This window comes from Rosa rugosa, chromosome 3 (assembly GCF_958449725.1).
Source record: "Rosa rugosa chromosome 3, drRosRugo1.1, whole genome shotgun sequence".
Taxonomy (NCBI): Eukaryota; Viridiplantae; Streptophyta; class Magnoliopsida; order Rosales; family Rosaceae; genus Rosa; species Rosa rugosa.
The window spans coordinates 187311-259399 of NC_084822.1; the positions used below are offsets into that span (position 1 = coordinate 187311).

The window sequence follows — 72089 nt, forward strand, 5'->3', positions numbered from 1 at the left end:
CCACACCATTAGCCTGTCTTCCAACCTCGAGTACACGAGCTTCCAAGGCTTCAGGCAACAAAGCTCGCAAGTCATCTAGCAAAAAACCGAGGTCCGAACAATCCAGTGCAGCAGAAGATAAAGCTAACACCAAATCCAAGCAGTCCGTCTCCACAATCAATGGAGTAAGATGATTCTCAATAGCCAGCTGCACCCCTAGAACCAGTGCTAGCAGCTCCGCATGGCGAGCTGATTGAACCATAGTGATGGAGTGCCGAAACCCATGAAGAAAAGCCCCGTCATGGTCCTTAAACACCCCCACCTAACCCCGAGCGACCCGAAGCTTGATCAAAGGCAGCATCAACATTTAGTTTTACGAAGCCCAATGGAGGTTTCGTCCACCTGGGAACCGGCCTAGCAACCGGACCCGACTGGGTAGAAGAATGAGCAGCTTTATATTCTTCCAGCCAACCCAAAGTCATTGGGACAATCTGTGAAGCTTGCTTAAATTTACCCTCCCAAACCTTATCATTTCTATTTCTCCAAGTAGCCCACAAAATCATCAAGAAAGAGGCAAAGGTCTGAGGACTTGACGAAGAGGCCAAAATAAGCCAATCTGCAACACTCATAGGGGCTGAGAATAATGGGAGATTGGCACCCTGAATCAAATTAGTAGCATGGGGACAATCTCGAACCGCATGAAGAGGAGTCTCTATTTCTTCGTCACAGAGTGGGCATTGGGTATCTAAATCAATACCACGTTCACTAAGCCTACTCCGAGTAGGAAGAACATTGGAAGCTGCTTTCCATGCACAAATCTTTACACTACTTGGGACTGACGCTTTCCACAACTGGCGCCAAAGTGCCGCACTTGGGTTAGGTGTGGAAGAATCCTCAAGAATCCGATCTCGAGCAATATGATAGGCCGATTTAACAGTGAACCGACCTCATTTATCACCACCCCAAATCCACCTATCCTCATGATTCTGAGGGCTAAGGGGAATAGAGAGGATCTTCTGAACAATATGAGCGGGAAACAACTCCGACAACAATGTAGAATTCCACACACCTGAAGAACTAAGAAGATCAGCTACAAGAGTCACTTTGTCCAAGAAGAAAGCACTCAAATCCTCATCCATCAGCCACGGGTCCAGCCATATATTGGTAGTCAAACCATTCCCAATAAGTCGTTTAATACCAGCTTTAAGAATGTCACGACCCTGCAAAATACTCCGCCAAGCGTATGATGGCTGTGTGCCTAGAGTAGCCTCCCAAAAATTACTATGGGGAAAATATAGAGCTTTGAAGAGTTGGCCAATCAAAGAATCAGGGCTTTGAAGTAGCCTCCACCCTTGCTTAGCTAACATTGCCAAATTGAAAGCAAAAAGATGTCGAAAACCCATACCTCCCATACTCTTGGGTTTACAAAGCTCATCCCAAGCCCTCCAATGCATAGCCTTCTTCTCCTCCGTACTCCCCCACCAGAATTGGGCACATAACTGATGAAGTTCCTGAATGAGATTCTGAGGAAGCAAATAGAAATTCATTGTGTACAACGGTACAACCTGAGCCACCACTTTGATTAGAATTTCTCTTCCCGCAGCATTAAGTAATTTAGATCTCCAGCCTGTCAATTTTTTGGACAGGTTATCTTTAATATAGGCAAAGGTATCAGCTCTAGACCTGCCAACAAGGGTCGGAATCCCTAAATACTTTTCATGCTTATCCACCACTTGGACTCCTAGAACCTGGGCCATACTGACCCTCATATGTGGCAAAACGCTCCCACTGAAGACAACATTACTATTCTGTAAATTCATTTGTTGCCCAAAAGCTCTTTCATAAATATTAAGCAAATTTCGGATCAAAAGACAATCTTGAGGTGTAGCATTGGAATAAAGCATACTATCGTCAGCAAACAAGAGATGACTAATGGTAGGAGCTCCATCACAAATACGCAACCCTAGCCATTGATCATTAGAGACCGCATGTGATATAAGAGCAGAAAGTCCTTCTGCACATAATAAGAATAAGTAGGGAGATAAGGGATCTCCTTGCCTCAACCCCCGCTGCAGTGTAACAAAACCTCTGGGTGTGCCATTAACGAGAAAAGAATAGCGTACCGTAGAGAGGCAGGACATAATAAGATCCACCCATTGATCAGCAAACCCTATTTTAAGCATGATACGCTGCAGAAATCCCCACTCCAATCTGTCGTAAGCTTTACTGATATCCAGTTTAAGGGCCAAAAAGCCTTCTTGGCCACGTCTCAACTTGTGCATGTAATGAGCTAGTTCTGACGCTACCAGAATATTATTAGAAATTAGGCGATTAGGAACAAAAACACTTTGATGAGGAGAGATAATATCTGGCAAAAGGCTCTTGACTCTATTAGCAATAACCTTTGATGCTATTTTATAAATGACATTGCATAAAGCAATTGGTCAAAGATGAGACATATTTGCAACTTCCTTGATGTTTCTGTGTGAGAATACGGGACCTAAGTATGAAGCATGACCAAGAGAGAGAGTGACACAAGCATATATAGTGGTTCACCTTGCCCTTGAGGCAATGCTACGTCCACTTAGAGATTCCACTAGTAGTGAGGCCAAGTAGCCTTTGTAGTGATACAAGTATGGGGATCATGGATCCATCCTCATCTAAGAAGGGGAGGACTTCCCTTTATAGCTAAAGGAAGTCTCCTTCTAGTTTACATTTCCGATATGGGACATAATACACATATTTACTTCTCTTGAAGCCTCTTGGAGATCATGGGAGGGTGGCCTCCCTACGAGGTACCGGCCGATCTCCACCATGGCAACGTAGCTCGGGTGTCGGTCTACCGGATGCATGCCATAGACTTGGCTAGTCATGTCGTGGGGCCCACCTACGAGGTTGTTGCTTATGCTTGGCAGTATGTACACTTGATCTTTGGAATAGTTGTCTATTTCTTTCGGGGTTAAATGGCAGCCAAATTCTTATGTAGATATTTGTCCATATTTTATTTTATCTTGATTTTGTTATGAGCAGAATGCCTCAGATTTTAATTCATATAAGGCAAAGTTAAAGATCATGACCCACTTTTTTCCTGTTTTTTATTTTTTTTTATATAGTACTATTATTATTATTTTTAGAAAATTACACATAAGTTTTTTTTTTTTTTAATTAACACCCTTAGCCCACCACACCCCCAGTGAGAATTGAAATCATGATCTTTACAATGTTGGAACTATAATTTACCAACAAGTCACGACAGTGATTGTTGTACTCATATATTTTTTATCTATTTATTTATTTATTTTTAAGTTATGTGGTTTTTGGTGAGTGGCCAAGTCTACACACTTATTGTAGATTTTCCCACATTCGATCATGTACTACTATATTAATCTTTTTCGCCCCATGAGATCAATAATGCATTCCTATTGTTTTTTGAGAAAAATTCAACAACCATCCCCAAACTGTTCTGCCAAGGTCAATATAATACCGAACTCTCAAACGTACCAATGTGATACCCAAAGACTTATATTGACATCGACGTGATACCTTCGTCGAAAATCTGTGACGGCTCTGTCTATTTGCTGACGTGGCAAGCACGTGTCAGACATGTGATAATTTTGTCAAATGCAGAATAGTCTTACACTACTAACTAATTTAAAAAAAAAAAACACAAATGAAGCTCTCTCTCCCAACTCCCATTCTTCTTCTTCTTCTTCCAACACTGCCTCCCACTCCCAGATGCATCATTTTGCTGGGTTTCGCCAGATGATCTCGACCGCCATCATTTTGTTAGGGTTTCGTTGCGCCAAGCAACCGAGATTCTTGGGGTTGAAGCTCCCAACCAGACTCGATACCGGTCGAAGAACTTGCTGGTGCCGAAGATGATTAATAACTCGTCGTCGAAAATTGGGGCCGCCGAGTTGTTGAGCGAGATGAGGTTGTCAGCTTGAAGAGTGGTGATCGTGAGAGAGTGGCCGTCGAGCAAGATAGCGATCTTGGTGCAGAACGGGAGGGACTTGAGTGATCGGAGAGGGAAAGCGATGGGATGAGGTGGTAGCAGATGAGGTTGAGAGTGGGCTGGCCGGAGTTGGTGAAGGTGGCATTGGCCGAAGCGAAAACGGTGAGCGACGGCGATTGGGAGGTGACGGAGTGAGAGGCGAGGTCGAGTGCGAGGGACATGGATTTGTAGCAGGAATTGGAGAGGATCTTGGCGGAGTTGGTGATGGTTTAGGTAGAGGAGAAGGAGAGGAGAGAAGAGAGAGGAGGAGAGAGAGAGAGAGAAGAAGAAGAAGAGTGAGGTTGAAGAAGAAGAAGAAGCTATTTTTCTTTGGTTTCTTGGGAAAGAGTCACCAGCTGCAGGGGGGATCAGAGGAGGCGGCGGGGACAAGAGCGGAGAGAAGGACGTTGTGACACTTGGTCTTCAGCAGACGTTGTGAATGAGGGAGGAGAATTTGGTGCAGGCACAGGTAGTTGGTGGCTGATGACGTTGTCAGGTAAGTAAGGAAATGAGGTGGCGGAAGTTGCGGCGGTTTGGCTAGAACAAAATCCCAGAAGAAGAAGAGGAAAAAAAAAGAAGAAAAAGAAATGAAAAGAAAAAAAAATGAATTAACAAAAAAAAGGGTAAATTGGACATCGATGTCAATATAAGTCTTTGGGTATCACATTAGTACGTTTGAGAGTTTAGGTATCAAATTGGCCTTAGCAGAATAATTTAGGGATGATTGCTGAATTGTTCTCTTCTTCTTCTTCTTGGTGAATTGCTTGATCTAAGATAGATTGATTGCTATTGGTGAATTGCTGAATAATTTTGAGATGATGTTGATATTGGACCAAAAACCTGAGAAACCGAGTTGAAAAATTTCGATTTGGGTTCATTCCGATCCTAACAAGCTAATAATCTTTATTTTCACCCAAATTCAAATATTCAGGCTCGGTCTTATTCCATCAAAATGATTATAAAAAATTACACATAAGTGTCTTCTTCTTCTTCTTCTTCTTCTTCTTCTTGGTGAATTGCTTGATCTAAGATAGATTGATTGCTATTGGTTAGATTTGTGACAGATCATGGTCTATAGGTCTGATTGGTGTAGATCGGGGCGACAATTTTGAGATGATGTTGATATTGGACCAAAAACCTGAGAAACCGAGTTGAAAAATTTCGATTTGGGTTCATTCCGATCCTAACAAGCTAATAATCTTTATTTTCACCCAAATTCAAATATTCAGGCTCGGTCTTATTCCATCAAAATGATTATAAAAAATTACACAAAAGTGTCATTTTGAGACTATAATTATCAATAGAGCCACTAATTTTTTTTTGTCTAGATAAGGCCACTTTAAGGCTAAAAATGTGATGACTTTTTTTGTGCTATGACTATTATGCCCCTCCAGAATTATATCGAAGAAAATTCTAATCCGGTTAAATTTTGAAACCAGATCTCGTTGCTCTCTCTCTCTCTCTCGCCGGCGAAATCAACACGAACAATCTTTTCATATACCGATTTTCAGACATCAGGATCTGAAAGACTGATTCGAATATCATCAGAAAGGTCAATTTCTCAGCCGAAACTCTTCCTTTGGTGAATCGTTTTCTTCAGCCGCCGAATATGCCGCCGGCGGGAGTCGAGATTAAGGTAGATTCGACGGCGAGTCTTTGACGAAGATTCCGATTGCTGGTGAGTGTTCATTTTGAGCTGAAATTCTTTGATTCTTTTAGGGTTGTGATATCAATTGAGTGTTATTTTCAGGTAAGCTAGAGTACAGAAGAACAAATCGCTAAAGGCCAAGAAATTTAAGAGCTATTTGGAGCGGTTGTTGGATCACAAGGGGATGGAGGAGTACGAAGGGATGGCGGTGAGGGATTTTTTCTATTTTGATTGATTTCTTTGAGGGTTGGTGTTTGTTTAGAGCAGCACAGCTGCGATTGTGTGCGGACGGCGGTGTGAATCGGGTTTATGATGACATACCTCAGCTATTGTCTCATCAAGACGCATCAGATGTTCACAAAAGATTCTCTATTTTCTGTTTGATTGGTTTTGAATCTATTCATGTTTGTTTACTCAGTTTTTGGTAGTTTAGAATTGAGCTATTGAAATCTTTCTTGGAATTGCTTATTGATCATTGTGCACCGGAAATTACACTGAATTCGGTGGTACAAGTTAGGTTGATATAGTGCTCGTGGTAATTTGTGGCATTTTATTGATATTAGCTGTCATACTAGTGCTGAAGCCTCTAATTCAAATAAGCGTTTTATGCTAGTATGGTTAACAGCCTCCATGATTGTTATAGTGGCTCTCCATGATTGTTAAGCGTTTTATGCTAATATGGTAATCAGCCTCCATAATTAGCAATCATACCCTTTTCTGTTTTCATTTTGATTGATTTCAAGTCAGTAGCTATCCATGATTGGTATAGTGACTTTTCAACACAGAAATAGTAGTTTTCTATGGCTTCGGTAGTATATTTTAAAGTTGATGCCAGTAGCTTTTCTGTTTTCTTTTTTATTGATTTCAAGTCAGTAGCTCTCTATAAATGTTATAGTAGTTTTTCAATACAGTGATAGTACTTTTTTTTATCTCTATGTTAGTATCTTTTCAATCTGATGTCAGTAGCCTTTTGTTTTCATTTTAATTGATTTCAAGTGGGCTTTTGTCAATAGCTTATCAAATTGGAAAAGCATGATCCTGAATGAAAATTTCTTCTTGTTGTGATTTCATATTTCAAGAATTTCTTGTTTGGCATTTGTGTTACAGTATCAACACTTATAATCAGCTGGTTTGTGTAATCAATATTTATGTCAATAGCTTTTTGTTATTGGTCCAGTAGCATTGTACATATGTTATAGTAGTTTTCTGTACCTATGTCAGTAGTTTTTTATTACTGGTCCAGTAGTTTTGTACGTGTTATAGTAGCTTTATATTCCTATGTTAGTAGCTTTTTATTAATGATCTAGTAGCTTTGTACATGTTTTATTGTAGCTTTCTGTACCTGTGTCAGTAGCTTTTTATTACTGATTCAGTAGCTTTGTATGTGTGTTATAGTAACATTCTGTATTTATGACAGTAGCTTTTTAGATTGCTTATTATTATTTTTTATCTAGTTGATAAAGAGTGCCATGTTTGCGGCGCAGCGGTACATTGTTGTTTTTAGTTTTTATTCCAAATACTAATATTTTTTTGTATCTTTGTTCTTGCAGAGTTCTTCCCCTTTGCATTTGTAGTAGTAGATTTCGAAAATCATGTGAATTTGGATATTGAAGCCTCCATTAATTGACCAAGAGATCATTCGGCCAACCAAGAAATGTTGAAATGAAGGCTCGTGCTGAAGGTGGCAAATGATTCATATGGCCATATGGGTTTAGAGCGTCACCATTGAAAAATGACAGTAGCATTATAACATTGACAATACTTTTATACAACTATTGTAATAGATTTTCATAACTATGGTAGTGACTTTGTATAACTATGGAAGTAGCTTTTTATATAGTTATATTATTGTTGAACCCTGCATACGTTTTGTAACATTGAATATGTTTTCTTTTCTTGATTCCAGTAGCATTTTTTTTGTATCCTTTTATATTTCCATAGTTTTCTTGCTCTATGAGAATAGCTTTCTTAGTCTCTGAAAGTAGCTTTTGTTCTACTTGATTATTGCTTTTGGCGTTGATGAGAGTAAGTTTTGGTGATGTGAGAGTAGATTTTGTTGCTGGTGAGAGTAGATTTTGGTATTGGTGACAGTAGCTTTTGTTGGTGGGGATAATAACTTTTGGTTTTGGGGAGCGTAGCTTTTGTTGGTGACAGTAGATTGTTGGTGATAGTAGCTTTTGTGACCTCGCCGGAAATCTCACCAGTGTAGCTTTTGTTGCTAGTGACAGTAGCTTTTGTGACCTCTCCAAAGGTTGCCGGAAATCTCATCAGAGTAGCTTTTGGTGTTAGTGACAGTAGCTTTTGTGGTCGCCGGAGTTCACTGGAGACCTGCCGAAAGTCGGCCGGAGAGGAGAGAGAGAATGATTGTTGACTTTTCACTCTAGTGGCATTTATGTAAATATGTTGGTTTTTATATTCAAAATATAACACCCTTTTTAATCTAGTGGCCTTATGAGGGAAAAAATTAGTTGGTGGCCTTATGGCTAAAAAAACATTCAAAGATGCACTTATATGTAATTAACCCAAATGATTATTGGTCTTGACCCGCGCCCACCTCTAATTATAATAAGTCCACAAGTGGGGCAATAGCAAAAAAGAAGAAGGTAAACTACAAGAATATACCCAAACTTTAGGAGGCTGTTTCAATTAATATCCGAACTTCAAATTGTTTCAAGGAATTACCCAGAGTTTACAATATCATAAAATTTGTATATAAATTGGTTATATGTGCCTACGTTGCACTTATGGCCGCACTTTCTATGCTTATGTGGACTCCTTATGTAGATTAATTAATTCAAACAAGCAAAGAGAAAATAACCACTTTTCTCTCGTAGAGAGAGAAACTCTGCCTTCTCTCTAAAAAAACCCAGCCGACACAGCTTTCCCCCTCCTCCCCCCTTTCTTGCCAGATCTAGATCTCTTTGATCTGGATCTTTGGCTTGAAAGTCGGGGGAGATACCCTCCCTCTTCGTGAGGCTTTTTCCCTACCCTTCTCGTGGTAGCTCTCTGCCACGGCGGTGGCCGGTATGATTTCCCTTCTGCTTTTGTTTTCCTTTCATCCCCAAATCCCTTCTCCCAACCGTTCCTAATTTATCAATTCCAGTTTACCCATCCCTATCAACCCTCTGTTCTTCTTTTTTCTTCATCCTCCCCATCCCTACCATCCCTCTTCCTTCTCAACTCCTTTCCCTCAGTCCTCTCTTCTCTTTTTCCTTCCTTTTCCTCAATATCTAAAATCTCTGATTCTTCATGGTCAAGGTGCACATCTTCCTCACCTTTCAGACTCCACTTCACTGATAGCTCGTTGGTCCTCTGGAGCTCCGACGTCGGCGTCGTTTGGATCGTCTCTTTCAACGGGGTTGTCCCCTTATCGCGTGTACATCCGATGAATTCGGTAGTGCAACAAGGGTCTGCATGGTCTTTGGCCGTCTGTCCCTTTGATCCCTCTGCGGATCGTTTATTTTTTTCTTCTTTGTTGGTTCCTATGTTTGTTTCGGAAGTTGCTTTGTATGGTTTAGAGATTTGGGTTATGAGATATTTCGATGGGTTCTGTGCTGCTATTCTTGTATGGGATTGTTGGTTGGACTCCAAGTTTTCGCCCGCCGATCTGGTGACGTTTCTGTGTCACCCTTGGGTTTGGCTGGTGGCGGCGACGTCACTGCCTCATCTCTCTCCTGGCGATCTGCACTGTGTTTGAAGCTTGCTGGGCTGTTTGTTTTCATTTGTTTGTTCTTTTTCTTTGGGCGTTTGGGTCTTTCGCTTGTAATGTTGCTTCTTGTTGAATAAAAATCCTGCCATCGCCAAAAAAAAAAAAAAAAAAAAAAACAAGCAAAGAGAACCACTAAACAATCACAAGATTTTAAATATATTAAAAATTGAAAATCAACACAAACATTTTTGTATTAAATTGTGCTTTTGGTTGTCAATTTCAATATTGAATCCTAATGACTTTTTTTAACAGAAGATGGTGGAGGAGAAAATACATTTTCCTTTACCTCCATTTTGCTTGTTTTAATTTTTTTATTATCAAATACTGTTTTATTTTTTATTATTATTGAAATATAATTTTGTTTATGTTCAAGTAAATCCAGAATATGTGTCTGGCCCAAACTCTAGGTTACTTGACCTAGTGGTAATAGAGTTACATTAGAAGGATCTAGATTCTTATTCAATGTATGATTACTTTCCTTGTATGATTTGGATTCTATGCATTGTAATCCTCTATATAAAGAGGCCCCTATTATCAATGAGAATACACAGCAAATTCCTCTCAAATATCGATTCCCTAAAACACGTTATCAGCACGAAGCCCTAACTCTGAAACCCTAAATTTGTAGCCTTCAAACCCTAGCCACCACCGCCCCATATATCGAAGCCATCAATCCCAGGATTCCAGAACCGGCGGCTGAACCACCGGAACCGGCCGGAAAACTAACGAACCGGCCACCGGAAGTATTGAACCAGCCCTCCAAGAAGAAAGAGAAAAGATTCCTGCACGGTTCACCAGCTTCCGGCCAACCTTTCACCGTCAAACTTGGCAAACGTCACTGACCTAACCCCAGCTTCTTGGAATCGGAACCAGATCCTCCGGAACCGGCCAAAAAGTGACCGGACCGGCCAGCCCAGTGGAAGAATTCCCGGCAAGCGAAAAAAAAAAAACAGAGAGATGCAGCTCACGTGCAGCCCAGAGAAGAAAGAAGGCTCGGCCCAGAGAACAAAGCTGACGCGGCCCAAGTCGAAGAAAAAAAAAGGGGCAGCAGGCCTGGGCCTGGGCCTGGGCTGAAGAACTGGCTTTGGATATCACAGGTGGGTTCGTGATGTCCGCCACCATCTCAAGGCCGATGGAATCCTGGATATGATTCTCGAGCCTAGCTAGGACGTGCTAACTGTTGAGCAAGCTCAAGCTTTGGAAGCAAATAGAGCAGCTTTAGAGGCAAATAAGGCGAAAACCATCATCATAATGACTCGTCATATGGATGATTTGCTCCAGTACGAGTGTATGAATGAAGAAGACCCCAGAAGGCTGTGGGTCTCACTCGAAGAAAGATTTGGCAACGTCCGTGACTCCCTGCTTCCTGACCTAGAAGTGAGATGGCATAGCCTACGCTTCTATGATTTCAAGTCAGTTCTTGATTACAACTCGGAAGCACTTCGCACTAAATCCTTAATGGAATTCTGTGGTAAAAAGATCACAGATGCGATGTTGATTGAGAAGACTCTCTCTACCTTCCCCGTCTCTGCATTGATGGTTGCTAAGAACTATCGAATCGATGTTACTGCAGGACGGATCACAAGGTTTCATGAGCTCATTGGAGCTATGAATGTCGCTGAAAAGCATGACAACATCCTTGTGAAGAACTATAATTCGAGATCCGTGGAAACAGAGCATATTTCGGAATCCAATTATAGTCGCGCCCCTAAGAGAGGGCGCCAAGAGCGAAACCCTAATCCTAGGGATACTTTTGGACCTTCTGGTCCATATAATCGCTCTACTTGGGACGGTAACCGCAAAAAGAGGCGAACACGGAACCAAAGAGGTCAACGTGAAAAGAGAGAGGGAGGCAACGCCTCTGGCCATGTTGGTGGCACCACTAACACTAAAAGCCATCTAAATGAAGCTTTCAAAGCGCCTAAATCAATGGAGTCTGAGCAAAGAGATGTATGTTCTCGATGTGGAGTATCCAGTAATTGGGCACACATTTGTAGAGCTTGTGAAGAAATTGTCACCGCCTACAAAGCATATTGTGAAGCAAGAGAAGCTCACTATGTGGAACAAGAAGATCAGGAAGATGATCTAGAGTGAAGGGTTGAAGACTACAAATTTGGCTGGGATCAATAGATCGCCAATTCTGTTAAGTCTTTATTTTTCCAAGAGATGTAATAGGCAATTGCCATATACTTTGTAGTAAATGCCATTGGTTTAGTTTTTCTTCACATAGGCTCATTCAAAATGAGTATGATGTCTAGGAAGATTTTGAGATAAGTGGTACTTAAGCGAGCTTTGCTCCACCGACATCTCTCTACTCACCTGGTCATATTTATTTTGGAGTTACCAAAAGAAGTCAAACGAATACCTTTGTTTTGCATCCGCTAGCATTTGGATTAGATTCTCCTAATGGTTAAGAGACAATGATGTACTCCGTTTGCTTATGAATAAAATTTCGAGTTCTTTTCATTATAACTCCATTTTGATTCTGAGCATATTACTTTGTGACTACGATGGCTGGGCCATCAGTATTAATTCAAGGACATGGAATAGCCCAAGTTCTCCTTGCCAAATGGCACCTTGATTACTGTCACAGAAACTCTCTACGCTCCTAGGGCAAATTGCACCTATGAATAGCCAACGGATTCCATGCGAAAACGCATGTAGAGAACAGAAATGAGTTCCTTTGCAATACCTCTAATGATTGCTGTACTTACATAGGCATTTGCAAGCATAATTAGCTATAATGAGCCACGCTCATGCTACCGCCAACAGTACCAACTCCAGCCAAAGGAGTGACCCATGGAAGCACAGCCAAGCAGGCTACCGCCTGAGCCCTGGCTTTCCCCCAGAGCACCGCTGACGCGGCGCGCTAAGACAGCATCAGAAGCTCCTAAAGCTGGGAACTGAAACATATCAGTCCCACATCGAAAACATGGAGAAGATCAACTCCCTCCTCACCTATAAAAGGTTCTCTCCTCTCTCCTCATTAATTACGCATTTACTACTTACCTCCTGTTACTTTGTCAACATAAATACATTGACTAACTTAGGCATCGGAGAAGAGAAGACCGCCCAACGCGGTCTCCTTCTGACGCCCTGTGTATTTTACTTGACAGGTAGCGGAAGCCCTGAGAATATCACAAGTAGCTATCCGCCCATCGGATCAGCGTTAACCAAGATTTAGCTACCGCTAAATCTTATACATTAACAATTGCGAACAAAGGCGCATCTTAGAGAAGTTTATATGTCTCTCTAGTGGACTCTATGTCACTATTCGAGCTATTAAATTCAATAAAGTTATGAGAGAAGATCTCTTGGATTTAGACACATAATGGCTTTGTCACGACATGATAGGTCATCCTAGTCATGATGATCCATCTACTAAAGACTTCACACGGACATCAATTATCTCGAGCGAAACGAAGCATAAATCAAAAGTTGATTCCTGGACTAAGTGTGACCGCCGCTGCTGCCACTGGCGCCGCAGCCGTCCACCACCAGCCTAGGGCTGGCATAGTCCTTATCCATGACGCCATGGATAGCGTACATCATGGTGATGACGCCCTAGGTGATATTGCAATCACCAACTTTGCTTCAAATAGCGTTTCAGACGCTCAGGCCCAACCAAAGTCCTCATTGGTTGCTTCTATAGCCTCTCGCTCGTTTTACAAAGCCTATTCCTTAGAGAAATTAGGACTGAGACCGTCCTATGCAAAGGATATAAAAATACTCATTTTATTCCTACATAGAATCCATGGGGATTATGTGGACTGATTCAACCAACCTGCGGACGTTTAAATATCTCATGATGTTGGTTGACACGCAAACACGCTGGTCACATGTTGTGCCATTGTCCACTTGTAATGTTGCTTATGCTACACTCCTAGCACATATCATACAACAACGGGCTCACTCCTCGAATCATCCTATTCAGTCAATTGGATTTGACTATGCTAGAGAGTTTACATCGAAGACTTTCGATGGTTATTGCATTAGGGAATGATGTTGGACATTATATCCTCATGTACACGCCCAAATGGTCTCGCGGAAACGACTACGATGGTAGTCCGGACATTGGTAATGTGCACCAATCTCCTTATATTCGCTTGGGGTGATGCAATATCGCATGCAGCATTTATGTGCCAATTGCGCCGCCACAGCGCTCTATGATGGGTCCTTACAGACGAGTGGGCAACTCAGTTGGATTTGAGACTCCAACATTCGTCCGCCACTTAATGCCATTGCAATGCGATCTCGTTACCGCTAGATTTGTGGATGTCATTTTGATGAGACAGTCTTCCCGTCATTAGGGGGAGATAAGAACACAGATGTTCAGCAGGAATGACATGAATTGTCGTGGTCTGTTCCCACTATGTCTCATCTCGATCCCTACTAAAGTGACGAGATCACACATATGCTGCAAATATGCCTGCAAGGAAGTACGTCCCTACGAGAGGACGTAGCGCCACCCTACATGGAGGTAGGCATGGCGCCAACGCCAAAGAGAGTGGCACTCTGGCGTTACAGGCCATGGCCCCAGCTAGGATGTGTGGGAGGCCCGTGGGTTCAAAGGATGCTTTGGCACAACCTAATCCTTGGATCATCGACGCTCAAATCCATCTCATGAGAATCTTCCGGGTTATGGTTATAGTTGGGGGACACCTCAACGTCAGAACCTATTCCTGAGAATATAGAGCTCTTTGAAAATTACACTACTGTACATGAGACGTGGGATAGAAACTCTATCATAATTGATGATGTAGTTGCGCATGAGTTTGTTGAGTCCGATGATATCGAACCACGCTCCGTTGATGAATGAATGCCAATGTAGAGGAATTTGGCCTACATGGAAAGATGCGATCCAGGTTAAGTTGGATTCTCTAACGAAGAGGAAGGTTTTTGAGCCAGTGATGCCAACACCTCCTAACATAAAACCTATTGACTAATGGGTATTCGTTAGAAAGCGTAGTGAGAAAAAGAGATGGTAATCTCGCATTATGGCGCAAGACTTCTCATAAAACGCCCTGGAATCGACTACGATGAGACATATTCTCTCGTAATGGATGTCATTGCACTCCACTACCCTGTCAGTTTGGTAGTTTCCAAATAACTGATCATGCAGTTTACAAATGTGGTCACTACGTATCTCTATGGGGATCTAGATACGGAATGTACATGAAGGTTCATGGTGAACTTCATTTACCCAAGTCAAGTGGCTCTAGACCACGGAGTGCGTTTACAATAAGGTTGAAACGCTCACTAAGATGACTACTTGATTGGGAAGGGATATGCCTACGCATTTCCATAACAAGTTTTGGATTCTATCGCGGTTCATGTTGGACATGATCTTCATTAGAAGCCCTTAAAGAGTTAAGGGAAACCGCTGAACGCTTGAAATTCGATTTTGAGATGAAGGATTATGGGAGAACACGATTATGTCTCGGTTTGGAACTTGAGCATCGTGTTGATAGATGCTTAGGCATTTTTGACAAAGTCAAGCTTTCAAGCACCCCCATGATCGTCCGTAGTCTTGATCCTGGAAATGATCCTCTTCGTTCGAAGGATGATGACGAAGATGCGCTAGGGGCAGAAATGCCCTAGTTAAGTATAGTAGGCGCTTTATTCTACTTAGCTAAATGCACAAGACCGGACATCTCATTTGCAATGAACTTGTTAGCTAGATATAGCTTTGCGTCAACGCGACGCCATTGGATTGGTGTAAAAGATATCTTTCAGTACTTGAGACGTACGATTGATATGGGCTTGTTCTATCCCTACAGAGAGATGATGGATTCGGACCCATTACACACCAGGAACGCTGCCAACTCTGGCCTGCGTCCACTATCCCCATCCCAAAACAACATGTGTTTTGGAAGGTTTTGCTGATGTTGCGTATCTCTCTGACCCACACAAAAGTCTTCCCAAATTGGTTATGTGTTCACCATGGGTAAAGACCATGATATCTTGGAGGTCTACAGAACAGATCCTAGTCGCTATATCTTCGAACAATGCAGAGATCATTACTCTTCACGAAGTGGTTCGTGAATGTATATGGATTGGATCCATAATTACGCATGTTCGAAAAGTTGTGGTTTGAAGTCTACCACAGATGAGTCTACACAAATGAAGCAAGGCTACATCAAAAGCGACAACACCAAGGATAATCAGCAACAACAGACTCTCCTTAAGATCAAAGTGAACTAGGTTCAATCTGAGGACAGTATGGCAGACTTGCTCACTAAGTCATTGCCTAAATTCCATTTTCGAGAAACATGTTGGTAGCATCGTTTGCGGAAGTTATCCGAACTCCAATGACCGTAGTCGTCAGGGGGAGATGCAGACATCAGGGGGAGGTATCTACATGTATGGTCTCGAAACGTGAAGGGTGTGTTGTGCTCTTTTTCCCCTTAGACTGAGGTTATTTTTGTCCCATTGAGTTTTTGTTACTCGGCAAGGTTTTTAATGAGGCAATGAGAGGAGCACCATGTTTGGGCGACACAAGGGGGAGTGTTCAAGTAAATCCAGAATATGTGTCTGGCCCAAACTCTAGGTTACTTGACCTAGTGGTAATAGGGTTACATTAGAAGGATCTAGATTCTTATTCAATGTATGCTTACTTTCCTTGTATGATTTGGATTCTATGCATTGTAATCCTCTATATAAAGAGGCCCCTATTATCAATGAGAATACACAGCAAATTCCTCTCAAATATCGATTCCCTAAAATAGTGTAGAATATTTTTGAGAAAATTATTGCTATTATTTCTAATTTTAATCTATGTAGCAATAATTAATCCACATAATGGATATTTGGAGTCCAAGTAATCATAAAAGGGTAAGATCACAATTGTCTTGTAGATCTATGAGTAAACTGTATGATATTGTATGAACTATGCCCACATAATTAATCTAATATTAGGTTTTGGAGTTTGCCCCATGCAGATATAAATATATGCTTTCTGTCACCAATTAAGGTGAGAGAGAAAAGAAAGAGCCGCAGTTTAGGGTTTTTGAGAAGTAACTGTAGTTTCAGGTTCTATAGAAAAATTATCTTTCCATTTGTTGATTTTGTTCTTGTGAGCGACAAATATAGATTCGAGATAGTTGTTCTTCTATTTGGTTTTTCTCTTTCCATGAAGTGTATTTGGTTGTAATTGGGATTTGAGTTTTTTTTTTTTTTTTGAGAAAGAAAAACAATCTTTATTCATGCTAAAACGTTTACAATAGAAAAGGAGTGACTAGCTATAGCACCCTCCCTACCCACAACCCGGGTAACAGGGTCACCACGCACATCCATTAAATTAGAACTAGGAACAGGTAGGTCATCAAGGACAACCCGCATGAGCCAATCAGGCCCAGACCCGTACCACTGTACTGGCCCCTCATTTCGGGCTACAGAATGAGCACTGAAAATAACCATGTCACCCTCTTCGACACCGTGTCTTTAAACCACCAGACTACGTGCAAGGGTAAATCTCCGGAAAATTGACAAGAAGAAACCACCGATAATACAACAAGTAGTCCTCGGGAATAATGCCAAAACAATGGCCCATCAATCAATATAATCCAAGAGTCACCATACCTCTTCACTGTAATATCCTTGTAATATCCTTTTGATCTTTTCACTGTTTCCACCCGTGGATGTAACCCTTTGATTTTTAAGACAAACCACGTAAATCCTTTGTCTTCTGGATTTTTCTATTAATTTATTTTTTTCATATTTCAATACTTCATACGTGTTTGATGCTTCCACACAACAATCTGATAGCGTAAACCTAGATGAACGAACCATCTTGGAAAAAAGAGAATAAGCAAAGAAAGAAAACTGTGAAAAGGGAGAGATGGTTATAGAAGAGATAATTCACGGAATTTTGTGAGAAAGATTTGAAATATAGGCTAGAGAGGGCAAGCAGAGTGGGGATTATATCAATGAGGCCAAAGGCCTTTTCGGGAGAGCCATCACAAACCCTCAAATTTGGATATGAAACACGGAGTTTAGAAAGAGGCAGGACACTGTCTCTAAAACTCTCTGAAAAACTTTGATAATGTACATACATGTACATTTACAAGCATAATTAGCTATATTGGGCTACGCTCATGGTACCGCCAGAGGTACTGATTCCCGCCAAAGGAGTAGCCTACGGATACACAGCCAGGCGAGCTACCGCCTGAGCCTCGGATCACCCCCAGATCACCGCCGACGCGCCGCCACGCGCCGTGCCAAGATAGCATCAGAAGCTCCTGACGCTGGGAACTGAAGCACATCAGTCCCACATCGAAAACAAGGAGAAGATCAGCATTCTCCTCACCTATAAAAGGTTCTCTCCTCTCTCCTCATTAATTACGCATTTTACTACTCATTTATTGTTATGCTGTCTATATGCATCGACTGACTTAGGCATCGGAGAAGTGAAGACCGCCCAACGCGATCTCCCTCTGACGCCCTGTCTTTCATTTGACAGCTAGCGAAGATCACCGAGTCTACAGAGTAGCGGTCCGCCCACCGAACCCGCGTTAAACGAAGGTTCGGCTACCGCCAGACTTTGAGCATTAACAGATAATGACCCACTCCACACGGTGAAGATAGAAAGAGTCACTCTATAAGCAATTTCACCTCATCTAATGGTTATAGCATACTAGGAAAGTTCAAATTTTGGAAATTATTCAAATGAAAAGAAAACCGAGGAGCTAATGCTTTCTGCTTCTGCAATTGTTCTACTTAAGGTTTCAAGAAATGATTGATGAAGATCCACATCTTGTGACGAACACTTTTTCACCAGTTTAGGAAGAACCTTCAAATAAAATAAAAAAAATTAAAAAAAGGAAGGAACTTCAAATGCACCACAATGCCAGGTTCTATGCAAAAAAGCCTGAACTCATCCAAAGGACACGACCTTGTAAGCAATCTGCAAAGATCACAACAGGGCCTAGCTACATGCATCGCGACTCAACCCGGCCCATATTATGCGATCTTTTACGAGAAATAATAGTTCCATAAAAGAGCCTAAAAATAATTTTACAAATGAAGAACTTGACATCACATTCCACATCAGATCCAGTCACCAAATTCTTTGCTCTTACCTTCCTTGTTCTGTGCATGAATTTCACTACCTCTTTACACTAAGTGTAAATCTCTTTTTAACCCAATGGAAGGCATATAAATTTCATGTAGTTTGTCTCTTTCCGTCATTAAAAAGAAAAAAGTTTATTTATTAAAAAAGACCCAATCAAATTGACAAATTTAGATGAAACTTTGTGTTACATGTTTTATGTATATACGTAAACATGCTCCATCATTAAAAGAAGAGCTTTTAATAAAAAAATTAAAAAAAAACTATCCAAAAGAGATCAAAATAAAAAAATTTAGAATAATTTCTTTTATTATCCAAAAACCGAACACCAACTAGATGGCCAAAGGGATAAGAAAGAAAAAAAGAAAAAACGCAACAAGATACATAGTCTCACGCTTATAAACCCAAAAGAGAAAAATAAAATCTATTTGGCTTTTGACTTAATGAGTTCGAGAGCATCGGATACGGCTGGAAGGGCAGGAATTGCACCCTTCTGAGTAGTACAGATAGCTCCACAAGCATTTGCAAAAGACAGAGCCTCCTTCAATTTTGCTTCATCCTATATGGTAAAAAATAATTGATAGTTATTAAGATTACTAATTATCCAAAATCAGAAAATGAAAGTTTAACTGAAATCTTACCTCAAAGATGGACATATCTTTAGCCATGGAAAGAAGAAATGAACCAACAAAAGCATCACCCGCACCAGTTGTGTCAACAGTTTTAACCGAGAAACCAGTCACATTTCCTTTGAATTTCTGTATATGTTATATTAATTTGAGATCATTAGATTAGTACGTGTACATAGAAGTAGGTAGAAAGTTCCAAAGTTTTAGGTAAGTAAAAGTACGTCTATATACCTTAGTAAAATATCTGCAACCCTTCTCACCATCAGTGACAACAAGCAGTTTGAGATTATCGTGCCAGAGGGAGAGAACCACTTCTTCTTTGTCAGGATCTCCTTGAGTTAGGAATTGCACCTCATCATCGCTCACCTATAAATTAGTACTAGATTGCTTACAAATCACTCACTCGATCACGATATGATATGCTACAATAACAAACTATTAAGCACGTAGTTTATGATTAATTTGTTCGGTAGAAATATTTTAAAAATAAAAATAAAAATCTAATTTGCAATATCAATAATAATCTTGTATACAATTATATATCCAGGGAATTAAGTCGTAAAATTGAGTATATTTTGATGACAATATATATGGTCCATATAGATTGATTGATCTACAAATGCACACATGTACATATCTAGGGAATTAAGTCACAATATTGAGAATATTTTGATAATAATATATATCTGATCCATTACGAATGCACACATGTAGGTAATTTATGCAAAGGTAGGTACCTTAATGAAATCAGCCTGATTCCAGATGCTCTTGATGCCATCTCTAGCAGCATCAGCAGAAGGCCAGAGGGGCAACCTGACGTTGGGATCATAAGAAAGCAGTATACCGGCATCCTTGGCGGCTTTCATGGCTGCCATATGAGCCGATTTGCATGGCTCAGATATTAGGCTTATGGATCCATAATGGAATATCTTGGCCTGCTTAATCAGACCCATGTTCAGCTCTGAATCCTTGAGCAACATGTCAGCACTAGGGTTCCTGTAGAACATGAACTCCCTCTCACCGTCCTTTCTCAAGGTCACAAACGCCAGTGCGGTTCGAGCATGCGCATCCACGCACACTCCCTCAGTGTTCACTCCATTCTTCTTCAGTATGTTGATAAGCATGTGTCCAAACTCGTCATCTCCCACCTATACATTCATGTCAAATATCATATCATATCAATGAATTAGTTACATATATATAATCATGTAGAACAAAGACAGAGAGATCCATCATATCATATAAGGGATCCGAAAGGAACCTTTCCGACGAATGCCGCTTTTCCACCAAGCTTACTGATAGCACAAGCCACATTGGCAGGTGCACCACCGGGGGCTTTGAGAAAGCCGGTGGACTCTGCCAACGACACACCGGCGGTGTCGGGGACAAAGTCGATCAACATCTCCCCGAAAGCAACAATCAGTGAATCCGCCATCTTCGATTCTTTTTCTTCTGATCTGCTCGAGATCTAAAACCTTCTTCTTCTGATCGAGATCTAAAATGTAGGCTGGCTGGTAAACAAGTTTAATCAACAACAAGGGCCTTTATATAGAGCTGTTTCATACTTTGGCAGCAAGATAACTAACTGGTATACATCACGTAAAATTAGGATAAGATGGCTACTTACTATCTATATTTCGATATGATTGATTTCACCTCAAATTGGTTGTACCGTATACCTATCCCAACTGAAACAGATCGGGGATCTCGAGTATTTTGTACCGCAAGAATACCCTAGCTTTTGTGTCCTACTACCGCTAAAACTATATCTAACGGCTCATCTCTTATAATCAAAGATAATTAAGATGGTTGATTACCATTTATAGTCATTATTGACCTTCGGATCTTTTTACTATATTTTAACCTATCTTAAATATATTAATTGGTGGATCATTAGTTGTCTTTTGTGAGTTTCAACTTCTCTTTCAGTCATTATTCCTATACTCAAGGATATAGCTTCTCAATGAGATTATTACTCTTAGGTTTCATAATTTCATTATAAGATAATTAAAGACGTATCTTACATGGATTATTATCCTTTTTCTTGCGTCTTGAAATACAAGTTTGTTCATATTCTTTTGAAAAAAAAAAAGTTAAATAGGGAACACTAAGACAATCTGCACCTTCAGGGTACGGGATTGCATCATCTGTACCTCTCAATTGGGTTGTTGCCCGTTCAAATTTCAACGTCAGATTTTCAGGTCTCTTTGCAATTTATGAGGGATTGTCGGATTCAATTCTCCGTGCAATTTATTAGGGATTTTCCGAAACAAACTATTCAAAGTGGGAGCATAATTTACTGTCCGATTATGGTAAGAAACTCATTGGAGATTGATCCATATTTGCTTATATATTGTATAGACATAGATGTACGGAACTACATTCTAGTCGGAGTGTCCAATATTTCACACACATATTCTAATTCTTTTGGGATTGTATCCTAACAGTAATCCAGTTTGGATTAGATTAAGAGGGAGGATTAGATTAATAATTTCCATACTACCATACCATATCTGTTTAGGACCTACAAAAGATTAAGGGGCCGGAAAATGTCCATTTATCCAAATTTTAACTACTTTAATTCCATTTACCCCAACATCCTATAAAATTGCCCACTTATCCAACAAATTACATATTTTTTGTCCTAATACTCAATTAAGTTTTTTTTTAATTATTTTTTGGGACTATTTTGCCCTCTCTCCCTTTATTACATATAGAGAGAGAGAGAGAGAGAGATCGAGAGAGAGTTGAAGAGAAAAAAGTCAGACTTTGCCGGTCGCAGACATTTGGTCATCAGAATCCGGTATCGGTCGCCGGACTTTGCCAGAATCTCGCCAGACTTTGCCGAAATCCTGATGGATGTCGTTGGAATCTCACTAGAACATCGCTGGATTTTGCCGGACCCTCGCCAGAGGTTTTATTGGGGGCCAATAGAAGGTTTTGTTAGGGGGCAATAAACGTTTTATTGAGGGCAATAAATTTTTTTATTCAATCATGTTGGGTTTCCGGTTGCCAGAATGCCGAGGGTTGCTGGACTTGGTCGGAATGCTGAGGGTCGCCAGATCCTCACCGGAGATCTCGTCCGAGCTTTCCGATCATCGGAGGTCATCGAAGATCTCGTAAAAGTTTTAGGAGGTTTATTGAACCCAACAAAAGTTTATTAACCCCCAATAAAACCTGTTATTGCCCCCTAATAAAATTTTTATTAAGGGTCAACAATCAGTGAAAAATGAAGATTTTATGATTTAAAAAAATTTAAGAGGTTTATGATTGAATCTCAAAATAGTCACTAGGTGAGCACTACTCAATAAATGTCAATTTTATTGCCGTGAGACAATCAATAATTGTTTTTAAGCTTTTGGGATTAGTTCAAATGAGACGAGTGAGTTGAGTTAGAATTTAGCCTAATTCAGAAATTTCATCTCCTCCTATGTTTAAAAAAGAAAAAGAGAAATATTTGCAATGATAAGGTAATAAATCATCTGTGCACACACACTTCCCCCAGCTATATTCATAAACAAGCACCGCCAAGTGGTATCTGTAGCTTGGGGTCTAGGCAAGTTTCTTATATAAATAAAAATATTATATACTCAAACTTGGAATCGATCGAGCCTTCCGGTTGAGTTCCAGAGTTGAACAAAAGAAAAAACAGATTCATCAACAAACATTACAAACATTTTTCGATAGATAACAAACGTTACAAACATTACTAAGTATTATCTATAGCTATGTTGGAGTGAAATACACAGCTAATGTCATGGTGGGTTTTTATAGGTCCATCTAACCTCACTCGATCTAGCCGAAGTTATAGTGCTTGTCTACCCCCACTGACACATCCCACGTGCAGCTCATTCCTTTAGGAAATTCCACCAAGTCACCACCACCAATCTCAACCGACTCTTTTGATCCAGCAGGAGTAACCTTCACCTTTCCTTCCAACAGATAGCAAGTCTCTTTGTCACTGTACGTCCATGGAAACTTGCTTGGAGGGCAACTCCACCTGTCAACTTAACCCCAATATCATCACTATGTAGAATTGAAAATATGTAAATTTCAAATCAGAGAATATGTAAATGTCAAATCAAATATTAGAGTAACTTCAGCCCGTTCATGTGAACATGCAGGACCATAAGCTTAAGCTTTTTGTTTTACAGTTCAAATACATGCAAAATGTATTTAGTGGTGCATTCTAAAAAATAGACTAAAGAAAATGAAAACCACTTGATACAATTCTAAGCCTACATTTTGTAGAACTTACAAGTTACATCTTTTGAAAGAATAAGATCCATATAGACCCAGATAACATAAAATAAAAAAAACAAAGGGTATATCACCTCACCACGAGGCACGAGCCTCCTCGCCTTTCCTCATAAAGGACCGCACCGGCAACTACACGAGCAACCAGCGGTCCAATTAGTCAATCAACAACTCCACCAGTAAACCAACGAGGCAACAACCCTATTGGAACTCTGAGTATCAAAATGGCCGACGAACAAGCACACTTAGCAGACCACCACCCCACCGACCAAATGGCGACCCTTGCCCCAAACTGACTACCCCACTGACCGAACATAGGCCTTGCTTACCCTATTGAAACTGAACAATAGCAAAGGTTTGCAACCCACAATCCCATGACACTAAATCGAGCCACCTAACGTACAACCACCAAACCCACCAGGGCCATGCCACCACCATCATTCCAAATCTCTCCTCGGACTTGCACAAATTACAGGGGAGAATGAAGAGAAATAAAGAGACTGAGGTAGAGAAAGAGAAGTCTATATCTGTTACTCGGTTACACTGCCGGTTTGAGAAGCTACAATCGACAACCAAACCGCCACTGAAATCGTCTGTATCGGCCCGGAGAAGATTGGGTTGGTGGTTGGTGCATTAGGGCCAAAAATCACCACCAAAACTGTTCTGAAACATGAGTTACGTACTTATCTCAATTTTTTTTTAGTTTTCAAGAAAGTTCATTGTGTAGTAATGATACAATCAAAGGTCAGAATAATACAAAGATCACTCATCACAAGAGTATTGACACTCAATAAGTATGCCATATTAAACAACGAGTGTGGCCCATGACCTACAATTGTACTAACTTAATTACCCGTTAGGTGTTGGATTTTAATACAAAAGACATCAGTATGACCATTCACTTATAAATTGTATTATTTTTGTCACTTTTCTAATATGAGATACTCTCTCTCCAACATGCCCCTCACGTGCAATCTATCTCTAGGTCTACATGTGCAATCAATTAACAAATCCAGTTTCCACATCGAAAATATTAGAACATAAGCCCCACATCGGAGACTTGGTTAATTAAGTAACAATCCAATAGAAATATTTCTGATAGCTTATTTAAGGAACCTAAATAACGTCCATGACAATTGGAAACGTGATTAGAAAAAGACCCATTATGACACATGTTATACAGCAACAAGTGTAGCCTGCGATCCACCATTGTATCTATTTTGTCCCAACTTAACCACCCGTTAAATCTTGAGTTTTAACGCTAAAGCATCGGTACAATTGGGTGTGAGCCACCTACTTATAAGTTATATTGTCTTTTGTCACTATTCTAATGCGAGATCTTTCCTCTCTAACGTACCCCGCTCCCAGAGTGTACCTAAAGTAATCACTTACTAAACCTACTAGAGAAACATATCGCCTTCAAAGGAAACTCAACTGCTCACCAACCCGCCTAAGCATGCAATTGTGATACGAGAAAAACATTTACATTTAAAGGACATATGTCACACGTATATCATGATCTATAGTTGAAAATGTTATAGACTCCTCCTCGAAAACTCTGATCTAGGATGTCCAACTCTAGATTGATCTTCAGCAATGGCATTAAAAGGTGAGCTAAGGCAGTGAAAACACAACCGCCACTGCGGTCCCAATCCCAGTAGTCCCAAGAAATAGCCTCCTAAAGCCCCGGCCACAACCCACAAGCCTAGTTCTAGACCTAGCATGGCTCATCCCCAAGCCCAAAATCGTGGGCTTCACCACCAGATCAAGTGATATCCAACCTAACCATGCCATGCTCACTAATGATTGCTGCCAGAAGATTCTTCGCCACACCAAACAATTAGCAATCCCACTGAATCTCGGTACTCGAGCCCCGCACCTAAATTTACCTATTTATTGATCATTTGGACGGTAAACGATAAAAATATTTACTTTTTACTTTTGTTTATAATATTTAGGGGTTCCAAATGTTGACTTTTTCTTCGGCTCACTTTTTGAGAAATTTTACTTCACAAAAATTTGTAAAACACGTTAAATCAAGTTTATGGACACGGGGGCACGCTAAAATCAGAGTTCGTATCAAAAAGTTACTATCCAAAAACCGAAGTTATTTTTTCCAAGAAATCCTAGTCTAAACAGCAAGTTACCATGGTAACTTCCCAATTTTGGTACAGAAACCTAATTTGAGATTCTCTGTACACGACTCGAGTTTGACCCGACCCACACGATGATCGGTATCTTGACCCTGCTTTTCCTCCCTTATCTAGCTATCGCCATTGGCCGAAAATTGACCGCCACCTCTTTCTCTTTCGATCTAAAGCCTCCTTTACTCCAGAATCCCATCACAGTTCGAGTTTCGACACCGTGAAGGCTCAGACAATTCGCGTGACACGACCTAATCAGAGCTCTTTTTTTCGGCCACCTCAAACCACCACCCAGGTTTTGAAGCCTCCCCATCGAGTTTTGGACCTACTAAGCCATCGTCGCTGAATCGATTAAAGAAAGAAGATCGGCGAATTTAAGTTTCGGGAATCTAATATTGAGGTAAATTCAGGCTTCCTTGTTTGTTTATGGGCATCAACATAGTTGAAAGAGATATTGGGCTTTTGTAGTGAACATTTTGGCATAGGTGTTGCGACCCAATTCAGTGTTTGGGTCGCCCGCCATTTACGTTCTTCTAGTTTGCTCCATTAGGAAAAGCTCAATATTATGAACAAGTCCATATGACTTTTGTTGACATTGGTGGACGTTTGGTAATCAATCAGAAATTATGTAGCTTCTGATTTTCAGGTTTCGATTCGTGAAAATCTGACCGTCGGATCTTCATCATTTTTTCTTAAGTTACTAGAATTATTGAATTGGTGAAACATTTGAAGTTTGAGCCGATTCCGATGTGAATTCGGATCTCTGACGAGTTTCTTAAAGAGGGGTTTCCGGGTTCTATTCTAGAATTCGAAATTAGTTTTCGATCTTTCGAATTGCCATTTATGAGTTGTCGTTATGTTCAAGACGACGTGTATAGCCATCGCTCAACGAGGATTCCTACGCACGGCTGACTTTGCCGTATGTGAGTGGACTTTTGTTTAAATTAAATGCATGCAATTCTTTTTTCCTCAAATATTCGTATTATGTTTTTCATTGGCATTTTTAAATAACGAATATTGGTTGAAACTCTTTTGGATTTTGCATATTGCTGAGTTTATATTTTCCGCAAGGGAAAATCGTCCAAACAGTGTCTGAACTTTTCCAAACTATTAATTTTCATACCTATATTTTGAAAAATATCAAAATGGTACCTGAACATTTAAGCCCGACCTAATTTTTATATCTAGGAACAATAAAAACGTTAACCCCGTTAAATTTTCAGGGGTATTTTCGTCTGTTCAGTATTCATCTTCTCCAAACCAGACAAATATAAAAAGAAAAAAAAAAAAGAGCTTGCCATGATTCGAACTCGGGCACTCTAATTCACTTTTCAATATCTTAGCCACTGGGCGGTCAACGACTGTTGGTAGTTAATCATCTCTTTTTCAATAAACTAAACCCAATAATGAATATGTTATTAGTCACTAAGAACACCAAGAACTCCCAGAGGATGTTTACATGAAAAGTTTTTCAAGAATCAACCAGATTCCAAACATGAAGACGCAATTAAGATTTCTGTTTTTTAATGCCAAACCTGACGGTCCCAAATGGGGATTTCTTAGCCGGAGATTCAGACAGGTCGGAAGAGAAAGGACCTAAAGGAGAATTCGTTCTTTCGATTCCAGAAACGGCTTCAGGTTTTGGTGATTTAGAAGAGGGAAGAACAGAGGATGGCAGAGGAGGGATTTGAATCTTGAGCGGCGGGAGGTGGAGAAGGGGTCGTCGACGTCATCGCAAGCGGTGCGTGAGGTGGATTTCGAGCTTGAGGGTGTAGATGATGTAAGTGAAAACACCTGAAAAAGAAAATGGGTTTCGTCGCAATTTTAAGAGGCCTAGGGTTTATGCAGTTTGAGATTCTTGAAGGTTATGGACGATATGTGGTTTCGTCCCAAAGGACCCATCTTCTACTCCTTTCTCAACCTCAGAAACCTTAACTCTAGGTGGAATACTAACCTGCTCCACAAACCCATAAATAATCACCTCCCAACAATAATCAATTCCCTCATTATCTTCATCCTTACCCCAAAACCCACCTGAAAGTTTCAACCTTTAAACCAAATTCACATCCCTAAAAATCAATTCACCCACAACAAAATCAAATCAAACCAACAAAATGCCCCAAAAGTTACTCCACTTACCCTCTCTTCTCTCAGATGAGGAACTTGGCCCACTCCCTATGAAGCCTCAGCTCATCTACCTCAAACTCAACTCTCTGCTTCACAAACCAAAAAAACACCTTGAACTAGATGACAGCCACTAGAACCTTTAGGCAGCAATTCCACAACTGAAGAAGAACCCATTTTCGACTGAGTGAAGATCTCTGTAAACTTATGAACTAAGTTGAGTTGACTCGCTTGCACACCGAACAAGTGAAGATATCTCTCGGACCCAATTTCAGAATATTAAGAATCAAGAATCACTGTAACCGAAAAAACAAAAATTTGGGTCCCTATAAATGAAGGACCCAATTGCAAACCCAGTAATCCAAAGTAACAATAATCAAAACCCAGACTTGATTAAGACGAAGGGATGACAATTAACTTGATTAAAATAGAGAGGTGTTGGTGATGGTTTCGGTGGAGGAGAAGGACAGGATGGAGACGAGTGATGTTTTCGGCCGCATCGATTTTCGAATGCGAGGGTGGTGCAGAGAAGGAAACCAGAAGAGAGAACAAAGCATGAAGTTGGAGAAAGATAGGAGAGACGTCGGAGAAGTTTGGAGAAGATGAATACTGAACAGACGAAAATATCCCTGAAAATTTAACGGGGTTAACGTTTTTACTGTTCCTAGCTAGGTATGAAAATTGGGTCAGGCTTAAATGTTCAGGTACCATTTTGATATTTTTCAAAATATAGGTATGAAAATTAATAGTCTGGAAAAGTTCAGACACTGTTTGGACGATTTTCCCTTTCCGCAACTATAAATTGATTTATGATGAATATTTTGGAATAAGAATTTGAGCATGTTTTCAGATAATTGCCTTACTTGATTTTGTGAGAATACAGAATTGTTCTTATGTTGTGGAAATGTTGACAATTATGATTATGGTTTCATTGATTTATTATGCGAGATTTTGGGGAAGTATGTTTCGGATAATTTCATGGATTTTTTCTTTAATACCACCATACATTAGTTATAATATGGTTATCGAATTATATTATACTAGTATGCTTGCCTTTGCCCTGTGTTCCACCTTTGTGGTGATGTGATCGCTACCTTAGTGGTCGGATCACTCAAGTCCAGTATCTACTCTGACTTGTTGGCGTGGTGGTACGTTAGTATTGGGAGTACCTTGATTAGCTGAGAGGTTATTATCCAAGCCTTTCGGTTTTAAATGCCCAGTTTGCAGATCAGTTGATTCGCATTGTAGGAGCTAGGCATAACATACTTCTGCTCTGTTTAACCTACTTGTAATATAATTGGGTTTACATCATTTAGATTTCTCTGATTACCTATTGGGATATTTGTTTTAACTTTGAGAGATTGTATTTGTGGAGATGTTTAGTCTCGAATAGTTAGTGGACTATATATTGTGGAAGTGTTGGATTATTACTGAATTGTTTGGACGTCGTTGTGTATGTTGGGAGCATGCAGGCTCTCGGTGTTGACGTTAGTTACTAACTTAGAAGTGTGAATTTCGGTTTCCACAGGTTTTTGGTAGTCCATTTTTTGAAGTGATTATGCCAAATTTTCAGTAGAATTTCTCTTAAGGTGGGCCCACAGGATCATCTCGGATTTCAAGGTGAAATTTCGGGCGAGTCCTATCATGGCGTCCTTGAGGATGTTTTGCTCTCTAATTTTTCACCTACTACTATCGTCAAAAACATAACCAAAAGGCTGAACGACAAGTGGCTCTAGGAAAAGCACCAGGTTCGAGTGTTCGACGCCGAAGTGCCGTTGGGATCACAAGGTTTGTTGTTTCACAAAATAGTTCTTCATAAATGATCTCATTAAACATTTTCGTAAGGGACCTAAAATTATCAAAGACTTATCCAAAAAAGAAAAAGAAAAAGAAACAAAATAATTATTTCTCCAACTCATGTAAGCATTTTTAGCAATGGTAGTTATCTTTTAGTCAATATATATAGCCAAAGATTTTAGCCAAAGTAACTAAAAACTCATTTTGGCTGGCCACTTTAGAATACGTCTGTATCAGTTTACTCTATTTTAACTACTAGTTTTATACTGACACTTTATAGTAACCTCTATTGGAAAGTTCTCTAGGGTTTCAACCTAGTGTTTAATTTTTTTTATTTTTTTTTCTGAATCCCTATCGTTTAGCTTTCGTCATGGTAGACGAGGTCTCTGGCAAGCTTACGGCTGTCTTTGCCAACTCCAAGAAGGGGAAGGTAACTTTCAATCACGGCGCCGCTCTCTCCAATCACCACTATGTAATTGGACGTCTTCTCTCTGCCAAAGGTAAAGTGGACGTCAAAGCTCTCATGGGGACGCTGTCTTCGGTGTGGAATCTGAAAAACAGGATGTCTGTTAGAGATCAAGGGGATCATTTCGTCCTCAAATTCATGGTGGAGAGTGAGAGAGATCATGTGTCAATGACGGGCCTTGATTTTACGGCAAATCGTTGTTTGCTCTTGCAGTGTTCAACTGTTTGTCGGAACCTGGGAAGGTTTCGATCCTCTCCATCTCGGTCTAGGTAGAGGTGCTAGGCCTTCCTCTGGCTCTCATGACAAACGAGGAGGCACTCATGGTAAGGGGTACGCTTGGGGAGGTTCTGTTTCTGGACAAGGTTGGGATCTGGCGAGGCACCAAGGAGCGAGTGAGGCTCAGTCATTTGATTTCGTCTTCACTGAGACATCCTTTCCCAGAGATGAACTTTGAGTTCAAGCCGGGTGTGGAGGAACGCTCTGCTTCAAATACGAGCTTTTTGTGGGTTTTTGTCAGAGCTGTGGTTTGCTTGCGCACTTTGAGAAGGGTTGCAGTGGGACACCGTTCCAAAAGATGGTTGATTCAAGTGGTGTGGTGACTGGGCTGCCCAATTCTGGCCTGATTGGGACGTTGCTACTCTTTGGTGGTGGTGGTGATGGAGGAAATCCGGTGGCATGGACCAAGCTGATCTTCCCAGAGGCGACGGTGAATCCTTTCTAGACGCCTTCTTTCTTCACGCTTCCTGGTACCACGGCTCAAGCCCTGGCCATGAACGCGACCCGGTTCCAGTCTAGTTGCGGCTCGAGGTCTGCAAAGCTAGCTAACTCCAATGCTGGTAACTTTGTTGGCAGAGAATTGGGTGAAATGCAACACAACAGTGCTTCCATTGCGGGGCATAAGCGGAATATAGGTTCGGAACTAATCACCTATGCTAAGAGGACTAAGCAGGTTGCTCCTTTTAAACATTTCAGAGTGACTTCAATCCTTCTTTGATGTTGGCTTCACAATCTGGTGGCATTATTGTCTCCCATGCTAAGAAACGTAAGCTTGGAGACCGCATGAGAGTAATAACAAATCTAAGGATCAACTTTCTCATGATTGCTCATTTGCAAAGAGTTTGAAGCTTCCTGAGAAAAGCAGGAAGAAGAAGCTGAGGTTTAGGTAGAGGGACCTGGTGTGGTTTCTGATAAGTCTGTTGAGACCTCTGGGGAGGCCCCTTCTGCATAAAGAGGTCCTACAGGAGTAAGAATAGATTGGGATTAAAATTTGGCATAGTTCGGTTCTTTTCCCGGTAGTGTCAAGGTTTCTAGGTTCTATGGTTTTGTATGGCTATCCAAGGCATCCTTACTTAGGGTTCTAGTTCTCTAGGTCTCTGGGCAATAACTTGATTATGTGGGTGGGTTATTGTATAAAGTATGCCTTTCTCTACTTTTTCAATGGATTAACACCTCTTGTTTCCAATAATAATAATAATAATAATAATAATATAAATAATAATAAATAAACAAGTTTTATATTTATATCATTTATTAAATGAAGAAAAATAGTTTAAATATATTTATAAATTACATATAATAACTTAAAATGAATGTTTTAAATTAACAAAAGTAGTAGAGAGTCTCGTCTAATTCTTTATATTTAGGAGCGACATAACTAAAACTTAAAATGGAAAACCACTTAGGAGTTTGGTGCAGTTGAAAAATTGATAAAAAGTTAAACGAACTCTCCAAAATTGCTAAAGAGGCCAGATAGAGAGTCCGCTAAAAATGTTCTAAGAAAAAGAATGCAATGCCTACAGTTAAATACCATACTTACTTAAGTACCATGGGCATAAAAGACATGAACAATACTAATAATAACTAACTGCTATCAAATAAATTTCATGCACCAACTTAAGAAACAAAGGCAATTATGCAAACACAAACTCATAGAGCTCAACTGGTTTGTTCTGCCTATGCATGTAAAGTTTCATTTAGTAGGATTAGAAAGAGAAGTTGCAATTACAATATACATTCCAACATTAATTCTATTGAATGAACAATAGATTTGGAATTCATCCATATATCGCAAGTCCCCTAAAGACTGATCTATTTATGTGGTATTAGTAATGAGAATGCATCCCCTATTTGTCGATCAATACGTTTTAAAATCTATGCAATTAACGTTACTAAAAGCCGGCCAGCAAGTAGGATCAAAATTTTCTATTTTCTCCTTTACAGAAATTTGTAGAAAGAAAAAGAAATGCAACAGATCGAGGAACAGAGACGAACGATGTAGTGATCTTGACTCATATCTCATCCGAGAGCGATATACACTACAAAACGCGCGCATATATATTACTGGATAAAAGAAAGAACAAAAAAAAGAAAAAAAGAATTGAGAGATAGAAAGATACTTAGGCCAATTCCTGACGCCGAGCTGGGTGAGCGTGGACTCGGGAGGATTCTTTTCAATCTTGATACCCAATTTTTCAGTAGCCATTGAAGAAGATGACTCTGCTGCTATGGTCACTGATCTTCTTCTTTTGTTGGTTGTTGCAGGCAGAAAGGAGCGTTTGTGTAGAGTTTGGGTGTTTAATATAAAGCTATTATTAACGCACAGTGATGCCATCTGATCTTACAAATCCTTATCTGTTTCTCTCTCGAAGTGAGTCGTGGCAGTGCGGCACTACCATCTGGTTCCGTATCTTTATCTGTTCTTCTTTTCAAACCACTTCCTGGTGTCCACGACTCCACAATTTTGTAGTTTTCTTCGGTGCACTTTCATCCATATATACCACATCTTTATTTATCGATAGGGAAAAAAATACAAACAGTACCCAAACTATGAGTCACTCCGAATTTATATACCCACGTTTCCGAAACTATCACAATGGTACCCCATATACTCAGCCCGACCCAATTTACGTACCTGCCGTCCATGACGGCGTTAAACCGTATGCCACGTGGTGTATTTTTAGGGGTAAATCCGACCAATGTGGTATTTGGTGCCAACTCTAACTAACAGCTTAGTTACATAGCCATTTCCCGCCAAAAATGTAAATCCTTCAAAGTTCTGTTTTTTCTAGCAAACCAAATCAACTGTACAACAGTAGGCAATTTTGGCAATTTTTACCAGAAATCATTGAATCCCAAAACTCATTCAACAACATGCTAAATAAATAAACCTGGCAATTTTGACAATTTTTACCAGAAATCATTGAATCCCAAAACTCATTCAACAACATGCTAAATAAATAAACCTAGCAATTTTGACAATTTTTACCAGAAATCATTGAATCCCAAAACTCATTCAACAACATGCTAAATAAATAAACCTGCATTAAGTCTGAAACATTTTCCCAAACCAACATCCATACTGTTACATCAAAATGCTCAGAAGAAGCAATAACTAAGGCATTTTTTCTCAAAATGAAAAGAAAATGCCAAAATAACAGTAGGCTATTCAGCCTAAAGAAGTGTTGGACACAACAAAAACACATTCTAATGCAGGCTATAGGCTATAGATGAAAAGCCTCAACTCAGTACTTCCATGTGGGCTTTGTTGAATCAGTCCCAGAGCTTGTGGCAGAACGAGAACCGTCTGCATGCTTCTTTCCTGGTTTGATCCTTCTTGCTGGTGACTTGAATCTCTTTCCTGAGAATACTAACGTGGAGGCACCTTGTGGCTGTGGATTAGAATGAAAACAGCATTTCCAAAACAGTTATATTCCCATTCATTAAGCTAGTTGAAACTAATTGTTCTTACCATTCACGTATGCAACAAATGTCATAAAAAGTTACCTGTGGTTGCAATACAGAATTTGTTGAAGTTTGTGATTGCATTCCAGTGACGAGTTCCACATCAATTGTCACATTGTGACTAAAATTCTCAGAAATGACTTGTGGTTGCTGATGAATGACCTGGGGCACCTCTACATTTTCTGGAACTTGAACTTCCCCAATTTGAGGCTGCTGCTGCACACTTGCAGCATCTTCTGGAGGGAACACATTTTCACCATGAACTGGAGGCAGGACATTTGCACCATCTTCTGGAGGCAGCTCATTTTCACCATTCTCCTGAGGTCAATATCAACATTATCAGTCATTTTAGTCCATAACCGCAGTTAGATGGTTTCTTAACTGAATGTACAAAGTCCATATGTTATACCTGATTTCTTCTCAGGCAGGTCCTGACATTGTGGCCCTTTTTATGGCATCTCCCACACTTGACCTGAGAATAAAAACTCCTTGGGAGCTTCTCAGAACCAGCAGCTGGTGGTTCTTCTCCTACACACATTTAATTAAGGGTTGGGGTTAAAGTAAATGCAATGAAGATGTCAGAAATAATAAATAAAAAAAATACTATGAAGCACTCATTAGTCCTTCCATGTATACCTGGCTCTTTGTTTCTTTTCATCTTGGGTCTTCCTGGTTGTGCCCTATACAAGGGTGCAGCAATAGGCCTATGGATGATCTCCCATTCATTGACACCAGCAATGGGGTTGATCACTGGCTCATATGCCTTTAGGTATTTGTCCATTATGTAATGCTCATCTACAAAGTCATCTGGTGATCTGCCCTTTGAATAAATGGCTGCAATAGCATGACCACAAGGGAGTCCACTGACATCCCATCTTCTGCAGGTACAGCTTTTGGTGTCCAATTGCACTGAGTGTTGAGCAATGACACCAGATGCACAACCAACACCTCTTCCATGAATTTCAAACCTCATCTCACTTGATTGAAGAGCCCTATATTCATGGCTCCACTCAGCATTCTTTTTTAATAGCTTCTCAACTCTAGGCCCAACCTTACACTTCCATCTGTGCCCTGAGTTTCTCCTGTTACATACCCTCACCATTGCACTTGTCCTGATATCCTCCAAACACCCAAGAATAGGCTTTTTCCTAGCTTCCAATAGACTCTTATTAAATGACTCACTATGGTTATTTAGAAGTAAGTCACACTTGAAGTGCTCCTTAAAGTGTGACTTAGACCAATGTTTTTCTGGTCTATCCATGCACCATCCCCATGCCCCAACAGATGATTTCTTTAACTCCTCCATTGCATGCTGAAACTGCCTCATTGTGGTGGCTCTTGCAACAGCCCATAATTTCTGTTTCAGCTCTAAACCAGTAAAGCCATCACCTTTGAAATTGTTGTGGAGGTGTCTAACACAGTGTCTGTGTTCTGAGAATGGGAATAAGTCCTTGATAGCTTGCTCTAGACCTTTCTGTTTATCAGACATGAAAGCATAATGCACACTGTGGTAGATTTGAAGGTCCACTCTCAGTAACTCCAAAAACCAGGTCCAGCTATCTCTGCATTCTTTCTCCACTATTGCCCATGCAATAGGATATATTCCATTATTCCCATCAATGCCAGTGGCTGTCAATAATTGGCCTTTGTGAACACCCTTAAGGTGGCAGCCATCCAACCCAATGATTGGCCTACACCCTGCCCTCCAACCAATCTTCAAAGGCTCCAAGCATATATAAATCCTCTTAAACCTTGTTATATCTCCATCTAGCTCTGTTTGAATCCATACAGAGGTACCTGGGTTCTTCTTCTTTAACTCATTTGCATAGCTCTCAAGGAGATTATATTGATCCTCATGACTACCTTGAGCTAACTTGACAGCCCTCCTCTTAGCTCTATAGGCCATCTAATATCCTATATCCATGCCAAAGTCTTTTCCCACTGCATTCTGGACCCCTTCCCTTGTCCAATTGGGATCATTCATGAAAAAATTTGCATACTCATCAGCAATAAACGGAGCATGACAGTGGTACACCCTTCCCTCCACACTCGAGCACTTGTGTTCTCGTTTGAAGGTCTTGATCTGAATGGTTGGGTTATCTTTATCTGGAGTAGATGCATAAACCGTGAATGGACACCCTGGACTTGTAATGCACACCACCTTTACCTTCTGCCTTTTATTCTTCTGAAACCTCAATTCCTTCTTTGTAAGAACAGCATGCTTCCTCATGGCTTTCTTGAACACCACTGAGTTGGGAAAGATCATACCTAACTCAAATCTAGGATTCTTCATGTCAGTGTACTGATTGAACGCCTTCCATTCTGAAAACCTCTTCTTACCCTTGACCGGAAACATTCCAACATCCTCCCCACTTTCATCTGAGGAACCATGCAGACTAGGAAAGCCATCAGAGGCAGTCCCATCATCCTCAGAGATTGTTCCATTGAATCCCATATCTTCCCATTCCTCGACATTGCTAGGATCCCCATCAACATGAGTATGAAATTCAACCTCATCATCTGCATCATTTAACTCAAAATCACTATCTACGATGCCCTCAAAATTAGGATCGTCAGAATCGTCACTGCTATCACTGTCATAATAACTCACTGGTTGTGAACACCCTTCACCACTGCTCCTAGTAGAATACCTTCTCTTCAAGTCCCTCTTTGGTCTGCCATGCCTCTTCTTTGGACCTTCCACCTCTTCCTCAACAACTTTCTCCTTCCCTTTATCTTTCATCTTCCTTGAAGTCGAAGCATGACCACCATGTGGGCCTCTTCTTTGTCTTTCCTGTGGGGGAAGTCCATTAGGCCTAGCAGTTTCATCAGGCCCATTTCTAACTGGCCCGGTTTGTGGTACACTTATCACCTCTTCTGGCATATACTCATCTTCAGAATCCATATGAACCTCTTCTTCCACCTTTTCAGAACCCTCTTGCACCTCCTGTTCCCCATCTTCACCAAGCTCTTGGGCCTCCTGGGCCTCATCTTCCACATTTTCTGGTGCATCATCTTCCAACCACACGTCATCAATGGCATGACCGAAGTAGGATATATGATCCACTTCATCATCGTATAGATCCAACTCATAATCTTGCAAATATCTTCTTCCAGCTAAGCACACAATGTACACATGAATTAACCTCCCCACCTTAGGTATGAACTGCACCATGTCCAAACAGTCTGCATCAGTCACTATTGGTAAATAACCAGTCCCACTTTCGCTTCCTGGTATCCTAAACCAGTAACCAATTGGTCCTCCTAAGTATCCCAGGTCATGTGCCCAGTAATTGAAGCCGGTCACCGATAATTTGTCCTTATCTACCCCATCAACGTACACAATTTCCCCTCCTTTATAAACCTTATTAACTCCATTCCTTGAATAAAATCGGCCTCCATGATGTATGCACACAGTGAATAAGCCGGTACCTACGTTGCAACAAGAATAAATGTCACTGACTACACACACAGCAAACACATTCAACCAACATTTTACATTCTCAATCTCAGCAAATAAAAACAATTTCTGTTCTCACCTACACAAGTTTGTCTTATCCAACATTATTATCAACCAAACCACCGAAGCATTAACTAGGTTTCTGTTTTCAAATCATTCCTTCTGTTTTAAAACATTATCCCTACCCACATAATGAACTCAGTTTCAGATTGGAAACAAATTAAATAACATCACCAACCCAGAACCCGATTCCATTAATCCCAAATTTAATTGGATCCCAACCACTTCAAAGCCTAACCCTTTATTAAAGAAAGCATGTGAAGACAAATATAAACCCTAAAATAGATAACCCGAGACAAAAACTTTGACTTCCATAAACAAACAATGCTTTTGTGGACCGCAAACACTAAAAGACAGACAAACCCATCGAAGGGAATATTTCCTTACCTCCGTATACTTGTGGATCACCATCCAGCCTAAAATATCGCCAATAGTTGGCCATAGTCAACGAAACTGTGATTTCGGAATCAAATCCCTTGACTCAGATCTGTTTTCACTTGGAATCTCTGATATTCACCTAGATTCTCTGAGTTTTCACTTTTGATTTACAGGGGGTCTGTGAGAGAGAGTGCAGCTGTAGAGAGAGTAAAGTGAGAGGGCGTCAGTCTTTATCCCACCGAAGAATAGGGCTCCGGTAGTAAATGACAGAAATACCCACCCAAATACACCACGTGGCATACGGATTAACGCCATCATGGACGGCAGGTACGTATATTGGGTCGGGCTAGGTATTTGGGGTACCATTGTGATAGTTTTGGAAACTTGGGTATATAAATTCGGAGTGGCCCATAAGTTGGGTACTGTTTGTATTTTTTTCCCTTATCGATTATACAACATTCAGAGAAGAAAAATATTAAGCTGCCTAATAATATTTTACGGAAGAATTTTTTTAGAAACTATTTCGTAAAACAGTAAATTAAGTTTGGGTGTGGCTATTGTTGATATGAGCTGTATCAATTAACTTTATTATGATTTATCTTGTGTATCAATTAGATTTATTTTGCGTATCAATTAGCATTAGTGTTATAGTTGACTTAGATTAGGATTGATTACTTTCCTTTGTGTACATGGATGTAACACTATATAAATCTCCTTGAGAGATGAATAGAGATATCACATTATTCCCATATTGCTATTTAACATGGTATCATAGCAATGCGCTCTTGAGACCTAGAGTTTATTCCTACCAATTCCGCTGCTAAAATACCAATACCAGCAAGAACAACCTTGTTGTTCATTTGACCAAGACCATACGCCCATACCAGAACCAATACCAATACAATACTATTACCCAATACATACTTCCGAAATACCAATACCCCATACTATACCCAGTACCTTACCCATACCAAATCCTCAGAAGAGCAAATACCAGACTCACCGACAACGTTAGCTTCAAAGGTTGAAGTGACCGCCGACGACCCAAGTTCCAACAGAGATTGGATCGGTCCCAGACCCGAATGCAATTGCTGACGCCAAGACTGACGTCGAAGAAGTCCGACCAAACCAGACTTCGGCGCTAACCCCAGACCGTGTGAGATTTCTCAACCAGTTCAGACTCACCGCGACTCACCGTCCAGATCCAACCCACCTGCAGCAGTAGATTTCGGCGACTCGACCTGCACCTGCTCCTCACACTCCGACTAGCAGGCTTTTTTGATCCAGACCCGACGATCTCCAGTGCATTTCCTACCCAGACTCGTCGAAGAACGACGAACGAGATTCCGACGACTCAAGAGCAATCGCTGTCGGTACCCAGACCTCCGACGATCAGAATTGCCGAACAAGTCCCAGACCAACCTATTGTCTCGACTCCGATAGAGATCGGACCCAGACACAGCCATCATCGACGCCGACGAGCCAAACACCGGCGACCAAGAAGGCCAGAACATCGCTCAAGAACCGTCTCCGGACTCGCTCGTCGCTGCACTCCTCTGCTTCGACGACCAAGATTGAGGCACTAGACCCGTTTTGCTTCACTCGACCTAATTTAGATCCGTTTCCAGTCAGTTGGGCCGTTAACCCAGTCTGAATAGTGTGTTAAAAAAAAAAGAAAAAAAAAAGAGGTGATTGAGTTGAAAACCCGAAAGGTCGGCTCAATCAAAATTCTTAAGGGAATATACTTGGTGCCGACAAGATGTCTCTCTCTAAGATGTCTTCAAAGACGAATGAGGTGAATCAGTACTTCTGTCATGATTCTGCCTTCGCTTCAGCCTTTCAGGCTAACTCAGGTACACACGGAAACTCTTTGCGAAATTCAAACTTTAAATGGAAAGATATGTGGATAATTGACTCAGGTGCAACTGATCATATGTCTCATGATCCTAGTGTCATCCAATAACTATCCCATGCCCGTATGTCAGCTGTCACTAATGCCAATGGTGACGCATATCCTATCACTGGTGCTGGTTTTGTATCTTTGACACCATCTATAACTTTAGATACAGTTTTAGTTGTCCCCTCTTTGTCCAATAACTTGTTGTCTGTGCGTCAAATTACTAAACAATTATATTGTTGTGTAATCCTTTATCCTTGGTGTTGTGTCTTTCAGGACATCCTCACAGGAGAAATTATTGGTCGTGGTATTGAGAAGGGGGGATTGTACTACATGGAAATGACACATGTTGGTGACCTCCGTACGTGCAAGTGAAGTACACCGTATTCAGAAGAATACTTCACCGAAAAAGGAGAGAAAAACATATGGCTGTGGCACCAGAGATTGGGACATCCATCATTTAGCTACCTGAGATGTTTGCTTCCTGGCTTGTTCAAAACATGCAAGGAGTCTGATTTCCAATGTGAGATATGCATCCAAGGAAAGAGCCATCGTGCTAGATATCCCATCAGCAATTCTCGCAGTGTCATGCCATTTGATTTGATCCATTCAGATGTATGGGGGCCATGTCCAGCTACTCCTTCTGGTATGTAGTATTTTCTGTTATTTGTGGATGATTGTACAAGAATGTGCTGGGTTTACTTATTGAAGCATAAAAGTGAAGTTTTTTCTGTGTTTCAAATCTTCCATACTATGATCCAAACCCAATTCCAGACTCCCATCAAAGTCTTCCGCACAGATAATGGTGGTGAATATGTGAACCATGCCCTCCATCATTACCTAAACAACCACGACATTATCCACCAGACCACATGTCCCCAAACTCCTCAACAAAATGGTGTGGCAGAATGAAAAAACCAACATATCCTCCAAGTTACCCGCTCCATGCTAGTCGGAGCCCACATTCGTGAGTATTTATGGGGTGATGCGATCCTTAGCACCGTTTATCTCTTAAATTGCCTGCCTACACAAGCTCTTAAAGCACCGAATGAGGAGGCATACATACGTCCAAAAACACCACTTGAAGCTCTTGGCCAGTTCTTTACCTTACCACCACTTCATACCCTCCCACCCAAGATCTTTGGTTGTGTGGCTTATAGACACATTCCTCGTAATAAGAGAACAAAGTAGGATGCTTGTGCTAAAAAATGTATTTTTGTGGGATATGGTTCTACCCAGAAAGGATATAAGTGCTACAATCCTTCTACTCGGAAGTTGTATATATATTACCATGGATGTAACATTCTGTGAGCAACAATTTTTCTTTGCCCCGAAGACTTCTCTTCAGGGGGAGAGCACATCTGAAGCTGGAGAAGAGCAATCTTCTTCAATATTGGAAGTACCAGAAGTTGTTGTGGAAGAAAGAATTGTTGTACAAGAAAGAAATCAAATGGATCCAGAAGAACCAACAACAGGAAATGAGGATCACCTAGAAGCACCAGATTCAACTGAAGACCCCCCTACTCCTACCACATCAATCCCTATTTCTCATGAGGATGCTCCTAAGGTAAGTCTCAATCCTGAACTTGAGTCAAATATTGTTCTAAATGATGAGCATGTCCTTGATCATGAGCCCAATGATATCATAGGTAATGAGGCTAACCCTGAAACAGAAACCAACACTGAAACAAGTGTACCCCCCAAGTATCAATTGCCAGATCGTACAACAAGAGGGAAGCCTAAAGCCCAGTATGAGCCAAATCTTAAAGCCAAAGCCAAATATCCCATACGTAATTATGTGTCAAACCATAGGTTGTCCGAGTCATATGCATCATTTGTGTTTCAATTATCTACTATTGTCATTCCAAATAAAGTGCAGGAAGCATTAGCAGATCCCAAATGGACTGAGGCAATGAAGGTTGAAATGGAAGCTTTGGAGAAGAATGATACATGGGAGCTAGTACCAAAACCGCAAGGAAAGAAAACAGTGGGGTGCAGGTGGATCTATACCTTGAAATATGCTGCTGATGGGACACTGGATAGGTATAAAGCAAGGTTAGTTGCTAAAGGCTACACACAAACATATGGTATTGATTATCAAGAAACATTTGCACCAGTAGCCAAGATTAGTACCATCCGTGTACTACTGTCTCTAGCTGCTAACTTGGATTGGCCCCTGAAGCAGTTTGATGTGAAGAATGCATTCTTGCATGGAGATCTAAAAGAGGAAGTATACATGGATCTAACCCCAGGGTTCATTGCACCTTCACAGGAAGGAATGGTCTGCAGATTGAACAAGTCTCTATACGGACTCAAGCAATCTCCTAGAGCATGGTTTGGAAGGTTCAGACAGTCCATGAAGGCATTTGGCTACAAGCAGAGTAACTCAGATCACACTCTGTTCTTGAAGCGTAGAAAGGATAAGATAACTGCCTTGATTATCTCTGTGGATGATATGATCGTGACTGGAGATGATCAGGAATAAGTGAAGAAGTTGGAAGCTTATCTATCATCTGAATTTCAGATGAAAGATCTTGGTGGATTGAAGTACTTCCTAGGCATTGAGGTGGCCAGATCAAAAGAAGGCATTTTTCTATCTCAATGAAAATATGTCTTAGACATACTCACTGAAACAGGCATGCTGGCTTGCAAACCTGCAGATACACCTATGGAGCAAAATCACAAGTTAGCAGAATATCCTGATTAAGTGCCTACTGACCGAGAGAGATATCAAAGACTAGTTGGCAAACTCATTTATCTCTCTCACACTCGTCCTGACATTGCATATGCTGTGAGTGTGGTCAGCCAGTTCATGCATGCTCCAAGTGGAGACCACATGAATCGCTCATAACTTTCTTATACGAACTCTGATTTTCACGTGCCGCATGTCCAAGAACTCGTATCGACGCGCTCTACGACTTTTATGAAGGAAGTTTTCAGAGAAACCCAATGTTAACGTTAGTCATCCGTGGGATCTCTAGTTAGCTTTAGAGAGAGAGAGAGAGAGAGAGTGACACAAGATGTATAGTGGTTCGCCTCCGCATGAGAGGGAGACTACGTCCACTTGAAAGCTATACTAGTGTGTCGAGCCTTGCGGCCTAACAAGATTACAAAGTATGTAATGGGATGAATGAATGTGTTGAGTTGTGGGAGGAGGCATTCTTTTTATAGATGAGGGAATGCTCTTCCTTTACATGTTTTTCGATGTGGGATAAGCAACCACACAATTCTAGTCTAGAAATCCTAGTTGTGAGGGCATCTTGGCAAGGGCGGGAACGTGGCTTCCCGGAGGCGGATTTGCGACTTCCGGATACCGTGGTGTAGCCTGAACATAGGGCTACACGATGCATGTCTCGGTTGGGCCTTGCCATGTCTCGTGGATGTCCCAAAGTGGGTGTTACTTATGCTTGGTGATGTAGCAAATACTCCATATTGTTGGAGGTATGTACAAGTCCCCGAAGTCCCCAAGTAAGAGGAGCTTCTTGGTTGGGGAGTTCAAATCATGAAGTCAACAAGCATAAGTAATATCCGAGGGGCGCACGGCCCCTACAAGTCCCCGAGCTCCGCAAGCAAGAAGGGACTCGCTAACCTGCACAACAAAGACAAAAAGCAGGCATACGTAGAATGCTCGTTGCATTGGGCAACAAATGTGAGTTGTATGGATATGCGTTGGCATATATAAGCGTATGGGGTGCGTGATACATGTTGATGTATATACGTGAATGGCGCCGAGTACGATCGATTATGACGTACAAACCCGAGAGTGCATATGGTCGTGTGAGCATATGGATTGCATATGATAAATGTGTGATGCGCACAAAGAGATGTAAGTTGCATGGGCGGTGCGAAGGTAAGCGTTTGTAACGTGGAAATGATGAGTACGTGAACGGTTGTGTTGGTTTGGTTGTCGCTCGTATTAATGGAACGCGAAAAGAATTCAATTTGTCGCAAGCGACAAATGGTAGAAGAATTCAATGTTCCATTAACGTGTGGTGTGTCGAGTAGACATGAGCGTAAAGCTCGAGGATTGCCGGGAAGGCATGAGCGGAAGCTCAATGGGTTGCCGGGAAGGCATGAGCGGAAGCTTAATGGGTGGGCCCCTGCTAGGCCCGCTAGAGAGTCCCCGACTCCCTAGCCATGACGGACCTCCGGATGGTCGGTAATTTGTTTGTTGAGGGGGAGCTGCACGGAGCAGAGGGTGTTGGGTAGCGATCCCAATCTTTGGTACCCAAGCGTCGGGGTTAACTGCCGGATCAATGGGTGCCGTAGGCTGTGTTAACTAGTCCCTTGCTGCAATGCCGCGTAGCAGTCAGTGCTATTATGAGGCGTTGCCTTACCGCTTGGCGGTTTGGTCGTAGACCGTAGACTCGTAAAGTTTGTATCTGCATGAAAAAATGACAAACACATAGAGCAAGCATGTACAAGTAGTAAAGTGGCCAAGAACATGTCGTAGGCATGCTTAAGGGTCATGGAGACATGTATAGACATGGCAATAGCTCTAATTGCGAGAGCGTGAGAGATAAGATATAGTGACTTATCTTATGTCGAGCATGACGGTCCATGTAATCGATCGATGACCACAAATAGCCCGCTTTGGCCTTGCTCTCGTGAAAGGTTGTCCGGTTGAATGAATGTTCATGTTTCCGCCGAACAAAATAAATGATTAGTATTTGGTTGAAATAGTTTAATTTAACCAAGAAAGATTGGCTTCTTTGTATGTACACATAGATCAACAAAGAAAGAGTGTACACCATATGATGATTATTTGTGCCTCAAAATTAAATTTTGAATTAGCAATGAAACTTGGAGAAGCAGTGAATGATTTGAATAATAATATAGGTGTACCGGAGCTTACATGTAGAGTGTTATGAAGAACTAACTTCTTATGCAAGTTGGTTTTTGGGAGAAAACCATTGACCAAAGGTAAGAATGCGGTTGAAATATAAAGTCATGACAAGAAGATCATGTGCTTTATTAACCCAGTTAGGTCATACACATCAAGAGATTTATAAGTACCGCGTAAATTTAAGCAAAGTATGGAAGCCATGTAGTCAGTTAACCACATACATAAATCTGTTTTGAATTTCAAGTTGGTTGAATGAATGTTCATGATTCATTTGTGTGATGATGATACCGGAAGCACAGAAACTATGCATGAGCCATGAGCGTGTCAACTGTATATGACATATCACATGTGAGATAGTCATATGATGTATACATGCAATAGCTAATCTCATGCAAAAGCATATTCAAGAGTAGCGTTAACAAAAGGCATGTGTAAGGCATTGTGCGTGTGAGAAGACGTGTGTATCATGCACTTGATACATGGCGGGATAGACACTACACAACAAGTCAAGATGCCCTGAGGTCATGCTTCACAGTTTAAACAAGTATATGAGGCATATAAAGCATGTTTCTACTTTACACGAAGAAGGTTGAAAAACTTATCTTGCTGGAAGTAGTATCGAGTGCTCGGAGCAGCTCGCCGGATGCTTTGAACAGATGAGATGGGTGTCTGCAGCATGTTTTGGGGTGTCCATAGCAGCTGTGATGGTATTGCCCAGCATAGAAGGTCGATTGCAGGTGCCTAGTGATCTCCAGATTTTCTTTTGTGCTTGGAGTTGATTTAGTGATGGGTGAGACCGGCGGGTGTGTAAACCAGATGTCCGGGTGCGCAGGTAAGATAGAAACGCTGCCCAGAAATGGTGCCCTGCCCAGTATGGCTGGCCAATAACCATCAGCGGAAGAAGTTCGCCGGCGGTAGTCTTGGTGGGCGGAGGTTTTGCTGCTGGTGCTCAAGGGTTCGGCGGAGACTCAAGAGTTCGGCGGAGATCGAAGAGTCCGGCGGAGACTCGTACCGGCTAGCGGAGGCCTTGGACGGCGGAGGGGTGAAGAGTTGGTGGTCGGCGGAGGTTCAAATCTCAGCGGAGGATCTGATCAATGCTAGTGTGGCGGAGGTTGGCCAGCGGAGCGGAGGTTTGGGAAATTGCAGCAGTGGGCGGAGGCTGTAGTGGACGGAGGTAGCGGAGTCGCGCCGGAAGAGTTCGACTTTGGGAAACTGCAGCGGTCGGCGGAGGCTGCTAACGAGCGGTGGTGACTTTGGGAAACTGCAGCAGTCGGCGGAGGTTGCTAACGAGCGGTGGTGACTTTGGTCAGCGGAGATGCGTGACCATCGGGGAAGGCTCTGTCCAGCGGTGGTGGAAGCCTTGGTTGGCGGAGCGGGACCTTGGGTGTGATAGGTGACCGGAGGCGGGAGTTTGTGCGGTCAATTGTGGTTTGCGGTGGTCTGACCGCTTGAAGCGATGCCGCTGATGCCATGATGATGATGAAGGGCTTATGCTTTTTGGTATTGTCCTTGGTGGTGTGCGTCGAACCCTCTGGCGGTTTGGTGAGACAGAGAGCAAGCTTGATTGGCGGAGCGGTAACTTTGTTTGGCTGTGAGGCTTAGCGGTGCTGCCGTTGTGATGGCATGAGCGAGATCAGTGGCCAGCCCCGATGATGATTGAGAGCGCCAAAGTCTCATGCTAGATCCCTGGGGTGTCCAGAGCAAATCTCTGGGTGTCCAGAGAAGATTTGCCAATTTTTTTTTTTTTTTTTTTTGTGTTGAAGTTCAGCGGAGACTTTTTGAGTTGGGCGTTGACCGCTGATCACCAGCGTTGACCAGATGTTGACCGGCCTTTGATGGGCGTTGACTGACTCCGCCGGGCGTTGACCAACCCCGTCGGGCGTTGACCAAGCATTGACCGCCCCATATGCTGGTGTTTCTGCAAGTTTTGACCACTCTATGGGCGTTGACCACGTGTTGACCGGCGTTGACCAGCCATGTTGGGCGTTGACCGGACGCTGACGGGCCAAAGCTCGTGGTAGGTGATGGAGCCTTTGTGTGCCGGTTTCCCACAGACGGCGCCAATGTTAACGTTAGTCATCCGTGGGATCTCTAGTTAGCTTTAGAGAGAGAGAGAGTGACACAAGATGTATAGTGGTTCGCCTCCGCATGAGCGGCAGACTACGTCCACTTGAAAGCTATACTAGTGTGTCGAGCCTTGCGGCCTAACAAGATTACAAAGTATGTAATGGGATGAATGAATGTGTTGAGTTGTGGGAGGAGGCATTCCTTTTATAGATGAGGGAATGCTCTTCCTTTACATGTTTTTCGATGTGGGATAAGCAACCACACAATTCTAGTCTAGAAATCCTAGTTGTGAGGGCATCTTGGCAAGGGCGGGAACGTGGCTTCCCGGAGGCGGATTTGCGACTTCCGGATACCGTGGTGTAGCCTGAACATAGGGCTACACGATGCATGTCTCGGTTGGGCCTTGCCATGTCTCGTGGATGTCCCAAAGTGGGTGTTACTTATGCTTGGTGATGTAGCAAATACTCCATATTGTTGGAGGTATGTACACCCAACGTATAAAAAATCAACCTTTGCCCCCCCCCCTAAAATCATACTTTTTGAAAACAAAATTCGTCCGAAACACTTCCGCTCCATCCACGAACCACATACTCGTACCAACAACGACTAAATTAATTCTGAAAAATCCTCGGAAATAATAACTAATTTTTGGGGTATATATTACAGGTGCGACATTAATTTGCAGACCAAGGAGGTGTACAATACTGAGCACCATGTGAATCTGCATCTGCCTCGAGATGTCTACGACAGGTTTCCCGATATGGTTTTAGAGTTCCTCAACAGTCGAGTGATTGACGCTGAGGTACAAGTGGGGGCTAAGGAAGGTGCAATACTGGGTCAATAGGACTTGGTGGGCTAGGCGAGGCCGCGTTGGCGAGACCCAACGGGTAGGGTGAGGCAGCGCCCTCGGGCCCAAGTGGAGCAGGAGTGGCAGTCCCCCCGAGTTCGAAAGAGGTGAGGCAGTCCCCCCAAGTCCAGGTGGAGGGAGGGGCGCCTACTCAGGTTCAAGTTGAGGAAAGGCAGCCCCCCAATGTGCAAGTGAAGGAACAAACTTGCGATATCGAGCAGGGCGCTCGGGACATTGGAGTACAGCAGCAAGTTCCACCTTTTGAGGTAGAGATCTCCATGGAGGAGTTGTGTGAAGAAGTTGAGCGGCGTTAGAGCAATACTAGTGCTAGGGTTCACTTGGTGGAGGATGCTGTTTTGGAGCAGCTAGATGGTGTCCTAGGCGCCGATGTTGAAGGGCCGAGGTCGCAAGAGGTGATCATCGTCGATAGTGGGGAGGCTGAGGTGACCAGCCAGGTTGTTAATGTGGCAGTTGTGGTGACTAAAGCTAGTGACACCCAACGAGGCACTAGAGAGGGTAGGGATGGTGAGGATATTCGAATGGCCGAGGTGGTGGCCTGCGAGCAGCCAGGCGAGGGGGACAGGACCTGAGAAATTGGTACATGCGCTTGCAATGATGGTGCTGGGCTAAGGAAAAGGACTGCTTCACAACTTCTTCTCGGGAGTCCTCCAGTAGGGGTGACTAATCGATCCTTATGGGGGAAAGAGGTCTCGGGTTGATGAGGTAGTGTGATCGCGGTCCACGAGCGAGGGATCCTGGTATTCGCTTGATGAGGTGGCTAGGGGCCTTGCCCGTACCCTTGGCGAGACTGGAATTACTGATGGTGCTATCTTGCACATTGTAGCTGACTTGCGCAATTGTCATCGTGATCGAGGCCAGGTCAGCGCCGAGGATCCCCGATTAGGGTATCGGGATGCCCAAGAGAGGTTGATGCGGGTAAGTCTTCGATTTTCTGTAACGTCCCGTATCTCAATTTACCTGTTTACTAGTCATTTGAACGGTAAACGACATTTACTTTCACTTTTACTGTCGTTTTAGTACTTTTAGTGGCCCCAAAAATTGACTTTTTGTTCGGGTCAAAATTTGAGAAATTGTTCTTCATGAAAGTTGTAGAGGACGTTAAACCGAGCGCGTGCATATGTGGTACGTAAAAATCGGAGTTCGTATGCGAAAGTTATAAGCGAAATACGAAAGTTACTGTTCATGGTAGATAGTATATATTTGAATTTTTACTGTTGGGCCAGGTAACTTTTCATTTCTCTCTCTCTCTCCTCCTCCCCGCGTCTTTCTTCCTCTTCTCTGCAACTCCGGCCACCTCACGATTCCGGCCACCTGGGGACGAACGAGTGGCACCGTTGGACTCCTCTACTCCTACCCAACCTCCCCACGGCGGTAACTCACGGCGGCTTGGCCGAAAAACGATGCATCGGGTCCTTGAAGTTTATCGGATTGTCGTTTACGGAAATATAATTGTGTACAGGGCAATGTTGCGAGCTACGGCTAGATGAAGGAACTCGTTTTCGTGGTCGCCAACCAGTACTGTGAGTGGACGTTTGTTTTTGAATATTGATGCATGCATTTATTTTTCGAATTAATGTTTTATTAATTATCATATTATTTTAGTTTCGGATATGATTTCGGTTTTGGAATATTGCTTGGATTTTCCATCATGATTTTTGGAACATGAGTTTTATTCGCTCGGATTTGAACTTGTGATTTAAGTGATTTTCGACGAATTATTTTCCGAGGTGATTTCCGGAATTTATTAATATATTTTATTCGTCGATATTGAGATTTCTGGAATATTTTTCGAAATGAGATTTCGATGGAATTATATTTCTTGTTTATTTATTGATTTACGGTTTTGGCATTGGGAATGCCTCATTGATGATTCTGGATTCGGTTTTGTTTCGGAACTGCGATTTATAATTGATCTAATTATTCTTTTAGCGTGTGGGACACGCTGTTGATTTATGTGACTTTTTACGAGAATTTCCGGGTACGGTTGGGAATCGTACTCGTGTGTTTTTATTCGCGGGACTTATGGGGAAGCCTTATAGATTTACTGGATTTGAATGGTTTTTACCCGCCATACCTGGGTCGTCATATTTATTGCTAGCTAGCCTATTAGTACTCCTCCCTGCTTACTATGTGTTTGTGGGTGAGTAAGAGCAGAGCATGGGATGCTCCAGAGTGTGGGACACTCCGACCCGAGCCTGGGAGGCTCCCTTCTTTCGTATGGTGAAACTTCTTCCCCATATCTTATCGTTGCTTGACTAGCGGGGCTAGTCCGATTTTCACTGTAGCCAGCGGGGCTGGTCTTATCTTCTTGAGAAATGAGATTTCAGTTTTACGATATATTATTTTCGAATGTTTTGACTAGCGAGGCTAGTCGGTTTATCGTTTTGAAATCCTTGGATTTAAAGCTAAATGTGTTTTACCATTTGTGCATGCATCGAGGTTTTTAATGAAATAAATGTGGGAAAGTATGAAATCCTTCTTATTTTAAATTGTTTATTTTTGTCCACTCACGCTAACGTTTTTCGTCTACTTTCCCCTGCGCCTTTCGGTTTCTAATGCCCAGTTTGCAGGCGCTATTAGTTGAGGTCGGGCGTACATGGATCGAGGCATAGTTGATGAATGGCTTCCGCACTTTTTTGTTGGTTCTGATCTATTGTGGGTTAGTGTTTTGGGTAGTCCACTTTAGGGGTGACTCGACCAGTTTTCGGTAGAGTTATCTCTAAGGTGGGCCCTGCAGGGCCACCTCGGATTTCAGGGTGAAATTCGGGGTGGGTCCTGTCATTTGCCTTGTTTTGTTTGTTGTTTTTTGTGCATTACTTACGTGGTGTCGTGTGCAGGCTGTGAATATGAACTACCAAGCGTCAACTGAGTTGCTCGAGAATTTTGACAGAGAGATTGCTTGGCTCCAAGGTAAAGCTGGAGGCTGAAAGGTAGAGGGCTCAAGAGCTCCAGGGTTTGTTGGATCGTGACAAGGCTAACCATGAGGAAATGAGGCGAGCGATTGATGAGGGCATTGCGAGGAGAACGGAGTTGGAGCGATCACTGGCAATGGAAGAGACTCGATGGCGGGAGGCCGAGGAAGCTGTTTCCCCTTTGCAGGATTTGAACCTGGACCTCACTGGGAAATTGCAGCGAGCTGAAGTGGGGTTAAAAGCCCAAGACGAGGTTAGGGTACAATTCCGTATTGTTGAGGAAAGCTTGCAAGAGTTGGAGAGGTAAGTCCAAGATCGGGATGCCGAGTTGGAGCTTCACGAGGAGACCTTGCGGAGTTTGGCCCCTTATCCGAATCGCGTGATCGAGTTGGAGAGGCAACTCGGCCAGTTGCAGGGGGAGGTTAATCATTTGGGTGTATTTGAGAGCCAGGTTGGCGAGAAGGATGGGGAGCTAGAACGACTGAGGAAGTTGGTTGATGAAGAGTGTTCTTAGGCTAGTTCTTTTGCCGAGGATTGCATTCGTCTACGCACTCAGGGGAAGACCCATATGGATAAGCTTAAAAAGGCAAAAAAGGATGGTGCATTTCGTGCTGTGGACAATTGTCTTCTGTAGCCCAACTTTCAGGAGAAGATGAATCGGGCATTCTCAGATAGAGCCTTGTATTTGATTCGTGAAGGTATGGCTGAGGGTTGGATTTACCAAGACAAGATGGTTCGCGATATACAGGCGAAGAAAGTGGCCATGTCGTAAGCCAGTGTAGGGAGTGGTGGCCGTGGAGGGAGCATTGTGATCCAGGAACCACCAGTTGCTCCGTAGTGTAGCACTAGCCAGGACGGGAGTTGAGAAGCTGGGGATGTTCATGTTGACGAGCATGGTGAAGCACAGGTGGTAGATACCGAGGCGACACCAGAAGGCGAGAACATTGAGGGGCGAGATGGGGCAAGCGAGCGAGCACGTAGTGCAGAGGGAGAGACTTAGTTTATTTTCATTATTTGTTTTGGTTGGCGATAGGCTCGCTGACGTGTAAATACTTTGGATTTTGTTGGGATATTGGTCGTTTGGCATATTTTTGGATTTTGACCTCCTTTGGAAGTATGGAAAGTCGTATGTTGGGAATGGTTACCTCGATAGGCGATAATCCCCCATGCGTTGAATGTATTAACTGCTTTGTCTATTTTCAATACTGTCATTATTGCAGGAAGGTGATGCGACCTTTGGGCATTCTGGGGTAGTTTTGGTAACCGTTTCTTCCCTATAAATAGGTGAGGTGAGTTTGGGGTGGAGCAAACCCACAACATGGCTCTTCCCTTGTTCTTCAATTTGCTTCTGCTTATGAAATCACCCTTCCAACCATTAGTTTTCCCATTCAAGTTTTTGGGCTTTATAGCTTAATCTCAGGCTTGGGTTATAGGCTTTATAGTCTAATCTCAGGCAGGCTCAGCCACTTCGTCACTTGAAGGGTTGAGCGATCGGTGCTCTTGGGGAACAAAATCTCGGTTCAAGTAAGAAACCCGAGGGCACCGATTGCTACCAGTGCGATGTGGCTACAATGATGGAGATCGGGCGACGATGGGGTAGAGAGTGAGTCTATCCCCTAGTCTTTCCCGCTAGAATTGGACCAACCCGTCAAGCAAGCACCTTCAGCGTCAGCGGCAGTGATCTTCTTCCGGGGCTTCTCAAATTTCAAAGAATTAGGCTTGTCAGAGGAATGATATTACCTTATCTAGAATAGACTTGTGTATCGTATTTTGTAACTAATGGACTTTGGTGTATTGCTATTGGCCGCAAAGCCTTGGTAGTAAATGAAATCTTTGATTTTCAGCATCTTTAGTTATCGAGTATCGGTTGTTTGCGTTTTTTCCTTTTGCGTTTGAGTTGGCGATAGCGTATTCCTTGTGAACATTGCGTTTTGTTAGCTTGCTGGTGATTATGTGTTTAGATTGGCGATTTTTGACTTGGCGATAGAGTACTTTGGGGTATCGATGAGCTTTGAAGTGACGATTGCCATCGTAGGTTTGCGATATACTCGTTTGGGATGTTGGCATTACTAATGGCGCATTTTTAGTATCATTGGTGATTGCTGTGCGTTTGGCGAGAACATATTTGGAAGCATCAACGTTGATGATAACGTATCGGACGTGATTAGTGAGTGTCGCATTTCCAGATGATATTGTTGACATTGGTCATTTACATTATTTGCCTTTACATTTAATCGTGAATCATTGTCGTTGATCGTTAATTTGCATTATCGTTGAGATTTAGTAATCATCGTTAAGATTTATTAATTGATCGCGATAGGCGACACAAGGGTTTGCGAGGGATAGCATTAGCTATATCAGCAGAACCGGCCATTAGCAATATTCCTTTTGTATTGTTGGGGACGCGTGGGCAGCGAGTTGGGATTGCTATACATCGTGCTCCTGCCCTTGGTGTATGTCATTTTATACTTGGGCCACGTTGTGGCTTGATCGCAATAGGCGATGCTTGGTTTGCGAGCAATTGTAATGGCGATGGACGGTTGGGGATCGTAGGATGTAAGTACATATGAGATTTGGAGTATGTAGTGATGGTAAAGGAGGTTCATTGAATACTGCTCTAAAGGCAGGTACAAAATACATTGAATAGTTAACCTTGATGGTGATGTAGTGGATGTCAGCGGTGTCCTTGGGTGGCGAGATGGTGATTTTGTAGCTTGGGCGTGCTCGTCCTCACTTGGGGCAGTAGCAGAGGTGCTGAGCATTCCATGAGTGTGGCAGTATGTTGCCATCACCTCCCCTTAGGTAGAAAGTGGCTGGCCCAACAGCTTCAACAATCTCATAGGTCCTTCCCAACAGGCCTTTAGTCATGTTGAGGTTGGCATTGTTTCCTTCATTACCCAATCCCCGATAGCGAGTAGGTGAGGCATGATCTTGGCATTGTAGTATCGGGCAATATCTGCTTGTTGTTTATGTTGCGCAAGTGTGCTCGCTCTCAGTGCTCTTCTAGAAGATCGAGATGGAGGTTGAGACCCTCAAAGTTGGTTGCCTCGTCAAAGCACACCACCCTATCGCTTTGGACTTCTTGTTCCACAAGGATGACCGCTTATGTGCCAAACAACATGCAGAAGGGGGACTCGCCATTGGCTTCGGTTGGAGTTGTCCGGATGGCCCAGAGGACTTCTGGTAACTTTTCTGCCCAAAAGCCCTTGGCGTCCTCGAGTCGCTTCTTTATATTCTGCTTGATGATCTTGTTGATTGCTTGCACGTGACCATTTGTCTGAGGGTGGGCTGGTGAGACATATCGGATCTTGGTGCCATACTGGCCCACAAACACACCTGGGGCCTTCCTAATTTTGGTCTGTGGTTAGGAAGGCCCCAGGTGTGTTGACACCGCCGATGGTAGGTATTGGAGTCTCCTGTTGACAGGCCCTATCGAGTGCTTCATTATTCTCGACTCTTTGTTAGAGTGCATCGCGAAGAATGTGGTTCTGGTTGGCCCTCATGTTTTCCACCTCCCTATGGGCTGCTGTAGTCGCTGAACACTCGGCCTCCGCCTGGGCGCTCGATTCTATGAGGTTGCGTATGGCGATCTTGAGTACGGTGGTGGGGTCAGTCGTTATGACCAAGGGTGTTTCGTTGTTGGGGCTGAGGAATTCGAGTGTGTGCAGTACTCGCGAGCTGCTCCTTCGCTGGATTGATTGTCATTGTATGTATCGGGGGTGCTGGTAGCCATTGGTAGAGTGTGTTGTCCTGCCAGCAAGGGTCCGAGGGGACTCCTTCTAGCTCCAAATGTTTCAGCTGCACAGATGGGGGTCTAGTCCAGCGGAATCATGGGATGTCTCACTCTGTCACTATCGTTATCGGTCTCGGACGTTTATCTTTAAAACAAACAGAGGTCAGAGGGAAGACCAGGTGTGCCGGCCTTCGATGCTCCGATGCCTAAGTCAGTATCATTGTAAGATAAAGATAATGGAAAGCAATAGTAAACAGTTACCTTTTCGGGGTGTTGGAGATGATACATTTGTAGAGGATTTGGGGAGATGCGGTTTCTTTGCGCCCAATGTGGGTCGATTGAGTTCCCGATACCGACCGGAGGGGTATCAGGAACCCTGCTCGAAGGTGTTTTGCTGTTTTGTGTTTTCGATACTTGTGCCCGGGAGGTATATATACCAACACTACTAACTATTTTCTTCACTGTACAAGTTTTTAATTTATTGAAATACTAAAATACCCTAATATAAAATTACAATAAAGGACAATATCTTATTAGAAATTACGTTTATTTATCTTAATTGCACTCTACATAACACATATATAAACTTCGTTTTTATTGTCTTCATTCATCATTAAAGAAAGTGTTATGGTTCCCTAGCATTTATCATCTTCAATCGTTCTCATATTATGCTAACAAAAAACAAATTTGATCTTCTGTTATAATCACAGGGAATACAATGAAACCCTAAGAAACTTTTCTTTCAAAACTTTTCCGTCAAAAGTGTAAGCCCTGTCCGACAGCACGCCCTTGCAGTGGCGTAGTCGGACGGGCCAGAGTGGACCTAGTGTCCGGAGGATGTTGGTTTGGTAGCTAGCCTAGGCGGAGTGAGGCGGCGTGGTGTTCGAGGTCGAGGTTGTGTGAAAAACTTGTCGGGGACGAGAATCGGTGGTTCGGTGGATTTTTGATAGCGTTGGTGTCTATCCATCTAAGATCCGAGTGCAGTCGGTGGGAGACTTGGCCGTTTAGTGGGAACGAAGGGTTTGAGGTGAGATCAGTTTTTGGAGCTGATCTGTGGAAGAGGATGGCTGGGAGATATGGCACTCCTCGCCGGCGGTTTGGGGATGGTGGTGAAAGAAAGAGATTTCCAGCGATTCTCACAGACTGTGGCGGCGGTGATGCGGCCGGTGGGGGAGGACAAGAACGCAGCATAGCTGGTCGTCGTACTGCACCAACAGCCTTCATTACTGGATTGGCTTGGTGAAAGTTGGGCCTGGACTCTGACCCTTGACCCATTTTACTTTTATTAGTTTTATGTTTTTTTAATTTTAGTAAGACGTGGCTCTATGCCGGCAATAAGTCTCTACCACTTTTGGTTAGGGCGACATGGGTTTTGTCACACTCAGTGTGCCTTGTCTGGCCTAGCGAGGTGACGAGCTATTTGCTTGATCAAATCGTCGCAACCTCTTAGTGGCAGGATGAAACGAAGTGTCGCCAGTTTTGTTTCTGTGCGGTAACATAGTGGGAAAGCTAATATTTGTAATGATGCTTCTTTGAGATAGAGTTACATTTCCGGTATGCCACTGCTTTATCAAAACAAATTATGGAGTAGCCAATCGTGCACTCTTTGTTAATTGGTGCTTGTTAGAATACATAGTTTTTGTGGAGACTTCTGGTATTATTTCAGGATGTTCTCTCGATACTTACTGTAATTTGGGGTTCAGGCTCTATGTCCCCTCCTTGTATTCTGTAGTTTCATTAATCAAGGCTTGAAGGCAGCCGCACCAGCCCATTTTCAGTAAAAAAACGAATTCGTGAAGCAGAGGAAGCCAAACAGAAAAATAATTCAAGTTAGACTGTACTTTGGAAAATAGTATTTTGGGTATTGTAATGGGTGAACTAAGTAAACTTGATATTAAAAACATATATGCAAAGTGAGAAGAGAATGTAGGATGAACAAAATAATTGGTAGGGCAGCAATAACCGCACCCATTAAGTTTTTCTTTATAAGAAATAGAAGTGAATTTTTTTTCAGATTAATTTGAGAATAAATTATAAAAAACTATTACACGTTAGCAATCATTGATTGGAGTTATTGCACTTGGCAAATAACAATAGTAACAGACAAACACATTAGTAATCCTCACTTTCAATTATATTCCATCATTTTTTTCTCTGACACAAACACACTTTAAAATTATTGCACTACAAACACACTTTAAAGTTATTGCACTTGGCTAATGGCAACTAGTAATAGACTTAATAGCCAACTGCAACTAGTAATAGACACTCGAGGTCGAAGTGTATATATGCCAAGTTAAAGGGACACCGTTGCAATTCACCCTCGAGATGTTTAACCATGGTAAAAAACCATGAAAGTATGATAGGCACCCTTTTTTTTTTTTTCCCGGACCTGAAACGAGAATAGATTAGATTCAAATATTAACGACAAAACAAGGACGATTTGAAACTAGTTTCGCATACGATCACATACTCTCAGCGATACTACTAGGCTGACTCAGATACGACAGTGGAGGAATCCCTTGTTGATTACTAAAAATGTTACTTGGATCAATAATTGTTTTCGCTCTCACCAATCTATCATAGTTGTTCAAGAAGTACTTCTCACCCCAAACCCTGGCAATCTCCACAGCACCCTTATCCTTCGTTGGAACTCTAGTGTCAACCAAACGCATCACTCCGAGGTCAAGGTCAATGTAGTTAATGTAAGCAGTCCTTGGACCCCATGACACATATTGTGTCATTGAATTATATAATCTTCTTATCCAACCTATGTACTCATTTCTTTTGTAATTTTCTTCTTCCTTCCACTCCACCAGGTACTGAATTGTAAAGAGATTACCGTTTCTGTGGGGAAAAGCAATGGATTCACTGCTTATACGATGCATAATACCACCGTAAGGGTCTAAGATGACGTACCCTTTTGGCTCCTCCTCAAGTATTTCCACTGCAGCCATTATGCCCGTGTAAGAAATTGCGGTCCGGACATAGTCTGATTTCGCTTTGAAAAAACCTTTCTCTTTTAAGTACCGATTTCTCAAGTCGGAGATGGCACTTCCATTACCTAGGCCGGAGAAGAATACGATCGACTCGATCCAACTCATTTCCTTGCAGTCTTCTTTTACAATACCCAAGTCAGGGAAAACCTGATCTAGGGTGGACATAGCACTGCTTCTTGGACCCAGATAAAACCCTTTAAATGTCGCTGACAACCCAGTAGTACCACTGGTCTTGGCTTCTGGCAACCCAGCACCAACAAAACAGGAAATATAGAAGTCATCTTCTAAGAAAGGTGCAACATGTTGCCACTTATCTACTAGATTTGCTATATGGCTTTTGTTTCCTGCTCTAGACGCCAGAAAAACTGTTACTTTTTGTGGCACTTTGGACAGTTGGATTTTCCATGCATAGACAATCCCCCAAACACCCCCACCACCTCCTCTAATAGCCCAAAACACATCCTCTCCCATGCCTTGTCGGTCTAACAACCGTCCGTCAGCATCAACAAGAAGTGCATCCGCCACATTATCAGCTGCAAGTCCATATTTCCTTGAAAGTAGTCCAAATCCACCGCCAGCAATATGGCCACCGGCACCTACAGTTGGGCATGACCCAGCTGAGAAACCGTGAACACTGCTTGCTTTGGCAATTGCATGGTACGTCTCACCTAGTGTTGCACCTCCTTCCACCCATGCCATTTCGGTTTCCAAATCCACAGAAACCCTGTTCAAATTCATCATGTCAATGATCACAAATGGAGCTCCATCAGCAGCAACAGATGATGTCCCTTCATAGCTGTGTCCACCACACCTCACTCTGATTGCCAAGAACACTTCTCTAGAGCAGAATACAGAGTTTATTATCTGCTCAACACTCTCAGGGAGTATAATGGCTATTGGCTTAGGAACTGTGGGCTCAGCAAAACGTAGATTCTGAATAGAAAAGTTGAGCAACTTGAAGTAAGAAGCAGAGTCATTTTCTGTGTTGGGGAATGTAGTAAAGTTGTTGATGTTGTGGAGAGTCAAACAAGAAGTGATTTCGTCTGTAGGTTCAGCTAAAGAAGGCAAAAGGATGCACATAAAGGTAAAGAACTGAGTGAATTGGTTTCTCGGGGATATTGCCATTAGCTTGGCTAGCTTCTTGGTTTTGAAAGCTGCTATGGAGCTAATTAAAGAAACAATAGTAGTGGATTTTAATGGAGCAAATTAAGTTGAGAATAATGTGGTACATTGAGGACAAACGGATGAAGAGATCAATGTAAGGGTGATATATTGTGGCCGGCAATTGATTAGAAAATTGGAAGTTGAGCAAAGTTAAACTCCCCCACATATTTAATGGTTCAAAATGCCATGGAAATGAAAGGTGACAAAATTAGTTTGCATGAGATTAAATACTAAAGAGGTTAGGTTGGAGAGAGCGAAGAAGACACAGAAAGATACATATATTGCACAAAAGCATGAATAATTGAAAAGTTACAAAATGTGAATATATGCATGCCGGCCAACCAAAGGGTCCAAATCAAGCCTGCCCACGTTGGCTCATGTGTTTTTATCTGAAAAATGAAATTCTATTGCATGGAAGGATTGGAAGCTCATTATGGGCATTGGCTTTTCAAAACTCTTAATCGATTAGGCGTTGCCTTGTCCATTAAAGCTTGTAGGGTGCTACTAGCATCCAATCATGCAGGACAAAACTAATATTAATCCAATCTCATACTACGTCCAAGAACGTAAGTCATGACCAATTAATAGCCTGCCTGTGTTGTGAAACTCGATCAGTTTCTGACCCAACTCTAGCACACTACAAGTCTACAACAAAGTAAGTGCAGCGATGGTTAAGATGCGGGTAGCAAGAAACATCAAGGGAATTAATATCATGCTTAGATGTTATTGTGGGGGATTAGATTCGTATGTTAATCATCGACCCTATTTAATAGTCAATAATTTTCCTACTACTAAATTAAGGACTCTTGACCATTTACTCAATTTGGGCCCAATAAATGTCCACTTACTCCACCAAAAGATTTGTGTGTCACTGTGCCTACTTACCCAATTTAAATGTAAAAAGACAAATTTGCCCTTTAAATAATTAAAAAATCATTGAAAACCTCGCCGGAATCCGGAATCCGGAATCCGGTCGCCGGTCACCGGCCTCCGGAATCCTATCACCGGTCGCCGGAGGTTTTCAAAAAGGTCGCCGGAGAGTTTTATTACCCCCCAATAAAGTTTTATAAAGTTTATTGGAGGGCAATAAAATGTTTATTGGAGGACAATAAAATGTTTATTGGGTATTATTGGGGGCAATAAAGTTTATTGGAGGGCAATAAAAAGTTTATTGTGGTCCAATAAAAAGTTTATTAGGGTCCAATAAAAAGTTTATTGGGAGGCAATAAAATAGGACGCCGGACTCCGGTTACCGGTCCGGAGGTTGCCGGAAGTGTTTAAAGAGGTCGCTAGACACTTTTACTAACCCCCAATAAATTTTTATTGGGGGGCAACAAAAAGTTTATTAGGGGGCAAAAAAGTTTATTGGGAGGCAATAAAAAGTTTATTGGGTATTATTGGGGGTGATAAATAGTTTATTGGGGGGCAATAAAACAGGACACCGGTCACCGGATTTCGAAGGCCGGTGACCGGATTCTGGCGGCCGGTAACCAGACTCCGGCGGCCGATATCCTGATTCCGTCGCTGGTGACCGAGTCCCGTGAAGTCTCTCTCTCTCTCTAAGTGACAAAGGGAGAGAGGGCAAATTTGTCCCAAAAATAAATAAAAATAAATAAATAAATAACTTAACTGGGTATTGAAATTACAGAATTGATATATGTATTTCCCAACTAAAGCAATTGATCAATATGTCAACAACTTTAGAAATCAGTACGTCTTAGGAGTGCAAGCCTGTTCGCATCCTAATATAGGATTGCAATAGAACTTGAGTCCTAATCGAAGATGTAGATCTCTGATGATATTATGATTTATTCAATTTTCCAAACCATCCAAAGTAAAATCATCACACATAACAGACAAGCCTTTTTTGAACACAAAGATCATAAGTCAAACCATCCCCGTTTCGACCTGAAACACACTAGCTTTACAAGGCAGGTGTCCCATCTACATTTGGAGATAGCCTGACTTGCCTAGACCACCACCGTTTCGACCTAAAACACACTAGCTTTACAAGGCAGGTGTTCCATCTACATTTGGTGGTAGACTGGATGTCTCCTTGAACAAACGATGCCATTACAAGAGTGATAACTCAGTCTGCATACCCCACTCAACATCTTAGGTGTGCATTTGCAAGAGACAAAGCAAGGCTTCAGTTGCCGTAAACACAAGAAGGGAGGGAAAGGAATAGGGTTTAATTCTGGACCTTAAAACACTCAAAAAAGCAAGAACATATCACTACAGGAGAAGGCCAAGTGATGTAACTAAATCTCAGTTCATGAGTTTCTCTCTTGAGGTGATAATGTACTACAATGCACATGTTAGGATTACAACAGAACACGCATCCTAAACTAGGATTGAAATAAACCTGGAATCCTAAATGCAGAAATTGCATCAAATATGTAGATAGTCAGGTAACTCGAAACTAAATGAGGACAACAGTAATCAAATCAATACTACATGCAAACACACAGCTGCTACAAGCACAAGATAAAAACTGGGAACCAACTTAGATCACAAATTCTAATGAATCGCTTGACATTGTCAATACATACTTAATCCAAGGGCATTGAAAGTTGGCATTCATTTAACATGAACTCAAGTGCAAGAGAACTTCTTTCAGCACTATTTAAAACACCACATGATATGTTCATATTATTAACCTTACCTGTCAAGCAACTTACCACAAGATAGATCGGATTAACCTGATTCACACATTCAGTAACACCATTGTGACATTTTCCAAGGCATTGAGTTGTTGATGCCAAAGTTCTAGACAAATTTTTTTTGTTTTAAACTTCGGCAACCTAGCTTTCTTTGGAAATTGAGCATCCAAACATTCATCCATTAATCCTGCAACTCAACACTCTCAAACAGAAATACCCGTGAGGCATGGTATGGCATGATATAAAATCAAGGGGCCGTGACCACTTACCCATTTTCAGCTAAAAAATTGCCCACTTACCCCACTAAGAGTTTTTTAACCCCATTTACCCAATCTAACATCCATTGACAGTTTTGCCCCTATTTTTATTAATAAATTACATCTCAACTCTCAACTCTCTCTTCGATCTATTTTCTCTCACCTCCCAATCACTGATTTCTCTCTCTCTCTCTCTCTCTCTCTGTAATAACCTGAAAATTAGTGTCAACTATAGAACACTATATTATTAGTTATATTCGAAAAGTCTTACTTTGTTTTGAGTATTTTCTTTTTAGAAATCAATATCATCACATACCACACTGAGAAGATATATAATTTTTTTTTAATACTAGACTTCTAGTAAACTTATCAAAATACCTTAGTTCGTATTTCTTGTGTACACTCGATATTTATCATTGAGCTCAATACTATTATCTATATTATTTTTGTGATGCATGTCATTTTAGTACTAATTATTGTTATTATTTTTACCTTAAGAAAGCACTAAAGTTCTTTACTTATTAATTGGGTAAATGTGTATCTATATGGATGTGTGTGTACATACATACATATATATATATATATATATATATATATATATATATATATATATATGTATATATATATATATATATATATAGCAAGCAGCTGATTTCTTTTCTTTTACTTTCTTATTAATTATTTTTCTTGTTTATACTTTTGGCCTAACTATCCACTTTGGTCTTAATTAAATGAGAAAAATTCAGCTACCGTCCTCAAACTATTTTGCCAAGGCCAATGTGATACCCGAACTCTCAAAAGTATCAATGTGATACCCAAAGACCTAAATTGGTATCAACGTGATACTTCTGTCAAAATTTTCAGACGGCGCCGTCTGTTTGCTGACGTGGCAAGCACGTGAGTCCAAAAAAAAGTGAAATGACTAATTTACCCTTCTTTTTTTTTTTAGAAAAATTCATCTATCGTCCCCAAACTATTTTGCCAAGACCAATTTGATGCCCAAACTCTCAAAAGTATCAATGTGATACCCAAAGACCTAAATTGGTATCAACATGATACCTCCGTCCAAAATTTCTGACAGTGCTGTATGTTTGCTGACGTGACAAGCACGTAGGTCCCAAAAAAAGTGAAATGACCAATTTACCTTTTTTTTTTTTTGCTAATTCATTTTTTTCCTTTTCTTTTCATTTCTTTTTCTTCATTCTTCTTCTGGGATTTTCTTATTCTTCTTCTTCTTAGGGTTTCGCGGCGCCAAGCAGCTTGGGGCTGAAGCTTCCAATCGAATCCGATACCGGTCGAAGAACCTGCTGGTGCAGAGATGATCAACGACCCGTCGGCGTAAATTAGGGTCGTCGAGCTGTTGGGCGAGACGAGGCGTTCAGCCGGAAGGTACCGTGAGAGAGTGGCCGTCGAGGCGGAGTATGTAAGGTCTCCAAATGGAAGGCGGTCCAGTTCTAGGGATGCCATTTTAGCTATTCTTCTTCCGTCAAAATTTTCAGACGGCGCCGTCTGTTTGCTGACGTGGCAAGCACGTGGGTCAAAAAAAAAAGTGAAATGACCAATTTACCCTCTTTTTTTTTTTAGAAAAATTCATCTATCGTCCCCAAATTATTTTGCCAAGACTAATTTGATGCCTAAACTCTCAAAAGTATCAATGTGATACCCAAAGACCTAAATTGGTATCAACGTGATACCTCTGTCCAAAATTTCTGACAGTGCCGTATGTTTGCTGACGTGGCAAGCACGTAGGTCCCCAAAAAAGTGAAATGACCAATTTACCTTTTTTTTTTTTGCTAATTCATTTTTTTTCCTTTTCTTTTCATTTCTTTTTCTTCCTTCTTCTTCTGGGATTTTCTTCTTCTTCTTCTTCTTCTTAGGGTTTCGCGGCGCCAAGCAGCTTGGGGCTGAAGCTTCCAATCGAATCCGATACCGGTCGAAGAACCTGCTGGTGCTGAGATGATCAACGACCCGTCGGCGTAAATTGGGGCCGCCGAGTTGTTGAGCGAGACGAGGCGTTCAGCCGGAAGGTACCGTGAGAGAGTGGCCGTCAATGCGGAGTATGTAAGGTCTCCGAATGGAAGGCGGTCCAGTTCTAGGGATGCCATTTTAGCTATTCTTCTTCTTCTTCTTCTCTCTCCTCTTCTCTCTCTCTCCTCTCCTTCTCCTCCGCCCAAATCATCACGTTGATACCAATTTAGGTCTTTGGGTATCACATTGATACTTTTGAGAGTTCGGGTATCAAATTGGTCTTGGCAAAATAGTTTGGGGACGGTAGAAGTTCGGGTATCAAATTGGCCTTGGCAAAATAGTTTGGGGACGGTAGAAGAATTTTTCCCAAAAAAAAAAAGGGTAAATTTGTCATTTCACTTTTTTTTTGGACCCACGTGCTTGCCACGTCAGCAAACAGACGGCGCCGTTAGAAAATTTTGACGGAAGTATCACGTTGATACCAAATTAGGTATTTGGGTATCACATTGATACTTTTGAGAGTTCGGGTATCAAATTGGCCTTGGCAGCATAGTTTGGGGACAGTAGCTGAATTTTTCTCTTGATATTATCAACATCTATTACAGATTACATAGTTCTCAGAGGAGCTGAAGATATGGTAGCTAATGGGATGTTAGTAGTCCCCATGGAAAATGAAACTAATGTGTGTCACTACATATATGTTATTTTGCCCTTTTAGATCTGCTGATGTTGATACAAATGAAAATTTTAGTGGAGATGGCATAGTATGAAGGCTTGAAGTTTATCAATGTGGATCATCCTTTTGCTGAGACGTGGTATTGAAAACTTGTCTGCAAAGCACCTTTTCAATGGATTGGTTGTCGGCAAAGCACTATCGAAATTTGGCTGCCTCTAGATGCTGCCAACGATACTTTGGTTTCTAATCTGCTTTGGTAAACTTTGTTAGTTTTGAATCCAAGTCTGGTGTTGCCTAGTGTGGCTCAGACATATAGCTTGTTCTAGTGCTTCTGGTAAAGTGTACTATCTACCAATTTAAATGCAGTTTGATATGAAGTTTGATCAAGTATGAATTATGCGTTGTTAATTTGATACAACATGGCATGAGAATTGATTGTTATTATTGTGTCTGATTGACAGAGTAATTTGCTTCTGTCTATGTTTGTGCCTCGTTTTAATTGGTGTTCTTTCTTTCAGACTTGTTCTATAGAATACATACAGAACATTACTTTACAATCTCAAATAGACAGTAACATTTGATAATGTGCATCAATGGCCATTCTGAGGCCGACAAAAGACTATCATTGCACAATAAAGAAACATGACTTGTATTTATACAATTAAGAAATAGGAAAAATGATCGCATCAATGGTAAGGGCTGTCGCAGCTTGATCACTGAGCTAGGGTCATGTTCCTTGGGCCTGGCTTCACCATCCTCTTGTGTAGGCATCCAACACATCTCTCCTCATTGCTCAACATAACATAAATTTTATTTATTATCAAGGTTGGTCATCTTATCATGAGCTGGTGTCTCAAAAGTTGGTCATCTTTGAAAAAAAGCCTGCCCCATAACTTGAATATATAAAAATTGAAAAAGCAAGATCAGTGGTAGTGCATCAACAATGAATTCCCATGCAATTAATGGTGTATAATCAGAATTTTAATTTACACTATACAAGACTATATTGATTATATACCACTAGGTAACCTCAAAAAAGAAAATTGAAACAAACTACAGCAACATGATGAAACAAATACCTTCAAGTTCTTATATACGAATACCTTCAACATGATGTAAATCTCCAATTGCAACAACAGATTTTCTTTCTTTCTAACTTTGCCTAGAAATATAGCATTAATTTTTTTCTCCCACACATATTTTAACTTTCTGCAAATACATAGATCATTCTTTCCAAAAGTTGCATTAAAGTGAGAAGTTAACTTTCTTATGGCAGAGATATCAGAAGGAACATTATTCACAAAACCCATTTCCAAGACAGGTACCATGATCATGTAGTCTTCGATGTTAAACGAACCAAAGCCATAGTTGTAAGAATTAATGTGGACTTATCAATGTTCAGTAAGGACCACAACGACTTAGCTACCTTATTTGCAGAATAAGTAATTAGACAGTGCTTGAATTATTTGAGTCCATGACCTCTTTATCTATAATCAGTACTGAATACGGTATATATTGTTGATTACTTAATTATAGAGTAATCCTAAATGTACATGAAATAGTTTGACAAAGGCCTACATCAATTAGGACTAAGAATCCTTTATGGGAGGTACCTAGTCCGTGATGCTTATAAAAGTCTTAGATCCCTGCTCTATCAATCACCACGCTATTCATAAGCTTTGCCCCATAAAAGGTCGCATACAGGATTGGATAGAGGAGAAGATCTATCATGATTAATTCAAGTTGGTATACATGATTTATATTTTGTTCATCTTAATATTAAACTTATGTTAATCTTAATTATATTTTGTGTTCTTAGATTGAGTACAATCTTATTTTAGTTTTACATTTGGTATCAGAGCCTTTTGTGCTCAATTAAGAATCAAAATGTTTTGGACCGATTGATCTTTTTTTTTTTTTTTTTTTTTGAAAGAGGGGGAAGAGCATGTGTTAAAAAAAAAAAAAATGCTGCAGATTATTTGAAACCCGTCTTTAATGGGGTCAAACCATGTTTTTTAATCAAAACCCAAAAACCTTTGGTCTTAAAAAAAAAAAAAAAAAAAAAAAAGTTCTTTCTTTCTGGGCGTTGTTCTTTCTCTGGCACGCGAAGTACAAAAGAGAACAGAGGGTTTTGCGATTTGTTTTGTCAAAATCGTTTTATGGGTTTTGTTCCAGATACGTTTGCAACTCAATTGAGGTATGTATTGTGAATCTTAGTCTGAGATCTTTGTGGCAAATTTTCAAAACCTTGAAAAGTTGGAGTTCTTCAGTATATTTCTTCATTGAAGCTTGATGGATGTATTCTGTCAATTGGGTTTGACTTAAGATGTCACGCCCCGAATTTTGAATAATAAATTCAAATCCGAAACATGAATAATTACAATTACAAAATCCAAATCTCGAAACTTCGAGTTCATTATTACAATTCACTCTCACAAGCAATATTGTAAAGCTCAAATGAGCATAACACACCTCACAACGTACAATTGCTGTAAAACTCTAACAATTGCTCTAACCGCACGATCACCGTCCTGGTTCTCCTGTCCTGTAGGATTACCCGCTACACAATTTGAATAGTGTACCGGGAGTTGCAACAACACAAAACCCGGTAAGCTTTTTACAGCCAGTATGAGTAAACAAGAAGAACTGTTGATTTAATAAAATACATTTCCTTTAACTCAAGTATAGAATGTAGAAACATCACAATTACAATGATCACCACAAAACCACTTCACTTTCTCACTCTCATATATATATAAATATATATATATATATAAATATTATACACTTATGAGTCACTCCCCGTTACCCTCATAAGGTCACTCAACATTTGGCAGACAGACTAGAGCTCTAACTGATCGTTTCCACCTACCCGGCGCGAGGGCGTGGTTCACGATTTAATGCTATTAGTTTCCACCTACCCGGTACAAGGGCGTGGTTCACTAATAGATGCCATGGTCACCCCCGTGACCTATTGATCTCCACAGATCAATATATCTCAACAAATCAACAATTTATTGTTTCTCAACAATAAATTTAATACCTCTCACAATATTGTTGCTTTTCAACAATAAACTCAACACAACCATAACAGTACATAATATCTCACAATTTCAACAATACATATTATTTCACATAAATAATATATATATAGATAGACATTCACACAGGAATGCCCATTAATACCAACTATAGTTCATATGATTGCAAAAAAAAGCAATTAAATATATTGGGTTCGTAATATGAACCACGTGAGGTTTACTCACCTCTAATCCAGCTGCGTCTTCTTAACAGCTCCATTAACAATCTCACGAATCGTCCGCCAAATAAATCCATCGATCACCTAATCCAATAATGATCTTAACTTAGCCAACAACTCAAAAGCACACATATACGGAAACCCACGGTCGGATTCTAATTTTAATGATGATCCAACGGTCAGATCGAAATTATACGATGATCCAACGGTCGGATCTGAATTTAATGATGATCCAACGGTCGGATCCTCACGGATCGCCTTTAGGATCATCCTCCAAAATTATCACGAAGACTCAGATCTTCTTGAATCACTCTAACAAACATCTCCATAAAATTATATGAAAATCCGACGGTCAGATTCTCACGAATGGCCTTCCGAATCACTATTTCTCAATTATACGAAGATCCAACGGTCGGATCTTCGCCCGTGACCTCACAAAGTCACCGGGACAGTCATACGATCAACATATCCAAAATTGAAGCAAAACCGATGGTCAGATCTTCACAGATCGTAAACCGAAGATAAACGTAAAAACGTTAAATAGTAACGTCAAAACGTAAATCCACTATTTATCAACTTTTTCTAACATGACCATGTTATATATCAAAACGCTCGTATGGATGCATAGATCATCGCCTAGATAATGAAAACTCGAAATATGGTCTGATGCGCCGCCACAAGCGGTGGTCAGTGGGCGGTCAACGCGGCGGTCAACGCAGGTCAACCACCTCAGATGGCAAAGTGACCAACTACAAACTGGTTAAAAATGAAAGGGTGGTCGACTTTCATACCTGGAGCTAAGTCTGGTTTGGCCTAGATCGTCCTAGATCAAGCGTTGAAGTTGGATTAATCTCGTGCGTCTGATCAGATTTCAGATTAAATCAGGGACGTCGAAAAAGTCAAACCATGATCTAGCGTTCTATACACAAAATCGTGATGAAAGGCTTACATGGGGATGATCAGCATGAAGAGGAGATCACGAAAATGGGAACGATCGGCCCATGCAACGCCGGAAAAGTGGTTTTCCGGTCGGGTCGGGTTCTAGCTTCGGGGGGGCTTCGATCCACTTCTGGGGGCAGTGGCGGAGTAAGATGACACCACCAGGCGACTGGGCGTGCGGCGGCGAGTTCGGGAGGCGCCGGGTCCTGAGCTGGAGGTGGCCGGAGGGTGGTGAAAAAGCCGGGTCGGGTCGAGCTCGACCCGCCGAGTCTGAGGGTTTTCGATCGAGAGAGAGAGAGAGTCCGGGGGACTATTCCGCAAAAACAGAAAAGTTTCGTCCTTAATGAATAAATCAGAAATTTTTCCTATTTATAGAAAATTCCCAATTTTCAAATATTCATAACTTAATCATACGAACTCCGAATAATGCGTTCCACATGTCCACGAACTCGTATCGACGAGCTCTACAACTTTCATGAAGGAAGTTTTCCCAAATTTTGAACGTATAAAAAGTCAACTTTGTTGACCCCCTAAAAACGTTCGTTTTCGAAAATAAAATCGTTCGAACTAATTCCACAACTTCTCGAAGCTTCGTACTCGCTCCTACTATCGTGAAATCATTTCTAAAAATCCACGGAATTTAATTTGGATTTTTTTCCGGGGTATTACATAAGATGTGTTCTCCCAGCATCTAATTAACCTCCAATCCCTAGTTTCTCCTTTTTCCTTTTTCCGAGAAATTCGAAAGTTTTATTTTCTTCGTGGTTTCATAATTGAATGCCTGAGTTTTTATTTTCTTTTCTTTTCTTTTGAAATTGGCTTAATGGTTTTACTACTGACACTTATGCATATCGTTTTATACCTTTAAATTGATCAAATTACATGTTTTTCATGCAAACATTATATTCAATTTTAGTAAACTCAGCTCTTAGAGCAATTTTTTGCTGAATGTTAATCATGGAGGATACTGCAGTATATTGGAAAATTGATTGATTGACCTGAATTTTAAAAATCTCATCCTTTAACCTTCTATTGTTTATGTTTTGTTCCTCATGGTCTTTTTCACTAGTATGCATAAATGCATAATCATCAACCATTCATATTAGTATAAAATTTCTTATCATCAAGGTGTCAGTATGAGTCCCTTTCTAAATTGTATGAATTAAAGGACCACTAAATTGGTATTTATAATTGAAGCAAAGTGTAGCCAAATAGATTTTAAGTCTGTCTTTGTCTATTTTGTTAATGGTTGTTTTCCGAAATAACCAAGATTAAAGGATTACAATGTTTTGTGCATGCTGAATTGATTTGTTACTTCTCAGTTCTCACATCTCAATATTTTTCAATTCAAATCTCTTATGTACAACTAATGATTTGATTTCATGCATGAGTTTGCATGAAAGATTGATCCTTTTATGTTCAGAAAGAAAGAATTTTTTGAAAAGAACAGAGTTTACTAAGACCAACCCGATTTCACAATGGTTATTCTGACAAATTATTTCGATTTACATTTTTTTTTTCCGCCTATATTTGTCTATAACTATTGCTGAAAGTGTGGTTGAGGAAGCCTATTGTTGTGGGTATGCTTTAATTTTGTTGCTATTTCCAAGTTACAAGAGAATCTTGCTTCCAGGTACGCTTCCGTACCTATCTAAAAATTAAGCAAAACTATATAGTTGCAGTAATTCAATCATGATTTCCTACATGCTTTACATGATCAGTTGTCTTGGTTTTAAGTAATTTTCAGGACCTTGGTGAGGCATGTATGGTTTTGACAAACTGTGTTGATTGAATCCTTGTATTTTGTTGAGTTTATGATCTTGGATGCTTCTGTTTGCATTGTTTGATTCACTGTATGCTTAATAATAGCTGATTAGTTGTTCTCCAAATTTAGTAATAATCATTTGTGAACAATTTCATAAGACTCGAATAAAATACATACAACTCTACATAAATTTTGGTTCGGTTTGATTAAAGTCTTTTACATAATGTATTGTCAATAGCAATCCCATGTAGAAGACTATAATTAAACATAAGTATTGGACCAATACCTTGTAATATTGAGTTTGGAAGCCAGTGTCTTTGCTCCCCATAGGAGGTTTAAACATTCACAACTTTTAAATTCAATATTAGCACATAACAAAAATTAAAATTCACATTCAGAGGTCATTAGAGATGTTCTTCTTGCCACCCTAGGTGTTGACATCATCTAACCGACCTATAGTTGAGTTTTGGTCTTTGGTTATGTGATTCAGTAGTGTCAATTGTCCTTTTGCCACTCTAGGTAAGGCTGACACGATGAAGCACTTTGGGGCTTTCCATTTAATGCCTAGTTCTTAATTTTCAAACTAGGGTAAATTTTAAGGAACTGTTAATGATCTGTTACAGCAATAAGTATTCCATAAAGTTTTTCCATCTTCTTTTCAAGAGGTAAAATTGGGGCAGAAACTAAGAGTTCAGTGTTTGAATCTTCCATCGATTTCAAAAATAACTGTTTTTTTATTATTTTTTTTTACTTTGGGGGAAGAGATTTGTCATGCCTCAATAGTTACTGGTTTCATGGTTCTTTGAAGGGAAAAATAAATGTAATTATCTCCTGAAGTTGCTGCATATACTACATATGTCTTAGTTAAAATGGTAGCTATGTTTATCAATCATTTTGAATGTCTTGGATAGTTATGGTGCTGACTTTAAATGTTTGGTTTTTGCTTGATTGTGGTTGACATTCTTTTATTTTGGTTTATTCATGGAGCATTAATTAAAAAGAACCATTCATTTTTGCTTGCTTGGTTGTTATAAAATCTATAATACATCAGACAATACCTTACATAACCAAGATGTGGTGGTTTACATAATTATATATTCATTGAGTTATGTATATGGTATACTGTTTGTATGTTGAATGTCAGAGTGTTGCTTTGCTTTGAAGCTTGTTCATGATAAAATATTTCTCGCATATCTGATTCTTGATGTTAAACTTAAGTTGCTTATATATACATATCTTGGGCGTCTTTTATTTATTATTTTGACTACTTTAAATTCCCGGATCTTCATATAAAGCATTCATTATTTCGTGTTATCTTTTAGAAAAGGTTTTTTCAAGATTAAATTTACTTTTCCATTCTCTGCATGAAAATCTACTTCAAAGTTGCCACTGCCATAAGTGCAGTCATCTTTAAACATTGACTTGTTTTAAATTTCTATCATATTGCCTTTCCTGCCACAAATAATAATCTTTCGATAAACATTATTATACTACTTATGAAAGAAAATATATTTTGGTATCTATTCACATTGTAACAATGAGTCATAGTTTTCCTCATTATTAGGAGTCATATGAATCATTCTCTGTATATTAATGTAATTTAAGGGAAGCCCTTGGTAAATACTTAAACGAAATAAAAATAATGTTTTGCTATTGGCAAGTTTATTAAATTTACTTGTTTAAGGATGGACACAAGTTGTGTGTTGCTCTAATGCCCTGAAAATCTGACATGTGCTGTTATTTTTGTTACATATAGCTAGCTAGTCTGTCTTTGGTATTTCTCTTTCTGTTTAGAAAATATTAAAGGAACTAAATTTAGAGGCATATTGGAACAGCTAGGTCCCAGATTTAATTACAGGGATGTTCTCTTATGATTATTTTTCATTATATCACATGTGGTCTTGTGTCTTTTTGGCCAACTAAATACCACTTTATATTATTCTCCTTTATTAATGCCTTGGGAAATAAAGCTCATTCCCTGTAGTAGAATTCATGCATAATATGTGACTTCTTTTGAGAATATGTTAACATGGTCCAAATACCAGACTTACTACATTAACCTATTTACTTATACTAGTTACAGCATATCAATTTGTTCTAGTAATAACTTAAACATTCTTATATCATGCTATATGAAAAACAGTGACATTACATGACATGTGTTGTAGTCATTGATTACTAAGAATCATCTACATGACTGGACTATAGGTATATGTAATCCTATTTTCGTCTCTGTTTTCCAATCTCGATTCGGTTTGGTTAAAGAATTTAATCTGTGCCCTACTCCCAGGTGGAAGGTTAGCTATAAAATTAACATGGACAGTGATTATTTCATTTGGTCAAATATAAAAAAAAAAAAAAAAAATTGTTTAAAGATCAGTCATAATTGTGGAAATAATCAATATACTTTTGTGCTTGATTTACAAGTTCATTTGCATTACAAGATATAGCTACCAGGCTTGTAGTGAAATCTATCCTTTTTGCATTTCATCTGCGTTTCTATCTAGTTGATAATTGCAGTATCTTGAAATTGAAATTGCATATACTAATTAATTAGTAAGGACCTTTATAAGGTGTCTACAGCTAATCTATATTTGACAGGGGTAATGTAAATTCATTT

General features: G+C 40.9%; 4 protein-coding genes across 4 annotated transcripts in view; all 4 read right to left on the bottom strand.

Moving 5' to 3' along the window:
• Positions 1–18683: 18683 nt before the first annotated feature.
• Positions 18684–20560, bottom strand: LOC133738977 (probable fructokinase-5). The gene is made up of 5 exons (XM_062166683.1): positions 20291–20560; positions 19767–20177; positions 19261–19395; positions 19042–19158; positions 18684–18959 (listed from the first exon to the last, which is right to left on the bottom strand). The coding sequence occupies exons 1-5, from the start codon at positions 20462–20464 to the stop codon at positions 18825–18827; spliced, it is 972 nt and encodes a 323-aa protein (XP_062022667.1). The 5' UTR covers positions 20465–20560; the 3' UTR covers positions 18684–18824.
• A 2006-nt stretch (positions 20561–22566) lies between these two features.
• LOC133736765 (uncharacterized) lies at positions 22567–32514 on the bottom strand. Its single transcript, XM_062164361.1, has 2 exons — positions 32214–32514; positions 22567–23029 (listed from the first exon to the last, which is right to left on the bottom strand). Exons 1-2 carry the CDS (start codon positions 32426–32428, stop codon positions 22825–22827), a joined length of 420 nt encoding a protein of 139 aa, XP_062020345.1. The 5' UTR covers positions 32429–32514; the 3' UTR covers positions 22567–22824.
• A 23362-nt stretch (positions 32515–55876) lies between these two features.
• Positions 55877–58022, bottom strand: LOC133739786 (berberine bridge enzyme-like D-2). Its single transcript, XM_062167593.1, has one exon. It carries the CDS (start codon positions 57901–57903, stop codon positions 56245–56247), a length of 1659 nt encoding a protein of 552 aa, XP_062023577.1. The 5' UTR covers positions 57904–58022; the 3' UTR covers positions 55877–56244.
• Positions 58023–64026: 6004 nt separating this feature from the next.
• LOC133738931 (probable sucrose-phosphate synthase) overlaps positions 64027–72089 on the bottom strand; it is a 12978-nt gene continuing 4915 nt past the window's right edge. The window contains exon 3 of the mRNA XM_062166617.1: positions 64027–64399. Coding sequence (XP_062022601.1) covers positions 64337–64399 — 63 coding nt within the window. The 3' untranslated portion in view covers positions 64027–64336. The remainder of the gene's footprint in view (positions 64400–72089) is intronic.

Coding starts and splice junctions, on each gene's coding strand:
- LOC133739786 (XM_062167593.1), bottom strand. CDS start 57,903: ATGGCAATATCCCCGAGAAACCAATTCACTCAGTTCTTTACCTTTATG.
- LOC133738977 (XM_062166683.1), bottom strand. CDS start 20,464: ATGGCGGATTCACTGATTGTTGCTTTCGGGGAGATGTTGATCGACTTT. Junction 20,178..20,290: donor AAGCGGCATTCGTCGGAAAG/GTTCCTTTCGGA, acceptor ATGAATGTATAG/GTGGGAGATGACGAGTTTGG. Junction 18,960..19,041: donor AAGATATGTCCATCTTTGAG/GTAAGATTTCAG, acceptor TTTACCATATAG/GATGAAGCAAAATTGAAGGA.
- LOC133736765 (XM_062164361.1), bottom strand. CDS start 32,428: ATGGCATCACTGTGCGTTAATAATAGCTTTATATTAAACACCCAAACT. Junction 23,030..32,213: donor GGCGTCAGGAATTGGCCTAA/GTATCTTTCTAT, acceptor TTAAGTTGACAG/GTGGAGTTGCCCTCCAAGCA.